We start from the raw sequence: 72089 nt of genomic DNA, 5'->3' as shown, positions 1-72089 counted from the left end.
TCAGCTGTTCTAAAACAAGTTCTCATCTGTTTACAGTCATTTTCACTGAATTATTCATGTTTTCATGTAGTTTCCTATATTCTGCCTTCTGCTTCAAGTATAAGCTTTGCCCACTTTATCAAACAACTTCCTACACACTGTTATGAACTGAGGCAGCTCTGGAACATTGTCTCTCTACTGTGTTATAGAGTGTAGTACTACATTTCAGTGAAGTGTAAGGCTTTCCAAAGCTGCCGAACATGTTTCTTTCTCTATTTCAGTGGTATTCTGCCTTGTATAACACACATTTACCACTCGAGTCTCCTTTAAGGAAAGAATATAGGATTCATACAGTGTTTCATGTGATCTTAACTGGAATTATGGATTTTCCTTATCTTAGCTACCTTTTCTACACTAAGAACTGACTTGGAGATTCTCTTTCAGCTGTTCTAAACAAGTTCTCATCTGTTTACAGTCATTTTCACTGAATTATTCATGTTTTCATGTAGTTTCCTATATTCCGCCTTCTGGCCCAAGTATAAGCTTTGCCCACTTTATCAGACAACTTCCTCCACACTGTTATGAACTGAGGGAGCTAGGTAACATTGTCTCTCAACTGTGTGATAGAGTGTAGTATTACATGTCAGTGAAGTGTAAGGCTTTCCAAAGCTGCCGAATGTGTTTCTTTCTCTATTTCAATGGTATTCTGCCTTGTATAACACACATTTACCACTCGAGTCTCCTTTAAGTAAAGAATATAGGATTCATACAGTGTTTCATGTGATCTTAACTGGAATTAAGGGTTTCCCTTATCTTACCTACCTTTTCTACACTAAGAACTGACTTGGAGATTCTCTTTCAGCTTTTCTAAACAAGTTCTCATCTGTTTACAGTCATTTTCACTGAATTATTCATGTTTTCATGTAGTTTCCTATATTCTGCCTTCTGGTCCAAGTATAAGCTTTGCCCACTTTATCAAACAACTTCCGATACACTGTTAAGTACTGAGGCAGCTATTGAACATTGTCTCTAAAATGTGTTATAGAGTGTAGTACTACATTTCAGTGAAGTGTAAGGCTTTCCAAAGCTGCCGAATGTGTTTCTTTCTCTATTTCAATGGTATTCTGCCTTGTATAACACACATTTACCACTCGAGTCTCCTTTAAGTAAAGAATATAGGATTCATACAGTGTTTCATGTGATCTTAACTGGAATTAAGGATTTCCCTTATCTTACCTACCTTTTCTACACTAAGAACTGACTTGGAGATTCTCTTTCAGCTGTTCTAAACAAGTTCTCATCTGTTTACAGTCATTTTCACTGAATTATTCATGTTTTCATGTAGTTTCCTATATTCTGCCTTCTGGTCCAAGTATAAGCTTTGCCCACTTTATCAAACAACTTCCTATACACTGTTAAGTACTGAGGCAGCTATTGAACATTGTCTCTAAAATGTGTTATAGAGTGTAGTACTACATTTCAGTGAAGTGTAAGGCTTTCCAAAGCTGCCGAACGTGTTTCTTTCTCTATTTTAATGGTATACTGCCTTGTATAACACACATTTACCACTCTAGTCGCCTTTAAGTAAAGAATATAGGATTCACACAGTGTTTCATGTAATCTTAACTCGAATTAAGTATTTCCCGGATCTTAGCTACCTTTTCTACACTAAGAACTGACCTGGAGAATCTCTTTCAGCTGTTCTAAACATGTTCTCATCTGTTTACAGTCATTTTCACTGAATTAATCATGTTTTCATGTAGTTTCCTATATTCTGCCTTCTGGTCCAAGTATAAGCTTTGCCAACTTTATCAAACAACTTCCAACACCTTGTTATGAACTGAGGCAGCTTGGGAACATTGTCTCTCAACTGTGTTATAGAGTGTAGTACTACATTTCAGTGAAGTGTAAGGCTTTCCAAAGCTGCCGAACGTGTTTCTTTCTCTATTTCAATGGTATTCTGCCTTGTATAACACACATTTACCACTCTAGTCTCCTTTACGTAAAGAATATAGGATGCACACAGTGTTTCATGTGATCTTAACTGGAATTAAGGGTTTCCCTTATCTTAGCTACCTTTTCTACACTAAGAACTGACTTGGAGATTCTCTTTCAGCTGTTCTAAACAAGTTCTCATCTGTTTACAGTCATTTTCACTGAATTATTCATGTTTTCATGTAGTTTCCTATATTCTGCCTTCTGGTCCAAGTATAAGCTTTCCCCACTTTATCAAACAACTTCCTACACACTGTTATGAACTGAGGGAGCTAGGGAACATTGTCTCATAACTGTGTTATAGAGTGTAGTACTACATTTCAGTGAAGTGTAAGGCATTCCAAAGCTGCCAAACGTGTTTCTTTCTCTATTTCAATAGTATTCTGCCTTGTATAACACACATTTACCACTCTAGTCTCCTTTAAGTAAAGAATATAGGATTCATACAGTGTTTCATGTGATCTTTACTGGAATTAAGGATTTCCCGGATCTTAGCTACCCTTTCTACACTAAGAACTGACTTGGAGATTCTCTTTCAGCTGTTCTAAAGAAGTTCTCATCTGTTTACAGTCATTTTCACTGAATTATTCATGTTTTCATGTAGTTTCCTATATTCTGCCTTCTGGCCCAAGTATAAGCTTTGCCCACTTTATCAAACAACTTCCTACACACTGTTATGAACTGAGGCAGCTCGGGAACATTGTCTCTAAAATGTGTTATAGAGTGTAGTACTACATTTCAGTGAAGTGTAAGGCTTTCCTAGTTTCCTATATTCTGCCTTCTGGCCCTAGTATAAGCTTTGCCCACTTTATCAAACAACTTCCTACACACTGTTAAGTAATGAGGCAGCTATTGAACATTGTCTCTCAACTTTGTTATAGAGTGTAGTACTACATTTCAGTGAAGTGTAAGGCTTTCCAAAGCTGCCGAACGTGTTTCTTTCTCTATTTCAATGGTATTTTGCCTTGTATAACACACATTTACCACTCTAGTCTCCTTTAAGTAAAGAATATAGGATTCATAAAGTGTTTCATGTGATCTTAACTGGAATTAAGGATTTCCATTATCTTAGCTACATTTTCTACACTAAGAACTGACTTGGAGATTCTCTTTCAGCTGTTCTAAACAAGTTCTCATCTGTTTACAGTCATTTTCACTGAATTATTCATGTTTTTATGTAGTTTCCTATATTCTGCCTTCTGGTCCAAGTATAAGCTTTGCCCACTTTATCAAACAACTTCCTACACACTGTTAAGTACTGAGGCAGCTATTGAACATTGTCTCTCAACTGTGTTATAGAGTGTAGTACTACATTTCAGTGAAGTGTAAGGCTTTGCAAAGCTGCCGAACGTGTTTCTTTCTCTATTTCAATGGTATTCTGCCTTGTATAACACACATTTACCACTGTAGTCTCCTTTAAGTAAAGAATATAGGATTCATACAGTGTTTCTTGTGATCTTAACTGGAATTAAGGATTTTCCGGATTTAGCTACCTTTTCTACACTAAGAACTGACTTGGAGGATCTCTTTCAGCTGTTCTAAAACAAGTTCTCATCTGTTTACAGTCATTTTCACTGAATTATTCATGTTTTCATGTAGTTTCCTATATTCTGCCTTCTGCTTCAAGTATAAGCTTTGCCCACTTTATCAAACAACTTCCTACACACTGTTATGAACTGAGGCAGCTCGGGAACATTGTCTCTCAACTGTGTTATAGAGTGTAGTACTACATTTCAGTGAAGTGTAAGGCTTTCCAAAGCTGCCGAACGTGTTTCTTTCTCTATTTCAATGGTATTCTGCCTTGTATAACACACATTTACCACTCTAGTCTCCTTTAAGTAAAGAATATAGGATTCATACAGTGTTTCATGTGATCTTAACTGGAATTAAGTATTTCCCTTATCTTACCTACCTTTTCTACACTAAGAACTGACTTGGAGGTTCTCTTTCAGCTGTTCTAAACAAGTTCTCATCTGTTTACAGTCATTTTCACTGAATTATTCATGTTCTCATGTAGTTTCCTATATTCGGCCTTCTGGCCCAAGTATAAGCTTTGCCCACTTTATCAAACAACTTCCTACACACTGTTATGAACTGAGGGAGCTAGGGAACATTGTCTCTCAACTGTGTGATAGAGTGTAGTACTACATTTCAGTGAAGTGTAAGGCTTTCCAAAGCTGCCGAACGTGTTTCTTTCTCTATTTCAATGGTATTCTGCCTTGTATGACACACATTTACCACTCTAGTCTTTTTTAAGTAAAGAATATAGGATTCATACTGTGTTTCATGTCATCTTTACTGGAATTAAGGATTTCCCGGATCTTAGCTACCCTTTCTACACTAAGAACTGACTTGGAGATTCTCTTTCAGCTGTTCTAAAGAAGTTCTCATCTGTTTATAGTCATTTTCACTGAATTATTCATGTTTTCATGTAGTTTCCTATATTCTGCCTTCTGGCCCAAGTATAAGCTTTGCCCACTTTATCAAACAACTTCCTACACACTGTTATGAACTGAGGCAGCTAGGGAACATTGTCTCTAAAATGTGTTATAGAGTGTAGTACTACATTTCAGTGAAGTGTAAGGCTTTCCTAGTTTCCTATATTCTGCCTTCTGGACCTAGTATAAGCTTTGCCCACTTTATCAAACAACTTCCTACACACTGTTAAGTAATGAGGCAGCTATTGAACATTGTCTCACAACTTTGTTATAGAGTGTAGTACTACATTTCAGTGAAGTGTAAGGCTTTCCAAAGCTGCTGAACGTGTTTCTTTCTCTATTTCAATGGTATTCTGCCTTGTATAACACAGATTTACCACTCTAGTCTCCTTTAAGTAAAGAATATAGGATTCATAAAGTGTTTCATGTGATCTTAACTGGAATTAAGGATTTCCATTATCTTAGCTACCTTTTCTACACTAAGAACTGACTTGGAGATTCTCTTTCAGCAGTTCTGAACAAGTTCTCATCTGTTTACAGTCATTTTCACTGAATTATTCATGTTTTCATGTAGTTTCCTATATTCTGCCTTCTGGTCCAAGTATAAGCTTTGCCCACTTTATCAAACAACTTCCTACACACTGTTAAGTACTGAGGCAGCTATTGAACATTGTCTCTCAACTGTGTTATAGAGTGTAGTACTACATTTCAGTGAAGTGTAAGGCTTTGCAAAGCTGCCGAACGTGTTTCTTTCTCTATTTTAATGGTATTCTGCCTTGTATAACACACATTTACCACTGTAGTCTCCTTTAAGTAAAGAATATAGGATTCATACAGTGTTTCATGTGATCTTAACTGGAATTAAGGATTTTCCGGATTTAGCTACCTTTTCTACACTAAGAACTGACTTGGAGGATCTCTTTCAGCTGTTCTAAAACAAGTTCTCATCTGTTTACAGTCATTTTCACTGAATTATTCATGTTTTCATGTAGTTTCCTATATTCTGCCTTCTGCATCAAGTATAAGCTTTGCCCACTTTATCAAACAACTTCCTACACACTATTATGAACTGAGGCAGCTCGGGAACATTGTCTCTCTACTGTGTTGTAGAGTGTAGTACTACATTTCAGTGAAGTGTAAGGCTTTCCAAAGCTGCCGAACGTGTTTCTTTCTCTATTTCAGTGGTATTCTGCCTTGTATAACACACATTTACCACTAGAGTCTCCTTTAAGTAAAGAATATAGGATTCATACAGTGTTTCATGTGATCTTAACTGGAATTAAGGATTTTCCTTATCTTAGCTACCTTTTCTACACTAAGAACTGACTTGGAGATTCTCTTTCAGCTGTTCTAAACAAGTTCTCATCTGTTTACAGTCATTTTCACTGAATTATTCATGTTTTCATGTAGTTTCCTATATTCGGCCTTCTGGCCCAAGTATAAGCTTTGCCCACTTTATCAGACAACTTCCTCCACACTGTTATGAACTGAGGGAGCTAGGGAACATTGTCTCTCAACTGTGTGATAGAGTGTAGTATTACATGTCAGTGAAGTGTAAGGCTTTCCAAAGCTGCCGAATGTGTTTCTTTCTCTATTTCAATGGTATTCTGCCTTGTATAACACACATTTACCACTCGAGTCTCCTTTAAGTAAAGAATATAGGATTCATACAGTGTTTCATGTGATCTTAACTGGAATTAAGGATTTCCCTTATCTTACCTACCTTTTCTACACTAAGAACTGACTTGGAGATTCTCTTTCAGCTGTTCTAAACAAGTTCTCATCTGTTTACAGTCATTTTCACTGAATTAATCATGTTTTCATGTAGTTTCCTATATTCTGCCTTCTGGTCCAAGTATAAGCTTTGCCCACTTTATCAAACAACTTCCTATACACTGTTAAGTACTGAGGCAGCTATTGAACATTGTCTCTCAACTGTGTTATAGAGTGTAGTACTACATTTCAGTGAAGTGTAAGGCTTTCCAAAGCTGCCGAACGTGTTTCTTTCTCTATTTTAATGGTATACTGCCTTGTATAACACACATTTACCACTCTAGTCGCCTTTAAGTAAAGAATATAGGATTCACACAGTGTTTCATGTAATCTTAACTCGAATTAAGTATTTCCCGGATCTTAGCTACCTTTTCTACACTAAGAACTGACCTGGAGAATCTCTTTCAGCTGTTCTAAACATGTTCTCATCTGTTTACAGTCATTTTCACTGAATTAATCATGTTTTCATGTAGTTTCCTATATTCTGCCTTCTGGTCCAAGTATAAGCTTTGCCAACTTTATCAAACAACTTCCAACACCTTGTTATGAACTGAGGCAGCTTGGGAACATTGTCTCTCAACTGTGTAATAGAGTGTAGTACTACATTTCAGTGAAGTGTAAGGCTTTCCAAAGCTGCCGAACGTGTTTCTTTCTCTATTTTAATGGTATTCTGCCTTGTATAACACACATTTACCACTCGAGTCTCCTTTAAGTAAAGAATATAGGATTCATACAGTGTTTCATGTGATCTTAACTGGAATTAAGGGTTTCCCTTATCTTAGCTACCTTTTGTACACTAAGAACTGACTTGGAGATTCTCTTTCAGCTGTTCTAAACAAGTTCTCATCTGTTTACAGTCATTTTCACTGAATTATTCATGTTTTCATGTAGTTTCCTATATTCTGCCTTCTGGTCCAAGTATAAGCTTTGCCCACTTTATCAAACAACTTCCTACACACTGTTAAGTACTGAGGCAGCTATTGAACATTGTCTCTCAACTGTGTTATAGAGTGTAGTACTACATTTCAGTGAAGTGTAAGGCTTTGCAAAGCTGCCGAACGTGTTTCTTTTTCTATTTTAATGGTATTCTGCCTTGTATAACACACATTTACCACTGTAGTCTCCTTTAAGTAAAGAATATAGGATTCATACAGTGTTTCATGTGATCTTAACTGGAATTAAGGATTTTCCGGATTTAGCTACCTTTTCTACACTAAGAACTGAGTTGGAGGATCTCTTTCAGCTGTTCTAAAACAAGTTCTGATCGGTTTACAGTCATTTTCACTGAATTATTCATGTTTTCATGTAGTTTCCTATATTCTGCCTTCTGGCCCAAGTATAAGCTTTGCCCACTTTATCAAACAACTTCCTACACAGTGTCATGAACTGAGGCAGCTCGGGAACATTGTCTCTCAACTGTGTTATAGAGTGTAGTACTACATTTCAGTGAAGTGTAAGGCTTTCCAAAGCTGCCGAACGTGTTTCTTTCTCTATTTCAATGGTATTCTGCCTTGTATAACACACATTTACCACTCTAGTCTCCTTTAAGTAAAAAATATAGGATTCATACAGTGTTTCATGTGATCTTAACTGGAATTAAGGATTTTCCTTATCTTAGCTACCTTTTCTACACTAAGAACTGACTTGGAGATTCTCTTTCAGCTGTTCTAAAGAAGTTCTCATCTGTTTACAGTCATTTTCACTGAATTATTCATGTTTTCATGTAGTTTCCTATATTCGGCCTTCTGGCCCAAGTATAAGCTTTGCCCACTTTATCAAACAACTTCCTACACACTGTTATGAATTGAGGGAGCTAGGGAACATTGTCTCTCAACTGTGTGATAGAGTGTAGTACTACATGTCACTGAAGTGTAAGGCTTTCCAAAGCTGCCGAATGTGTGTTTTTCTCTATTTCAATGGTATTCTGCCTTGTATAACACACATTTACCACTCTAGTTTCCTTTAAGTAAAGAATATAGGATTCATACAGTGTTTCATGTAATCTTAACTGGAATTAAGGATTTCCCAGATCTTAGCTACCTTTTCTACACTAAGAACTGACTTGGAGAATCTCTTTCAGCTGTTCTAAACAAGTTCACATCTGTTTACAGTCATTTTCACTGAATTATTCATGTTTTCATGTAGTTTCCTATATTCTGCCTTCTGGCCCAAGTATAAGCTTTGCCCACTTTATCAAACAACTTCCTACACACTGTTATGAACTGAGGCAGCTCGGGAACATTGTCTCTCAACTGTGTTATAGAGTGTAGTACTACATTTCAGTGAAGTGTAAGGCTTTCCAAAGCTGCCGAACATGTTTCTTTCTCTATTTTAATGGTATTCTGCCTTGTATAACACACATTTACCACTCTAGTCTCCTTTAAGTAAAGAATATAGGATTCATACAGTGTTTCATGTGATCTTAACTGGAATTAAGAATTTTCCTTATCTTAGCTAGCTTTTCTACACTAAGAACTGACTTGGAGATTCTCTTTCAGCTGTTCTAAACAAGTTCTCATCTGTTTACAGTCATTTTCACTGAATTATTCATGTTTTCATGTAGTTTCCTATATTCGGCCTTCTGGCCCAAGTATAAGCTTTGCCCACTTTATCAAACAACTTCCTACACACTGTTATGAATTGAGGGAGCTAGGGAACATTGTCTCTCAACTGTGTGATAGAGTGTAGTACTACATGTCAGTGAAGTGTAAGGCTTTCCAAAGCTGCCGAATGTGTTTTTTTCTCTATTTCAATGGTATTCTGCCTTGTATAACACACATTTACCACTCTAGTTTCCTTTAAGTAAAGAATATAGGATTCATACAGTGTTTCATGTAATCTTAACTCGAATTGAGGATTTCCCGAATCTTAGCTACCTTTTCTACATTAAGAACTGACTTGGAGAATCTCTTTCAGCTGTTCTAAACAAGTTCTAATCTGTTTACAGTCATTTTCACTGAATTAATCATGTTTTCATGTAGTTTCCTATATTCTGCCTTCTGGTCCAAGTATAAGCTTTGCCAACTTTATCAAACAACTTCCTACACACTGTTAAGTACTGAGGCAGCTATTGAACATTGTCTCTCAACTGTGTTATAGAGTGTAGTACTACATTTCAGTGAAGTGTAAGGCTTTCCAAAGCTGCCGAACGTGTTTCTTTCTCTATTTTAATGGTATTCTGCCTTGTATAACACACATTTACCACTGTAGTCTCCTTTAAGTAAAGAATATAGGATTCATACAGTGTTTCATGTGATCTTAACTGGAATTAAGGATTTTCCGGATTTAGCTACCTTTTCTACACTAAGAACTGACTTGGAGGATCTCTTTCAGCTGTTCTAAAACAAGTTCTCATCTGTTTACAGTCATTTTCACTGAATTATTCATGTTTTCATGTAGTTTCCTATATTCTGCCTTCTGGCCCAAGTATAAGTTTTGCCCACTTTATCAAACAACTTCCTACACACTGTTATGAACTGAGGCAGCTCAGGAACATTGTCTCTCAACTGTGTTATAGAGTGTAGTACTACATTTCAGTGAAGTGTAAGGCTTTCCAAAGCTGCCGAACGTGTTTCTTTCTCTATTTCAATGGTATTCTGCCTTGTATAACACACATTTACCACTGTAGTCTCCTTTAAGTAAAGAATATAGGATTCATACAGTGTTTCATGTGATCTTAACTGGAATTAAGGATTTTCCGGATTTAGCTACCTTTTCTACACTAAGAACTGACTTGGAGGATCTCTTTCAGCTGTTCTAAAACAAGTTCTCATCTGTTTACAGTCATTTTCACTGAATTATTCATGTTTTCATGTAGTTTCCTATATTCTGCCTTCTGCATCAAGTATAAGCTTTGCCCACTTTATCAAACAACTTCCTACACACTATTATGAACTGAGGCAGCTCGGGAACATTGTCTCTCTACTGTGTTGTAGAGTGTAGTACTACATTTCAGTGAAGTGTAAGGCTTTCCAAAGCTGCCGAACGTGTTTCTTTCTCTATTTCAGTGGTATTCTGCCTTGTATAACACACATTTACCACTAGAGTCTCCTTTAAGTAAAGAATATAGGATTCATACAGTGTTTCATGTGATCTTAACTGGAATTAAGGATTTTCCTTATCTTAGCTACCTTTTCTACACTAAGAACTGACTTGGAGATTCTCTTTCAGCTGTTCTAAACAAGTTCTCATCTGTTTACAGTCATTTTCACTGAATTATTCATGTTTTCATGTAGTTTCCTATATTCGGCCTTCTGGCCCAAGTATAAGCTTTGCCCACTTTATCAGACAACTTCCTCCACACTGTTATGAACTGAGGGAGCTAGGGAACATTGTCTCTCAACTGTGTGATAGAGTGTAGTATTACATGTCAGTGAAGTGTAAGGCTTTCCAAAGCTGCCGAATGTGTTTCTTTCTCTATTTCAATGGTATTCTGCCTTGTATAACACACATTTACCACTCGAGTCTCCTTTAAGTAAAGAATATAGGATTCATACAGTGTTTCATGTGATCTTAACTGGAATTAAGGATTTCCCTTATCTTACCTACCTTTTCTACACTAAGAACTGACTTGGAGATTCTCTTTCAGCTGTTCTAAACAAGTTCTCATCTGTTTACAGTCATTTTCACTGAATTAATCATGTTTTCATGTAGTTTCCTATATTCTGCCTTCTGGTCCAAGTATAAGCTTTGCCCACTTTATCAAACAACTTCCTATACACTGTTAAGTACTGAGGCAGCTATTGAACATTGTCTCTCAACTGTGTTATAGAGTGTAGTACTACATTTCAGTGAAGTGTAAGGCTTTCCAAAGCTGCCGAACGTGTTTCTTTCTCTATTTTAATGGTATACTGCCTTGTATAACACACATTTACCACTCTAGTCGCCTTTAAGTAAAGAATATAGGATTCACACAGTGTTTCATGTAATCTTAACTCGAATTAAGTATTTCCCGGATCTTAGCTACCTTTTCTACACTAAGAACTGACCTGGAGAATCTCTTTCAGCTGTTCTAAACATGTTCTCATCTGTTTACAGTCATTTTCACTGAATTAATCATGTTTTCATGTAGTTTCCTATATTCTGCATTCTGGTCCAAGTATAAGCTTTGCCAACTTTATCAAACAACTTCCAACACCTTGTTATGAACTGAGGCAGCTTGGGAACATTGTCTCTCAACTGTGTAATAGAGTGTAGTACTACATTTCAGTGAAGTGTAAGGCTTTCCAAAGCTGCCGAACGTGTTTCTTTCTCTATTTTAATGGTATTCTGCCTTGTATAACACACATTTACCACTCGAGTCTCCTTTAAGTAAAGAATATAGGATTCATACAGTGTTTCATGTGATCTTAACTGGAATTAAGGGTTTCCCTTATCTTAGCTACCTTTTCTACACTAAGAACTGACTTGGAGATTCTCTTTCAGCTGTTCTAAACAAGTTCTCATCTGTTTACAGTCATTTTCACTGAATTATTCATGTTTTCATGTAGTTTCCTATATTCTGCCTTCTGGTCCAAGTATAAGCTTTGCCCACTTTATCAAACAACTTCCTACACACTGTTAAGTACTGAGGCAGCTATTGAACATTGTCTCTCAACTGTGTTATAGAGTGTAGTACTACATTTCAGTGAAGTGTAAGGCTTTGCAAAGCTGCCGAACGTGTTTCTTTTTCTATTTTAATGGTATTCTGCCTTGTATAACACACATTTACCACTGTAGTCTCCTTTAAGTAAAGAATATAGGATTCATACAGTGTTTCATGTGATCTTAACTGGAATTAAGGATTTTCCGGATTTAGCTACCTTTTCTACACTAAGAACTGAGTTGGAGGATCTCTTTCAGCTGTTCTAAAACAAGTTCTGATCGGTTTACAGTCATTTTCACTGAATTATTCATGTTTTCATGTAGTTTCCTATATTCTGCCTTCTGGCCCAAGTATAAGCTTTGCCCACTTTATCAAACAACTTCCTACACAGTGTCATGAACTGAGGCAGCTCGGGAACATTGTCTCTCAACTGTGTTATAGAGTGTAGTACTACATTTCAGTGAAGTGTAAGGCTTTCCAAAGCTGCCGAACGTGTTTCTTTCTCTATTTCAATGGTATTCTGCCTTGTATAACACACATTTACCACTCTAGTCTCCTTTAAGTAAAAAATATAGGATTCATACAGTGTTTCATGTGATCTTAACTGGAATTAAGGATTTTCCTTATCTTAGCTACCTTTTCTACACTAAGAACTGACTTGGAGATTCTCTTTCAGCTGTTCTAAAGAAGTTCTCATCTGTTTACAGTCATTTTCACTGAATTATTCATGTTTTCATGTAGTTTCCTATATTCGGCCTTCTGGCCCAAGTATAAGCTTTGCCCACTTTATCAAACAACTTCCTACACACTGTTATGAATTGAGGGAGCTAGGGAACATTGTCTCTCAACTGTGTGATAGAGTGTAGTACTACATGTCACTGAAGTGTAAGGCTTTCCAAAGCTGCCGAATGTGTGTTTTTCTCTATTTCAATGGTATTCTGCCTTGTATAACACACATTTACCACTCTAGTTTCCTTTAAGTAAAGAATATAGGATTCATACAGTGTTTCATGTAATCTTAACTGGAATTAAGGATTTCCCAGATCTTAGCTACCTTTTCTACACTAAGAACTGACTTGGAGAATCTCTTTCAGCTGTTCTAAACAAGTTCACATCTGTTTACAGTCATTTTCACTGAATTATTCATGTTTTCATGTAGTTTCCTATATTCTGCCTTCTGGCCCAAGTATAAGCTTTGCCCACTTTATCAAACAACTTCCTACACACTGTTATGAACTGAGGCAGCTCGGGAACATTGTCTCTCAACTGTGTTATAGAGTGTAGTACTACATTTCAGTGAAGTGTAAGGCTTTCCAAAGCTGCCGAACATGTTTCTTTCTCTATTTTAATGGTATTCTGCCTTGTATAACACACATTTACCACTCTAGTCTCCTTTAAGTAAAGAATATAGGATTCATACAGTGTTTCATGTGATCTTAACTGGAATTAAGAATTTTCCTTATCTTAGCTAGCTTTTCTACACTAAGAACTGACTTGGAGATTCTCTTTCAGCTGTTCTAAACAAGTTCTCATCTGTTTACAGTCATTTTCACTGAATTATTCATGTTTTCATGTAGTTTCCTATATTCGGCCTTCTGGCCCAAGTATAAGCTTTGCCCACTTTATCAAACAACTTCCTACACACTGTTATGAATTGAGGGAGCTAGGGAACATTGTCTCTCAACTGTGTGATAGAGTGTAGTACTACATGTCAGTGAAGTGTAAGGCTTTCCAAAGCTGCCGAATGTGTTTTTTTCTCTATTTCAATGGTATTCTGCCTTGTATAACACACATTTACCACTCTAGTTTCCTTTAAGTAAAGAATATAGGATTCATACAGTGTTTCATGTAATCTTAACTCGAATTGAGGATTTCCCGAATCTTAGCTACCTTTTCTACATTAAGAACTGACTTGGAGAATCTCTTTCAGCTGTTCTAAACAAGTTCTAATCTGTTTACAGTCATTTTCACTGAATTAATCATGTTTTCATGTAGTTTCCTATATTCTGCCTTCTGGTCCAAGTATAAGCTTTGCCAACTTTATCAAACAACTTCCTACACACTGTTAAGTACTGAGGCAGCTATTGAACATTGTCTCTCAACTGTGTTATAGAGTGTAGTACTACATTTCAGTGAAGTGTAAGGCTTTCCAAAGCTGCCGAACGTGTTTCTTTCTCTATTTTAATGGTATTCTGCCTTGTATAACACACATTTACCACTGTAGTCTCCTTTAAGTAAAGAATATAGGATTCATACAGTGTTTCATGTGATCTTAACTGGAATTAAGGATTTTCCGGATTTAGCTACCTTTTCTACACTAAGAACTGACTTGGAGGATCTCTTTCAGCTGTTCTAAAACAAGTTCTCATCTGTTTACAGTCATTTTCACTGAATTATTCATGTTTTCATGTAGTTTCCTATATTCTGCCTTCTGGCCCAAGTATAAGTTTTGCCCACTTTATCAAACAACTTCCTACACACTGTTATGAACTGAGGCAGCTCAGGAACATTGTCTCTCAACTGTGTTATAGAGTGTAGTACTACATTTCAGTGAAGTGTAAGGCTTTCCAAAGCTGCCGAACGTGTTTCTTTCTCTATTTCAATGGTATTCTGCCTTGTATAACACACATTTACCACTCTAGTCTCCTTTAAGTAAAGAATATAGGATTCATACAGTGTTTCATGTGATCTTAACTGGAATTAAGGATTTTCCGGATTTAGCTACCTTTTCTACACTAAGAACTGACTTGGAGGATCTCTTTCAGCTGTTCTAAAACAAGTTCTCATCTGTTTACAGTCATTTTCACTGAATTATTCATGTTTTCATGTAGTTTCCTATATTCTGCCTTCTGCTTCAAGTATAAGCTTTGCCCACTTTATCAAACAACTTCCTACACACTGTTATGAACTGAGGCAGCTCGGGAACATTGTCTCTCTACTGTGTTATAGAGTGTAGTACTACATTTCAGTGAAGTGTAAGGCTTTCCAAAGCTGCCGAACGTGTTTCTTTCTCTATTTCAGTGGTATTCTGCCTTGTATAACACACATTTACCACTCGAGTCTCCTTTAAGTAAAGAATATAGGATTCATACAGTGTTTCATGTGATCTTAACTGGAATTAAGGATTTTCCTTATCTTAGCTACCTTTTCTACACTAAGAACTGACTTGGAGATTCTCTTTCAGTTGTTCTAAACAAGTTCTCATCTGTTTACAGTCATTTTCACTGAATTATTCATGTTTTCATGTAGTTTCCTATATTCGGCCTTCTGGCCCAAGTATAAGCTTTGCCCACTTTGTCAGACAACTTCCTCCACACTGTTATGAACTGAGGGAGCTAGGGAACATTGTCTCTCAACTGTGTGATAGAGTGTAGTATTACATGTCAGTGAAGTGTAAGGCTTTCCAAAGCTGCCGAATGTGTTTCTTTCTCTATTTCAATGGTATTCTGCCTTGTATAACACACATTTACCACTCGAGTCTCCTTTAAGTAAAGAATATAGGATTCATACAGTGTTTCATGTGATCTTAACTGGAATTAAGGATTTCCCTTATCTTACCTACCTTTTCTACACTAAGAACTGACTTGGAGATTCTCTTTCAGCTGTTCTAAACCAGTTCTCATCTGTTTACAGTCATTTTCACTGAATTAATCATGTTTTCATGTAGTTTCCTATATTCTGCCTTCTGGTCCAAGTATAAGCTTTGCCCACTTTATCAAACAACTTCCTACACACTGTTATGAAGTGAGGGAGCTAGGGAACATTGTCTCTCAACTGTGTTATAGAGTGTGGTACTACATTTCAGTGAAGTGTAAGGCTTTCCAAAGCTGCCGAACGTGTTTCTTTCTCCATTTGAATGGTATTCTGCCTTATATAACACACATTTAACCCTCTAGTCTCCTTTAAGTAAAGAATATAGGATTCATACAGTGTTTCATGTGATCTTAACTGGAATTACGGATTTTCCGGATTTAGCTACCTTTTCTACACTAAGAACTGACTTGGAGATTCTCTTTCAGCTGTTCTAAAGAAGTTCTCATCTGTTTACAGTCATTTTCACTGAATTATTCATGTTTTCATGTAGTTTCCTATATTCTGCCTTCTGGTCCAAGTATAAGCTTTCCCCACTTTATCAAACAACTTCCTACACACTGTTATGAACTGAGGGAGCTAGGGAACATTGTCTCTTAACTGTGTTATAGAGTGTAGTACTACATTTCAGTGAAGTGTAAGGCCTTCCAAAGCTGCCAAACGTGTTTCTTTCTCTATTTCAATAGTATTCTGCCTTGTATAACACACATTTACCACTCTAGTCTTTTTTAAGTAAAGAATATAGGATTCATACTGTGTTTCATGTCATCTTTACTGGAATTAAGGATTTCCCGGATCTTAGCTACCCTTTCTACACTAAGAACTGACTTGGAGATTCTCTTTCAGCTGTTCTAAAGAAGTTCTCATCTGTTTATAGTCATTTTCACTGAATTATTCATGTTTTCATGTAGTTTCCTATATTCTGCCTTCTGGCCCAAGTATAAGCTTTGCCCACTTTATCAAACAACTTCCTACACACTGTTATGAACTGAGGCAGCTAGGGAACATTGTCTCTAAAATGTGTAATAGAGTGTAGTACTACATTTCAGTGAAGTGTAAGGCTTTCCTAGTTTCCTATATTCTGCCTTCTGGACCTAGTATAAGCTTTGCCCACTTTATCAAACAACTTCCTACACACTGTTAAGTAATGAGGCAGCTATTGAACATTGTCTCACAACTTTGTTATAGAGTGTAGTACTACATTTCAGTGAAGTGTAAGGCTTTCCAAAGCTGCTGAACGTGTTTCTTTCTCTATTTCAATGGTATTCTGCCTTGTATAACACACATTTACCACTCTAGTCTCCTTTAAGTAAAGAATATAGGATTCATACAGTGTTTCATGTGATCTTAACTAGAATTAAGTATTTCCCTTATCTTACCTACCTTTTCTACACTAAGAACTGACTTGGAGATTCTCTTTCAGCTGTTCTAAACAAGTTCTCATCTGTTTACAGTCATTTTCACTGAATTATTCATGTTTTCATGTAGTTTCCTATATTCTGCCTTCTGGCCCAAGTATAAGCTTTTCCCACTTTATCAAACAACTTCCTACACAGTGTTATGAACTGAGGCAGCTCGGGAACATTGTCTCTCAACTGTGTTATAGAGTGTAGTACTACATTTCCGTGAAGTGTAAGGCTTTCCAAAGCTGCCGAACGTGTTTCTTTCTCTATTTCAATGGTATTCTGCCTTGTATAACACACATTTACCACTCTAGTCTCCTTTAAGTAAAGAATATAGGATTCATACAGTGTTTCATGTGATCTTAACTGGAATTAAGGATTTTCCTTATCTTAGCTACCTTTTCTACACTAAGAACTGACTTGGAGATTCTCTTTCAGCTGTTCTAAACAAGTTCTCATCTGTTTACAGTCATTTTCACTGAATTATTCATGTTTTCATGTAGTTTCCTATATTCTGCCTTCTGGCCCAAGTATAAGCTTTGCCCACTTTATCAAACAACTTCCTACACACTGTTATGAACTGAGGGAGCTAGGGAACATTGTCTATCAACTGTGTTATATAAAGTGTAGTACTACATTTCAGTGAAGTGTAAGGCTTTCCAAAGCTGCCGAACGTGTTTCTTTCTCTATTTCAATGGTATTCTGCCTTGTATAACACACATTTACCACTCTAGTCTCCTTTAAGTAAAGAATATAGGATTCATACAGTGTTTCATGTAATCTTAACTCGAATTAAAGATTTCCCGGATCTTAGCTACCTTTTCTACACTAAGAACTGACTTGGAGAATCTCTTTCAGCTGTTCTAAACAAGTTCACATCTGTTTACAGTCATTTTCACTGAATTAATCATGTTTTCATGTAGTTTCCTATATTCTGCCTTCTGGTCCAAGTATAAGCTTTGCCCACTTTATCAAACAACTTCCTACACACTGTTAAGTACTGAGGCAGCTATTGAACATTGTCTCTCAACTGTGTTATAGAGTGTAGTACTACATTTCAGTGAAGTGTAAGGCATTCCAAAGCTGCCGAACGTGTTTCTTTCTCTATTTTAATGGTATTCTGCCTTGTATAACACACATTTACCACTGTAGTCTCCTTTAAGTAAAGAATATAGGATTCATACAGTGTTTCTTGTGATCTTAACTGGAATTAAGGATTTTCCGGATTTAGCTACCTTTTCTACACTAAGAACTGAGTTGGAGGATCTCTTTCAGCTGTTCTAAAACAAGTTCTGATCGGTTTACAGTCATTTTCACTGAATTATTCATGTTTTCATGTAGTTTCCTATATTCTGCCTTCTGGCCCAAGTATAAGCTTTGCCCACTTTATCAAACAACTTCCTACACACTGTTATGAACTGAGGCAGCTCGGGAACATTGTCTCTCAACTGTGTTATAGAGTGTAGTACTACATTTCAGTGAAGTGTAAGGCTTTCCAAAGCTGCCGAACGTGTTTCTTTCTCTATTTCAATGGTATTCTGCCTTGTATAACACACATTTACCACTCTAGTCTCCTTTAAGTAAAGAATATAGGATTCATACAGTGTTTCATGTGATCTTAACTGGAATTAAGTATTTCCCTTATCTTACCTACCTTTTCTACACTAAGAACTGACTTGGAGGTTCTCTTTCAGCTGTTCTAAACAAGTTCTCATCTGTTTACAGTCATTTTCACTGAATTATTCATGTTCTCATGTAGTTTCCTATATTCGGCCTTCTGGCCCAAGTATAAGCTTTGCCCACTTTATCAAACAACTTCCTACACACTGTTATGAACTGAGCGAGCTAGGGAACATTGTCTCTCAACTGTGTGATAGAGTGTAGTACTACATTTCAGTGAAGTGTAAGGCTTTCCAAAGCTGCCGAACGTGTTTCTTTCTCTATTTCAATGGTATTCTGCCTTGTATGACACACATTTACCACTCTAGTCTTTTTTAAGTAAAGAATATAGGATTCATACTGTGTTTCATGTCATCTTTACTGGAATTAAGGATTTCCCGGATCTTAGCTACCCTTTCTACACTAAGAACTGACTTGGAGATTCTCTTTCAGCTGTTCTAAAGAAGTTCTCATCTGTTTATAGTCATTTTCACTGAATTATTCATGTTTTCATGTAGTTTCCTATATTCTGCCTTCTGGCCCAAGTATAAGCTTTGCCCACTTTATCAAACAACTTCCTACACACTGTTATGAACTGAGGCAGCTAGGGAACATTGTCTCTAAAATGTGTTATAGAGTGTAGTACTACATTTCAGTGAAGTGTAAGGCTTTCCTAGTTTCCTATATTCTGCCTTCTGGACCTAGTATAAGCTTTGCCCACTTTATCAAACAACTTCCTACACACTGTTAAGTAATGAGGCAGCTATTGAACATTGTCTCACAACTTTGTTATAGAGTGTAGTACTACATTTCAGTGAAGTGTAAGGTTTTCCAAAGCTGCTGAACGTGTTTCTTTCTCTATTTCAATGGTATTCTGCCTTGTATAACACAGATTTACCACTCTAGTCTCCTTTAAGTAAAGAAGATAGGATTCATAAAGTGTTTCATGTGATCTTAACTGGAATTAAGGATTTCCATTATCTTAGCTACCTTTTCTACACTAAGAACTGACTTGGAGATTCTCTTTCAGCAGTTCTGAACAAGTTCTCATCTGCTTACAGTCATTTTCACTGAATTATTCATGTTTTCATGTAGTTTCCTATATTCTGCCTTCTGGTCCAAGTATAAGCTTTGCCCAGTTTATCAAACAACTTCCTACACACTGTTAAGTACTGAGGCAGCTATTGAACATTGTCTCTCAACTGTGTTATAGAGTGTAGTACTACATTTCAGTGAAGTGTAAGGCTTTGCAAAGCTGCCGAACGTGTTTCTTTCTCTATTTTAATGGTATTCTGCCTTGTATAACACACATTTACCACTGTAGTCTCCTTTAAGTAAAGAATATAGGATTCATACAGTGTTTCATGTGATCTTAACTGGAATTAAGGATTTTCCGGATTTAGCTACCATTTCTACACTAAGAACTGACTTGGAGGATCTCTTTCAGCTGTTCTAAAACAAGTTCTCATCTGTTTACAGTCATTTTCACTGAATTATTCATGTTTTCATGTAGTTTCCTATATTCTGCCTTCTGCATCAAGTATAAGCTTTGCCCACTTTATCAAACAACTTCCTACACACTATTATGAACTGAGGCAGCTCGGGAACATTGTCTCTCTACTGTGTTGTAGAGTGTAGTACTACATTTCAGTGAAGTGTAAGGCTTTCCAAAGCTGCCAAACGTGTTTCTTTCTCTATTTCAGTGGTATTCTGCCTTGTATAACACACATTTACCACTAGAGTCTCCTTTAAGTAAAGAATATAGGATTCATACAGTGTTTCATGTGATCTTAACTGGAATTAAGGATTTTCCTTATCTTAGCTACCTTTTCTACACTAAGAACTGACTTGGAGATTCTCTTTCAGCTGTTCTAAACAAGTTCTCATCTGTTTACAGTCATTTTCACTGAATTATTCATGTTTTCATGTAGTTTCCTATATTCGGCCTTCTGGCCCAAGTATAAGCTTTGCCCACTTTATCAGACAACTTCCTCCACACTGTTATGAACTGAGGGAGCTAGGGAACATTGTCTCTCAACTGTGTGATAGAGTGTAGTATTACATGTCAGTGAAGTGTAAGGCTTTCCAAAGCTGCCGAATGTGTTTCTTTCTCTATTTCAATGGTATTCTGCCTTGTATAACACACATTTACCACTCGAGTCTCCTTTAAGTAAAGAATATAGGATTCATACAGTGTTTCATGTGATCTTAACTGGAATTAAGGATTTCCCTTATCTTACCTACCTTTTCTACACTAAGAACTGACTTGGAGATTCTCTTTCAGCTGTTCTAAACAAGTTCTCATCTGTTTACAGTCATTTTCACTGAATTATTCATGTTTTCATGTAGTTTCCTATATTCTGCCTTCTGGTCCAAGTATAAGCTTTGCCCACTTTATCAAACAACTTCCTATACACTGTTAAGTACTGAGGCAGCTATTGAACATTGTCTCTCAACTGTGTTATAGAGTGTAGTACTACATTTCAGTGAAGTGTAAGGCTTTCCAAAGCTGCCGAACGTGTTTCTTTCTCTATTTTAATGGTATACTGCCTTGTATAACACACATTTACCACTCTAGTCGCCTTTAAGTAAAGAATATAGGATTCACACAGTGTTTCATGTAATCTTAACTCGAATTAAGTATTTCCCGGATCTTAGCTACCTTTTCTACACTAAGAACTGACCTGGAGAATCTCTTTCAGCTGTTCTAAACATGTTCTCATCTGTTTACAGTCTTTTTCACTGAATTAATCATGTTTTCATGTAGTTTCCTATATTCTGCCTTCTGGTCCAAGTATAAGCTTTGCCAACTTTATCAAACAACTTCCAACACCTTGTTATGAACTGAGGCAGCTTGGGAACATTGTCTCTCAACTGTGTAATAGAGTGTAGTACTACATTTCAGTGAAGTGTAAGGCTTTCCAAAGCTGCCGAACGTGTTTCTTTCTCTATTTTAATGGTATTCTGCCTTGTATAACACACATTTACCACTCGAGTCTCCTTTAAGTAAAGAATATAGGATTCATACAGTGTTTCATGTGATCTTAACTGGAATTAAGGGTTTCCCTTATCTTAGCTACCTTTTCTACACTAAGAACTGACTTGGAGATTCTCTTTCAGCTGTTCTAAACAAGTTCTCATCTGTTTACAGTCATTTTCACTGAATTATTCATGTTTTCATGTAGTTTCCTATATTCTGCTTTCTGGCCCAAGTATAAGCTTTGCCCACTTTATCAAACAACTTCCTACACACTGTTATGAACTGAGGCAGCTCGGGAACATTGTCTCTTAAATGTGTTATAGAGTGTAGTACTACATTTCAGTGAAGTGTTAGGCTTTCCTAGTTTCCTATATTCTGCCTTCTGGCCCTAGTATAAGCTTTGCCCACTTTATCAAACAACTTCCTACACACTGTTAAGTAATGAGGCAGCTATTGAACATTGTCTCTCAACTTTGTTATAGAGTGTAGTACTACATTTCAGTGAAGTGTAAGGCTTTCCAAAGCTGCCGAACGTGTTTCTTTCTCTATTTCAATGGTATTCTGCCTTGTATAACACACATTTACCACTGTAGTCTCCTTTAAGTAAAGAATATAGGATTCATACAGTGTTTCATGTGATCTTAACTGGAATTAAGGAGTTTCCGGATTTAGCTACCTTTTCTACACTAAGAACTGACTTGGAGGATCTCTTTCAGCTGTTCTAACACAAGTTCTCATCTGTTTACAGTCATTTTCATTGAATTATTCATGTTTTCATGTAGTTTCCTATATTCTGCTTTCTGGCCCAAGTATAAGCTTTGCCCACTTTATCAAACAACTTCCTACACACTGTTATGAACTGAGGCAGCTCGGGAACATTGTCTCTCAACTGTGTTATAGAGTGTAGTACTACATTTTAGTGAAGTGTAAGGCTTTCCAAAGCTGCCGAACGTGTTTCTTTCTCTATTTCAATGGTATTCTGCCTTGTATAACACACATTTACCACTCGAGTCTCCTTTAAGTAAAGAATATAGGATTCATACAGTGTTTCATGTGATCTTAACTGGAATTAAGGATTTCCCTTATCTTACCTACCTTTTCTACACTAAGAACTGACTTGGAGATTCTGTTTCAGCTGTTCTAAAGAAGTTCTCATCTGTTTACAGTCATTTTCACTGAATTAATCATCTTTTCATGTAGTTTCCTATATTCTGCCTTCTGGTCCAAGTATAAGCTTTCCCACTTTATCAAACAACTTCCTATACACTGTTAAGTACTGAGGCAGCTATTGAACATTGTCTCTCAACTGTGTTATAGAGTGTAGTACTACATTTCAGTGAAGTGTAAGGCTTTCCAAAGCTGCCGAACGTGTTCCTTTCTCTATTTTAATGGTATACTGCCTTGTATAACACACATTTACCACTCTAGTCGCCTTTAAGTAAAGAATATAGGATTGACACAGTGTTTCATGTAATCTTAAGCTTTGCCAACTTTATCAAACAACTTCCAACACCCTGTTCTGAACTGAGGCAGCTTGGGAACATTGTCTCTCAACTGTGTTATAGAGTGTAGTACTACATTTCAGTGAAGTGTAAGGCTTTCCAAAGCTGCCGAACGTATTTCTTTCTCTATTTCAATGGTATTCTGCCTTGTATAACACACATTTACCACTCTAGTCTCCTTTACGTAAAGAATATAGGATGCACACAGTGTTTCATGTGATCTTAACTGGAAGTAAGGGTTTCCCTTATCTTAGCTACCTTTTCTACACTAAGAACTTTCTTGGAGATTCTCTTTCAGCTGTTCTAAACAAGTTCTCATCTGTTTACAGTCATTTTCACTGAATTATTCATGTTTTCATGTAGTTTCCTATATTCTGCCTTCTGGCCCAAGTATAAGCTTTGCCCACTTTATCAAACAACTTCCTACACACTGTTATGAACTGAGGCAGCTCGGGAACATTGTCTCTAAAATGTGTTATAGAGTGTAGTACTACATTTCAGTGAAGTGTAAGGCTTTCCTAGTTTCCTATATTCTGCCTTCTGGCCCTAGTATAAGCTTTGCCCACTTTATCAAACAACTTCCTACACACTGTTATGAACTGAGGGAGCTAGGGAACATTGTCTCTCAACTGTGTTATAGAGTGTGGTACTACATTTCAGTGAAGTGTAAGGCTTTCGAAAGCTGCCGAACGTGTTTCTTTCTCCATTTGAATGGTATTCTGCCTTATATAACACACATTTAACACTCTAGTCTCCTTTAAGTAAAGAATATAGGATTCATACAGTGTTTCATGTGATCTTAACTGGAATTACGGATTTTCCGGATTTAGCTACCTTTTCTACACTAAGAACTGACTTGGAGATTCTCTTTCAGCTGTTCTAAACAAGTTCTCATCTGTTTACAGTCATTTTCACTGAATTATTCATGTTTTCAGGGGGTTTCCTATATTCTGCCTTCTGGTCCAAGTATAAGCTTTCCCCACTTTATCAAACAACTTCCTACACACTGTTATGAACTGAGGGAGCTAGGGAACATTGTCTCTTAACTGTGTTATAGAGTGTAGTACTACATTTCAGTGAAGTGTAAGGCATTCCAAAGCTGCCAAACGTGTTTCTTTCTCTATTTCAATGGTATTCTGCCTTGTATAACACACATTTACCACTCGAGTCTCCTTTAAGTAAAGAATATAGGATTCGTACTGTGTTTCATGTGATCTTAACTGGAATTAAGGATTTCCCTTATCTTACCTACCTTTTCTACACTAAGAACTGACTTGGAGATTCTCTTTCAGCTGTTCTACACAAGTTCTCATCTGTTTACAGTCATTTTCACTGAATTATTCATGTTTTCATGTAGTTTCCTATATTCTGCCTTCTTGTCCAAGTATAAGCTTTCCCACTTTATCAAACAACTTCCTATACACTGTTAAGTACTGAGGCAGCTATTGAACATTGTCTCTCAACTGTGTTATAGATTGTAGTACTACATTTCAGTGAAGTGTAAGGATTTCCAAACCTGCCGAACGTGTTTCTTTCTCTATTTTAATGGTATACTGCCTTGTATAACACACATTTACCACTCTAGTCGCCTTTAAGTAAAGAATATAGGATTCACACAGTGTTTTATGTAATCTTAACTCGAATTAAGTATTTCCCGGTTCTTAGCTACCTTTTCTACACTAAGAACTGACCTGGAAAATCTCTTTCAGCTGTTCTAAACATGTTCTCATCTGTTTACAGTCATTTTCACTTAATTATTCATGTTTTCATGTAGTTTCCTATATTCTGCATTCTGGTCCAAGTATAAGCTTTGCCAACTTTATCAAACAACTTCCAACACCCTGTTATGAACTGAGGCAGCTTGGGAACATTGTCTCTCAACTGTGTTATAGAGTGTAGTACTACATTTCAGTGAAGTGTAAGGCTTTCCAAAGCTGCCGAACGTGTTTCTTTCTCCATTTCAATGGTATTCTGCCTTGTATAACACACATTTACCACTCTAGTCTCCTTTACGTAAAGAATATAGGATGCACACAGTGTTTCATGTGATCTTAACTGGAATTAAGGGTTTCCCTTATCTTAGCTACCTTTTATACACTAAGAACTGACTTGGAGATTCTCTTTCAGCTGTTCTAAACAAGTTCTCATCCGTTTACAGTCATTTTCACTGAATTATTCATGTTTTCATGTAGTTTCCTATATTCTGCCTTCTGGTCCAAGTATAAGCTTTCCCCACTTTATCAAACAACTTCCTACACACTGTTATGAACTGAGGGAGCTAGGGAACATTGTCTCTTAACTGTGTTATAGAGTGTAGTACTACATTTCAGTGAAGTGTAAGGCCTTCCAAAGCTGCCAAACGTGTTTCTTTCTCTATTTCAATAGTATTCTGCCTTGTATAACACACATTTACCACTCTAGTCTTTTTTAAGTAAAGAATATAGGATTCATACTGTGTTCCATGTGATCTTTACTGGAATTAAGGATTTCCCGGATCTTAGCTACCCTTTCTACACTAAGAACTGACTTGGAGTTTCTCTTTCAGCTGTTCTAAAGAAGTTCTCATCTGTTTATAGTCATTTTCACTGAATTATTCATGTTTTCATGTAGTTTCCTATATTCTGCCTTCTGGCCCAAGTATAAGCTTTGCCCACTTTATCAAACAACTTCCTACACACTGTTATGAACTGAGGCAGCTAGGGAACATTGTCTCTAAAATGTGTTATAGAGTGTAGTACTACATTTCAGTGAAGTGTAAGGCTTTCCTAGTTTCCTATATTCTGCCTTCTGGACCTAGTATAAGCTTTGCCCACTTTATCAAACAACTTCCTACACACTGTTAAGTAATGAGGCAGCTATTGAACATTGTCTCACAACTTTGTTATAGAGTGTAGTACTACATTTCAGTGAAGTGTAAGGCTTTCCAAAGCTGCCGAACGTGTTTCTTTCTCTATTTCAATGGTATTCTGCCTTGTATAACACAGATTTACCACTCTAGTCTCCTTTAAGTAAAGAATATAGGATTCATAAAGTGTTTCATGTGATCTTAACTGGAATTAAGGATTTCCATTATCTTAGCTACCTTTTCTACACTAAGAACTGACTTGGAGATTCTCTTTCAGCAGTTCTGAGCAAGTTCTCATCTGTTTACAGTCATTTTCACTGAATTATTCATGTTTTCATGTAGTTTCCTATATTCTGCCTTCTGGTCCAAGTATAAGCTTTGCCCACTTTATCAAACAACTTCCTACACACTGTTAAGTACTGAGGCAGCTATTGAACATTGTCTCTCAACTGTGTTATAGAGTGTAGTACTACATTTCAGTGAAGTGTAAGGCTTTGCAAAGCTGCCGAACGTGTTTCTTTCTCTATTTTAATGGTATTCTGCCTTGTATAACACACATTTACCACTGTAGTATCCTTTAAGTAAAGAATATAGGATTCATACAGTGTTTCATGTGATCTTAACTGGAATTAAGGATTTTCCGGATCTTAGCTACCTTTTCTACACTAAGAACTGACCTGGAGAATCTCTTTCAGCTGTTCTAAACATGTTCTCATCTGTTTACAGTCATTTTCACTGAATTAATCATGTTTTCATGTAGTTTCCTATATTCTGCATTCTGGTCCAAGTATAAGCTTTGCCAACTTTATCAAACAACTTCCAACACCTTGTTATGAACTGAGGCAGCTTGGGAACATTGTCTCTCAACTGTGTTATAGAGTGTAGTACTACATTTCAGTGAAGTGTAAGGCTTTCCAAAGCTGCCGAACGTGTTTCTTTCTCTATTTCAATGGTATTCTGCCTTGTATAACACACATTTACCACTCTAGTCTCCTTTACGTAAAGAATATAGGATGCACACAGTGTTTCATGTGATCTTAACTGGAATTAAGGGTTTCCCTTATCTTAGCTACCTTTTCTACACTAAGAACTGACTTGGAGATTCTCTTTCAGCTGTTCTAAACAAGTTCTCATCTGTTTACAGTCATTTTCACTGAATTATTCATGTTTTCATGTAGTTTCCTATATTCTGCCTTCTGGTCCAAGTATAAGCTTTCCCCACTTTATCAAACAACTTCCTACACACTGTTATGAACTGAGGGAGCTAGGGAACATTGTCTCATAACTGTGTTATAGAGTGTAGTACTACATTTCAGTGAAGTGTAAGGCATTCCAAAGCTGCCAAACGTGTTTCTTTCTCTATTTCAATAGTATTCTGCCTTGTATAACACACATTTACCACTCTAGTCTCCTTTAAGTAAAGAATATAGGATTCATACAGTGTTTCATGTGATCTTTACTGGAATTAAGGATTTCCCGGATCTTAGCTACCCTTTCTACACTAAGAACTGACTTGGAGATTCTCTTTCAGCTGTTCTAAAGAAGTTCTCATCTGTTTACAGTCATTTTCACTGAATTATTCATGTTTTCATGTAGTTTCCTATATTCTGCCTTCTGGCCCAAGTATAAGCTTTGCCCATTTTATCAAACAACTTCCTACACATTGTTATGAACTGAGGCAGCTCGGGAACATTGTCTCTAAAATGTGTTATAGAGTGTAGTACTACATTTCAGTGAAGTGTAAGGCTTTCCTAGTTTCCTATATTCTGCCTCCTGGCCCTAGTATAAGCTTTGCCCACTTTATCAAACAACTTCCTACACACTGTTAAGTAATGAGGCAGCTATTGAACATTGTCTCTCAACTTTGTTATAGAGTGTAGTACTACATTTCAGTGAAGTGTAAGGCTTTCCAAAGCTGCCGAAAGTGTTTCTTTCTCTATTTCAATGGTATTCTGCCTTGTATAACACACATTTACCACTCTAGTCTCCTTTAAGTAAAGAATATAGGATTCATAAAGTGTTTCATGTGATCTTAACTGGAATTAAGGATTTCCATTATCTTAGCTACATTTTCTACACTAAGAACTGACTTGGAGATTCTCTTTCAGCTGTTCTAAACAAGTTCTCATCTGTTTACAGTCATTTTCACTGAATTATTCATGTTTTCATGTAGTTTCCTATATTCTGCCTTCTGGCCCAAGTATAAGCTTTCCCACTTTATCAAACAACTTCCTATACACTGTTAAGTACTGAGGCAGCTATTGAACATTGTCTCTCAACTGTGTTATAGAGTGTAGTACTACATTTCAGTGAAGTGTAAGGCTTTGCAAAGCTGCCGAACGTGTTTCTTTCTCTATTTTAATGGTATTCTGCCTTGTATAACACAATTTCCACTGTAGTCTCCTTTAAGTAAAGAATATAGGATTCATACAGTGTTTCATGTGATCTTAACTGGAATTAAGGATTTTCCGGATTTAGCTACCTTTTCTACACTAAGAACTGACTTGGAGGATCTCTTTCAGCTGTTCTAAAACAAGTTCTCATCTGTTTACAGTCATTTTCACTGAATTATTCATGTTTTCATGTAGTTTCCTATATTCTGCCTTCTGCTTCAAGTATAAGCTTTGCCCACTTTATCAAACAACTTCCTACACACTGTTATGAACTGAGGCAGCTCGGGAACATTGTCTCTCTACTGTGTTATAGAGTGTAGTACTACATTTCAGTGAAGTGTAAGGCTTTCCAAAGCTGCCGAACGTGTTTCTTTCTCTATTTCAGTGGTATTCTGCCTTGTATAACACACATTTACCACTCGAGTCTCCTTTAAGTAAAGAATATAGGATTCATACAGTGTTTCATGTGATCTTAACTGGAATTAAGGATTTTCCTTATCTTAGCTACCTTTTCTACACTAAGAACTGACTTGGAGATTCTCTTTCAGCTGTTCTAAACAAGTTCTCATCTGTTTACAGTCATTTTCACTGAATTATTCATGTTTTCATGTAGTTTCCTATATTCGGCCTTCTGGCCCAAGTATAAGCTTTGCCCACTTTATCAGACAACTTCCTCCACACTGTTATGAACTGAGGGAGCTAGGTAACATTGTCTCTCAACTGTGTGATAGAGTGTAGTATTACATGTCAGTGAAGTGTAAGGCTTTCCAAAGCTGCCGAATGTGTTTCTTTCTCTATTTCAATGGTATTCTGCCTTGTATAACACACATTTACCACTCGAGTCTCCTTTAAGTAAAGAATATAGGATTCATACAGTGTTTCATGTGATCTTAACTGGAATTAAGGATTTCCCTTATCTTACCTACCTTTTCTACACTAAGAACTGACTTGGAGATTCTCTTTCAGCTGTTCTAAACAAGTTCTCATCTGTTTACAGTCATTTTCACTGAATTAATCATGTTTTCATGTAGTTTCCTATATTCTGCCTTCCGGCCCAAGTATAAGCTTTGCCCTCTTTATCAAACAACTTCCTATACACTGTTAAGTACTGAGGCAGCTATTGAACATTGTCTCTCAACTGTGTTATAGAGTGTAGTACTACATTTCAGTGAAGTGTAAGGCTTTCCAAAGCTGCCGAACGTGTTTCTTTCTCTATTTTAATGGTATACTGCCTTGTATAACACACATTTACCACTCTAGTCGCCTTTAAGTAAAGAATATAGGATTCACACAGTGTTTCATGTAATCTTAACTCGAATTAAGTATTTCCCGGATCTTAGCTACGTTTTCTACACTAAGAACTGACCTGGAGAATCTCTTTCAGCTGTTCTAAACATGTTCTCATCTGTTTACAGTCATTTTCACTGAATTAATCATGTTTTCATGTAGTTTCCTATATTCTGCATTCTGGTCCAAGTATAAGCTTTGCCAACTTTATCAAACAACTTCCAACACCTTGTTATGAACTGAGGCAGCTTGGGAACATTGTCTCTCAACTGTGTTATAGAGTGTAGTACTACATTTCAGTGAAGTGTAAGGCTTTCCAAAGCTGCCGAACGTGTTTCTTTCTCTATTTCAATGGTATTCTGCCTTGTATAACACACATTTACCACTCTAGTCTCCTTTACGTAAAGAATATAGGATGCACACAGTGTTTCATGTGATCTTAACTGGAATTAAGGGTTTCCCTTATCTTAGCTACCTTTTCTACACTAAGAACTGACTTGGAGATTCTCTTTCAGCTGTTCTAAACAAGTTCTCATCTGTTTACAGTCATTTTCACTGAATTATTCATGTTTTCATGTAGTTTCCTATATTCTGCCTTCTGGTCCAAGTATAAGCTTTCCCCACTTTATCAAACAACTTCCTACACACTGTTATGAACTGAGGAGCTAGGGAACATTGTCTCATAACTGTGTTATAGAGTGTAGTACTACATTTCAGTGAAGTGTAAAGCATTCCAAAGCTGCCAAACGTGTTTCTTTCTCTATTTCAATAGTATTCTGCCTTGTATAACACACATTTACCACTCTAGTCTCCTTTAAGTAAAGAATATAGGATTCATACAGTGTTTCATGTGATCTTTACTGGAATTAAGGATTTCCCGGATCTTAGCTACCCTTTCTACACTAAGAACTGACTTGGAGATTCTCTTTCAGCTGTTCTAAAGAAGTTCTCATCTGTTTACAGTCATTTTCACTGAATTATTCATGTTTTCATGTAGTTTCCTATATTCTGCCTTCTGGCCCAAGTATAAGCTTTGCCCACTTTATCAAACAACATCCTACACACTGTTATGAACTGAGGCAGCTCGGGAACATTGTCTCTAAAATGTGTTATAGAGTGTAGTACTACATTTCAGTGAAGTGTAAGGCTTTCCTAGTTTCCTACATTCTGCCTTCTGGCCCTAGTATAAGCTTTGCCCACTTTATCAAACATCTTCCTACACACTGTTAAGTAATGAGGCAGCTATTGAACATTGTCTCTCAACTTTGTTATAGAGTGTAGTACTACATTTCAGTGAAGTGTAAGGCTTTCCAAAGCTGCCGAACGTGTTTCTTTCTCTATTTCAATGGTATTCTGCCTTGTATAACACACATTTACCACTCTAGTCTCCTTTAAGTAAAGAATATAGGATTCATAAAGTGTTTCATGTGATCTTAACTGGAATTAAGGATTTCCATTATCTTAGCTACATTTTCTACACTAAGAACTGACTTGGAGATTCTCTTTCAGCTGTTCTAAACAAGTTCTCATCTGTTTACAGTCATTTTCACTGAATTATTCATGTTTTCATGTAGTTTCCTATATTCTGCCTTCTGGTCCAAGTATAAGCTTTGCCCACTTTATCAAACAACTTCCTACACACTGTTAAGTACTGAGGCAGCTATTGAACATTGTCTCTCAACTGTGTTATAGAGTGTAGTACTACATTTCAGTGAAGTGTAAGGCTTTGCAAAGCTGCCGAACGTGTTTCTTTCTCTATTTTAATTGTATTCTGCCTTGTATAACACACATTTACCATTGTAGTCTCCTTTAAGTAAAGAATATAGGATTCATACAGTGTTTCATGTGATCTTAACTGGAGTTAAGGATTTTCCGGATTTAGCTACCTTTTCTACACTAAGAACTGACTTGGAGGATCTCTTTCAGCTGTTCTAAAACAAGGTCTCATCTGTTTACAGTCATTTTCACTGAATTATTCATGTTTTCATGTAGTTTCCTATATTCTGCCTTCTGCTTCAAGTATAAGCTTTGCCCACTTTATCAAACAACTTCCTACACACTGTTATGAACTGAGGCAGCTCGGGAACATTGTCTCTCTACTGTGTTATAGAGTGTAGTACTACATTTCAGTGAAGTGTAAGGCTTTCCAAAGCTGCCGAACGTGTTTCTTTCTCTATTTCAGTGGTATTCTGCCTTGTATAACACACATTTACCACTTGAGTCTCCTTTAAGTAAAGAATATAGGATTCATACAGTGTTTCATGTGATCTTAACTGGAATTAAGGATTTTCCTTATCTTAGCTACCTTTTCTACACTAAGAACTGACTTGGAGATTCTCTTTCAGCTGTTCTAAACAAGTTCTCATCTGTTTACAGTCATTTTCACTGAATTATTCATGTTTTCATGTAGTTTCCTATATTCGGCCTTCTGGCCCAAGTATAAGCTTTGCCCACTTTATCAGACAACTTCCTCCACACTGTTATGAACTGAGGGAGCTAGGTAACATTGTCTCTCATCTGTGTGATAGAGTGTAGTATTACATGTCAGTGAAGTGTAAGGCTTTCCAAAGCTGCCGAATGTGTTTCTTTCTCTATTTCAATGGTATTCTGCCTTGTATAACACACATTTACCACTCGAGTCTCCTTTAAGTAAAGAATATAGGATTCACACAGTGTTTCATGTAATCTTAACTCGAATTAAGTATTTTCCGGATCTTAGCTACCTTTTCTACACTAAGAACTGACCTGGAGAATCTCTTTCAGCTGTTCTAAACATGTTCTCATCTGTTTACAGTCATTTTCACTGAATTAATCATGTTTTCATGTAGTTTCCTATATTCTGCATTCTGGTCCAAGTATAAGCTTTGCCAACTTTATCAAACAACTTCCAACACCTTGTTATGAACTGAGGCAGCTTGGGAACATTGTCTCTCAACTGTGTTATAGAGTGTAGTACTACATTTCAGTGAAGTGTAAGGCTTTCCAAAGCTGCCGAACGTGTTTCTTTCTCTATTTCAATGGTATTCTGCCTTGTATAACACACATTTACCACTCTAGTCTCCTTTACGTAAAGAATATAGGATGCACACAGTGTTTCATGTGATCTTAACTGGAATTAAGGGTTTCCCTTATCTTAGCTACCTTTTCTACACTAAGAACTGACTTGGAGATTCTCTTTCAGCTGTTCTAAACAAGTTCTCATCTGTTTACAGTCATTTTCACTGAATTATTCATGTTTTCATGTAGTTTCCTATATTCTGCCTTCTGGTCCAAGTATAAGCTTTCCCCACTTTATCAAACAACTTCCTACACACTGTTATGAACTGAGGGAGCTAGGGAACATTGTCTCATAACTGTGTTATAGAGTGTAGTACTACATTTCAGTGAAGTGTAAGGCATTCCAAAGCTGCCAAACGTGTTTCTTTCTCTATTTCAATAGTATTCTGCCTTGTATAACACACATTTACCACTCTAGTCTCCTTTAAGTAAAGAATATAGGATTCATACAGTGTTTCATGTGATCTTTACTGGAATTAAGGATTTCCCGGATCTTAGCTACCCTTTCTACACTAAGAACTGACTTGGAGATTCTCTTTCAGCTGTTCTAAAGAAGTTCTCATCTGTTTACAGTCATTTTCACTGAATTATTCATGTTTTCATGTAGTTTCCTATATTCTGCCTTCTGGCCCAAGTATAAGCTTTGCCCACTTTATCAAACAACTTCCTACACACTGTTATGAACTGAGGCAGCTCGGGAACATTGTCTCTAAAATGTGTTATAGAGTGTAGTACTACATTTCAGTGAAGTGTAAGGCTTTCCTAGTTTCCTATATTCTGCCTTCTGGCCCTAGTATAAGCTTTGCCCACTTTTTCAAACAACTTCCTACACACTGTTAAGTAATGAGGCAGCTATTGAACATTGTCTCTCAACTTTGTTATAGAGTGTAGTACTACATTTCAGTGAAGTGTAAGGCTTTCCAAAGCTGCCGAACGTGTTTCTTTCTCTATTTCAATGGTATTCTGCCTTGTATAACACACATTTACCACTCTAGTCTCCTTTAAGTAAAGAATATAGGATTCATAAAGTGTTTCATGTGATCTTAACTGGAATTAAGGATTTCCATTATCTTAGCTACATTTTCTACACTAAGAACTGACTTGGAGATTCTCTTTCAGCTGTTCTAAACAAGTTCTCATCTGTTTACAGTCATTTTCACTGAATTATTCATGTTTTCATGTAGTTTCCTATATTCTGCCTTCTGGTCCAAGTATAAGCTTTGCCCACTTTATCAAACAACTTCCTACACACTGTTAAGTACTGAGGCAGCTATTGAACATTGTCTCTCAACTGTGTTATAGAGTGTAGTACTACATTTCAGTGAAGTGTAAGGCTTTGCAAAGCTGCCGAACGTGTTTCTTTCTCTATTTTAATGGTATTCTGCCTTGTATAACACACATTTACCACTGTAGTCTCCTTTAAGTAAAGAATATAGGATTCATACAGTGTTTCATGTGATCTTAACTGGAGTTAAGGATTTTCCGGATTTAGCTACCTTTTCTACACTAAGAACTGACTTGGAGGATCTCTTTCAGCTGTTCTAAAACAAGGTCTCATCTGTTTACAGTCATTTTCACGGAATTATTCATGTTTTCATGTAGTTTCCTATATTCTGCCTTCTGCTTCAAGTATAAGCTTTGCCCACTTTATCAAACAACTTCCTACACACTGTTATGAACTGAGGCAGCTCGGGAACATTGTCTCTCTACTGTGTTATAGAGTGTAGTACTACATTTCAGTGAAGTGTAAGGCTTTCCAAAGCTGCCGAACGTGTTTCTTTCTCTATTTCAGTGGTATTCTGCCTTGTATAACACACATTTACCACTCGAGTCTCCTTTAAGTAAAGAATATAGGATTCATACAGTGTTTCATGTGATCTTAACTGGAATTAAGGATTTTCCTTATCTTAGCTACCTTTTCTACACTAAGAACTGACTTGGAGATTCTCTTTCAGCTGTTCTAAACAAGTTCTCATCTGTTTACAGTCATTTTCACTGAATTATTCATGTTTTCATGTAGTTTCCTATATTCGGCCTTCTGGCCCAAGTATAAGCTTTGCCCACTTTATCAGACAACTTCCTCCACACTGTTATGAACTGAGGGAGCTAGGTAACATTGTCTCTCAACTGTGTGATAGAGTGTAGTATTACATGTCAGTGAAGTGTAAGGCTTTCCAAAGCTGCCGAATGTGTTTCTTTCTCTATTTCAATGGTATTCTGCCTTGTATAACACACATTTACCACTCGAGTCTCCTTTAAGTAAAGAATATAGGATTCATACAGTGTTTCATGTGATCTTAACTGGAATTAAGGATTTCCCTTATCTTACCTACCTTTTCTACACTAAGAACTGACTTGGAGATTCTCTTTCAGCTGTTCTAAACAAGTTCTCATCTGTTTACAGTCATTTTCACTGAATTAATCATGTTTTCATGTAGTTTCCTATATTCTGCCTTCTGGTCCAAGTATAAGCTTTCCCCACTTTATCAAACAACTTCCTACACACTGTTATGAACTGAGGGAGCTAGGGAACATTGTCTCATAACTGTGTTATAGAGTGTAGTACTACATTTCAGTGAAGTGTAAGGCATTCCAAAGCTGCCAAACGTGTTTCTTTCTCTATTTCAATAGTATTCTGCCTTGTATAACACACATTTACCACTCTAGTCTCCTTTAAGTAAAGAATATAGGATTCATACAGTGTTTCATGTGATCTTTACTGGAATTAAGGATTTCCCGGATCTTAGCTACCCTTTCTACACTAAGAACTGACTTGGAGATTCTCTTTCAGCTGTTCTAAAGAAGTTCTCATCTGTTTACAGTCATTTTCACTGAATTATTCATGTTTTCATGTAGTTTCCTATATTCTGCCTTCTGGCCCAAGTATAAGCTTTGCCCATTTTATCAAACAACTTCCTACACATTGTTATGAACTGAGGCAGCTCGGGAACATTGTCTCTAAAATGTGTTATAGAGTGTAGTACTACATTTCAGTGAAGTGTAAGGCTTTCCTAGTTTCCTATATTCTGCCTCCTGGCCCTAGTATAAGCTTTGCCCACTTTATCAAACAACTTCCTACACACTGTTAAGTAATGAGGCAGCTATTGAACATTGTCTCTCAACTTTGTTATAGAGTGTAGTACTACATTTCAGTGAAGTGTAAGGCTTTCCAAAGCTGCCGAAAGTGTTTCTTTCTCTATTTCAATGGTATTCTGCCTTGTATAACACACATTTACCACTCTAGTCTCCTTTAAGTAAAGAATATAGGATTCATAAAGTGTTTCATGTGATCTTAACTGGAATTAAGGATTTCCATTATCTTAGCTACATTTTCTACACTAAGAACTGACTTGGAGATTCTCTTTCAGCTGTTCTAAACAAGTTCTCATCTGTTTACAGTCATTTTCACTGAATTATTCATGTTTTCATGTAGTTTCCTATATTCTGCCTTCTGGCCCAAGTATAAGCTTTCCCACTTTATCAAACAACTTCCTATACACTGTTAAGTACTGAGGCAGCTATTGAACATTGTCTCTCAACTGTGTTATAGAGTGTAGTACTACATTTCAGTGAAGTGTAAGGCTTTGCAAAGCTGCCGAACGTGTTTCTTTCTCTATTTTAATGGTATTCTGCCTTGTATAACACAATTTCCACTGTAGTCTCCTTTAAGTAAAGAATATAGGATTCATACAGTGTTTCATGTGATCTTAACTGGAATTAAGGATTTTCCGGATTTAGCTACCTTTTCTCCACTAAGAACTGACTTGGAGGATCTCTTTCAGCTGTTCTAAAACAAGTTCTCATCTGTTTACAGTCATTTTCACTGAATTATTCATGTTTTCATGTAGTTTCCTATATTCTGCCTTCTGCTTCAAGTATAAGCTTTGCCCACTTTATCAAACAACTTCCTACACACTGTTATGAACTGAGGCAGCTCGGGAACATTGTCTCTCTACTGTGTTATAGAGTGTAGTACTACATTTCAGTGAAGTGTAAGGCTTTCCAAAGCTGCCGAACGTGTTTCTTTCTCTATTTCAGTGGTATTCTGCCTTGTATAACACACATTTACCACTCGAGTCTCCTTTAAGTAAAGAATATAGGATTCATACAGTGTTTCATGTGATCTTAACTGGAATTAAGGATTTTCCTTATCTTAGCTACCTTTTCTACACTAAGAACTGACTTGGAGATTCTCTTTCAGCTGTTCTAAACAAGTTCTCATCTGTTTACAGTCATTTTCACTGAATTATTCATGTTTTCATGTAGTTTCTTATATTCGGCCTTCTGGCCCAAGTATAAGCTTTGCCCACTTTATCAGACAACTTCCTACACACTGTTATGAACTGAGGGAGCTAGGGAACATTGTCTCTCAACTGTGTGATAGAGTGTAGTACTACATGTCAGTGAAGTGTAAGGCTTTCCAAAGCTGCCGAATGTGTTTTTTTCTCTATTTCAATGGTATTCTGCCTTGTATAACACACATTTACCACTCTAGTTTCCTTTAAGTAAAGAATATAGGATTCATACAGTGTTTCATGTAATCTTAACTCCAATTAAGGATTTCCCGAATCTTAGCTACCTTTTCTACACTAAGAACTGACTTGGAGAATCTCTTTCAGCTGTTCTAAACAAGTTCTCATCTGTTTAAAGTCATTTTCACTGAATTAATCATGTTTTCATGTAGTTTCCTATATTCTGCCTTCTGGTCCAAGTATAAGCTTTGCCAACTTTATCAAACAACTTCCTACACACTGTTATGAACTGAGGGAGCTAGGGAACATTGTCTCTCAACTGTGTTATAGAGTGTAGTACTACATTTCAGTGAAGTGTAAGGCTTTTCAAAGCTGCCAAACGTGTTTCTTTCTCTATTTCAATGGTATTCTGCCTTGTATAACACACATTTACCACTCTAGTCTCCTTTAAGTAAAGAATATAGGATTCATACAGTGTTTCATGTGATCTTAAATGGAATTAAGGATTTCCCTTATATTAGCTACCTTTTCTACACTAAGAACTGACTTGGAGATTCTCTTTCAGCTGTTCTAAAGAAGTTCTCATCTGTTTACAGTCATTTTCACTGAATTATTCATGTTTTCATGTAGTTTCCTATATTCGGCCTTCTGGCCCAAGTATAAGCTTTGCCCACTTTATCAAACAACTTCCTACACACTGTTATGAACTGAGGCAGCTCGGGAACATTGTCTCTAAAATGTGTTATAGAGTGTAGTACTACATTTCAGTGAAGTGTAAGGCTTTCCTAGTTTCCTATATTCTGCCTTCTGGCCCTAGTATAAGCTTTCCCCACTTTATCAAACAACTTCCTACACACTGTTAAGTACTGAGGCAGCTATTGAACATTGTCTCTCAACTGTGTTATAGAGTGTAGTACTACATTTCAGTGAAGTGTAAGGCTTTGCAAAGCTGCCGAACGTGTTTCTTTCTCTATTTTAATGGTATTCTGCCTTGTATAACACACAGTTACCACTGTAGTCTCCTTTAAGTAAAGAATATAGGATTCATACAGTGTTTCATGTGATCTTAACTGGAATTAAGGATTTTCCGGATTTAGCTACCTTTTCTACACTAAGAACTGACTTGGAGGATCTCTTTCAGCTGTTCTAAAACAAGTTCTCATCTGTTTACAGTCATTTTCACTGAATTGTTCATGTTTTCATGTAGTTTCCTATATTCTGCCTTCTGGCCCAAGTATAAGTTTTGCCCACTTTATCAAACAACTTCCTACACACTGTTATGAACTGAGGCAGCTCGGGAACATTGTCTCTCAACTGTGTTATAGAGTGTAGTACTACATTTCAGTGAAGTGTAAGGCTTTCCAAAGCTGCCGAACATGTTTCTTTCTCTATTTCAATGGTATTCTGCCTTGTATAACACACATTTACCACTCGAGTCTCCTTTAAGTAAGGAATATAGGATTCATACAGTGTTTCATGTGATCTTAACTGGAATTAAGGATTTTCCTTATCTTAGCTACCTTTTCTACACTAAGAACTGACTTGGAGATTCTCTTTCAGCTGTTCTAAACAAGTTCTCATCTGTTTACAGTCATTTTCACTGAATTATTCATGTTTTCATGTAGTTTCCTATATTCGGCCTTCTGGCCCAAGTATAAGCTTTGCCCACTTTATCAGACAACTTCCTACACACTGTTATGAACTGAGGGAGCTAGGGAACATTGTCTCTCAACTGTGTGATAGAGTGTAGTACTACATTTCAGTGAAGTGTAAGGCTTTTCAAAGCTGCCAAACGTGTTTCTTTCTCTATTTCAATGGTATTCTGCCTTGTATAACACACATTTACCACTCTAGTCTCCTTTAAGTAAAGAATATAGGATTCATACAGTGTTTCATGTGATCTTAAATGGAATTAAGGATTTCCCTTATATTAGCTACCTTTTCTACACTAAGAACTGACTTGGAGATTCTCTTTCAGCTGTTCTAAAGAAGTTCTCATCTGTTTACAGTCATTTTCACTGAATTATTCATGTTTTCATGTAGTTTCCTATATTTGGCCTTCTGGCCCAAGTATAAGCTTTGCCCACTTTATCAAACAACTTCCTACACACTGTTATGAACTGAGGCAGCTCGGGAACATTGTCTCTAAAATGTGTTATAGAGTGTAGTACTACATTTCAGTGAAGTGTAAGGCTTTCCTAGTTTCCTATATTCTGCCTTCTGGCCCTAGTATAAGCTTTCCCCACTTTATCAAACAACTTCCTACACACTGTTAAGTAATGAGGCAGTTATTGAACATTGTCTCTCAACTTTGTTATAGAGTGTAGTACTACATTTCAGTGAAGTGTAAGGCTTTCCAAAGCTGCCGAACGTGTTTCTTTCTCTATTTCAATGGTATTCTGCCTTGTATAACACACATTTACCACTCTAGTCTCCTTTAAGTAAAGAATATAGGATTCATAAAGTGTTTCATGTGATCTTAACTGGAATTAAGGATTTCCATTATCTTAGCTACATTTTCTACACTAAGAACTGACTTGGAGATTCTCTTTCAGCTGTTCTAAACAAGTTCTCATCTGTTTACAGTCATTTTCACTGAATTATTCATGTTTTCATGTAGTTTCCTATATTCTGCCTTCTGGTCCAAGTATAAGCTTTGCCCACTTTATCAAACAACTTACTACACACTGTTAAGTACTGAGGCATCTATTGAACATTGTCTCTCAACTGTGTTATAGAGTGTAGTACTACATTTCAGTGAAGTGTAAGGCTTTGCAAAGCTGCCGAACGTGTTTCTTTCTCTATTTTAATGGTATTCTGCCTTGTATAACACACATTTACCACTGTAGTCTCCTTTAAGTAAAGAATATAGGATTCATACAGTGTTTCATGTGATCTTAACTGGATTTAAGGATTTTCCAGATTTAGCTACCTTTTCTACACTAAGAACTGACTTGGAGGATCTCTTTCAGCTGTTCTAAAACAAGTTCTCATCTTTTTACAGTCATTTTCACTGAATTGTTCATGTTTTCATGTAGTTTCCTATATTCTGCCTTCTGGCCCAAGTATAAGCTTTGCCCACTTTATCAAACAACTTCCTACACACTGTTATGAACTGAGGCAGCTCGGGAACATTGTCTCTCAACTGTGTTATAGAGTGTAGTACTACATTTCAGTGAAGTGTAAGGCTTTCCAAAGCTGCCGAACGTGTTTCTTTCTCTATTTCAATGGTATTCTGCCTTGTATAACACACATTTACCACTCGAGTCTCCTTTAAGTAAGGAATATAGGATTCATACAGTGTTTCATGTGATCTTAACTGGAATTAAGGATTTTCCTTATCTTAGCTACCTTTTCTACACTAAGAACTGACTTGGAGATTCTCTTTCAGCTGTTCTAAACAAGTTCTCATCTGTTTACAGTCATTTTCACTGAATTATTCATGTTTTCATGTAGTTTCCTATATTCGGCCTTCTGGCCCAAGTATAAGCTTTGCCCACTTTATCAGACAACTTCCTACACACTGTTATGAACTGAGGGAGCTAGGGAACATTGTCTCTCAACTGTGTGATAGAGTGTAGTACTACATGTCAGTGAAGTGTAAGGCTTTCCAAAGCTGCCGAATGTGTTTTTTTCTCTATTTCAATGGTATTCTGCCTTGTATAACACACATTTACCACTCTAGTTTCCTTTAAGTAAAGAATATAGGATTCATACAGTGTTTCATGTAATCTTAACTCGAATTAAGGATTTCCCGAATCTTAGCTACCTTTTCTACACTAAGAACTGACTTGGAGAATCTCTTTCAGCTGTTCTAAACAAGTTCTCATCTGTTTACAGTCATTTTCACTGAATTAATCATGTTTTCATGTAGTTTCCTATATTCTGCCTTCTGGTCCAAGTATAAGCTTTACCAACTTTATCGAACAACTTCCTACACACTGTTATGAACTGAGGGAGCTAGGGAACATTGTCTCTCAACAGTGTTATAGAGTGTAGTACTACATTTCAGTGAAGTGTAAGGCTTTTCAAAGCTGCCAACCGTGTTTCTTTCTCTATTTCAATGGTATTCTGCCTTGTATAACACACATTTACCACTCTAGTCTCCTTTAAGTAAAGAATATAGGATTCATACAGTGTTTCATGTGATCTTAAATGGAATTAAGGATTTCCCTTATATTAGCTACCTTTTCTACACTAAGAACTGACTTGGAGATTCTCTTTCAGCTGTTCTAAAGAAGTTCTCATCTGTTTACAGTCATTTTCACTGAATTATTCATGTTTTCATGTAGTTTCCTATATTCGGCCTTCTGGCCCAAGTATAAGCTTTGCCCACTTTATCAAACAACTTCCTACACACTGTTATGAACTGAGACAGCTCGGGAACATTGTCTCTAAAATGTGTTATAGAGTGTAGTACTACATTTCAGTGAAGTGTAAGGCTTTCCTAGTTTCCTATATTCTGCCTTCTGGCCCTAGTATAAGCTTTCCCCACTTTATCAAACAACTTCCTACACACTGTTAAGTAATGAGGCAGCTATTGAACATTGTCTCTCAACTTTGTTGTAGAGTGTAGTACTACATTTCAGTGAAGTGTAAGGCTTTCCAAAGCTGCCGAACGTGTTTCATTCTCTATTTCAATGGTATTCTGCCTTGTATAACACACATTTACCACTGTAGTCTCCTTTAAGTAAAGAATATAGGATTCATACAGTGTTTCATGTGATCTTAACTGGAATTAAGGATTTTCCGGATTTAGCTACCTTTTCTACACTAAGAACTGACTTGGAGGATCTCTTTCAGCTGTTCTAAAACAAGTTCTCATCTGTTTACAGTCATTTTCACTGAATTGTTCATATTTTCATGTAGTTTCCTATATTCTGCCTTCTGGCCCAAGTATAAGCTTTGCCCACTTTATCAAACAACTTCCTACACACTGTTATGAACTGAGGCAGCTCGGGAACATTGTCTCTCAACTGTGTTATAGAGTGTAGTACTACATTTCAGTGAAGTTTAAGGCTTTCCAAAGCTGCCGAACGTGTTTCTTTCTCTATTTCAATGGTATTCTGCCTTGTATAACACACATTTACCACTCGAGTCTCCTTTAAGTAAAGAATATAGGATTCATACAGTGTTTCATGTGATCTTAACTGGAATTAAGGATTTTCCTTATCTTAGCTACCTTTTCTACACTAAGAACTGACTTGGAGATTCTCTTTCAGCTGTTCTAAACAAGTTCTCATCTGTTTACAGTCATTTTCACTGAATTATTCATGTTTTCATGTAGTTTCCTATATTCGGCATTCTGCCCCAAGTATAAGCTTTGCCCACTTTATCAGACAACTTCCTACACACTGTTATGAACTGAGGGAGCTAGGGAACATTGTCTCTCAACTGTGTGATAGAGTGTAGTACTACATGTCAGTGAAGTGTAAGGCTTTCCAAAGCTGCCGAATGTGTTTTTTTCTCTATTTCAATGGTATTCTGCCTTGTATAACACACATTTACCACTCTAGTTTCCTTTAAGTAAAGAATATAGGATTCATACAGTGTTTCATGTAATCTTAACTCGAATTAAGGATTTCCCGAATCTTAGCTACCTTTTCTACACTAAGAACTGACTTGGAGAATCTCTTTCAGCTGTTCTAAACAAGTTCTCATCTGTTTACAGTCATTTTCACTGAATTATTCATGTTTTCATGTAGTTTCCTATATTCTGCCTTCTGGCCCAAGTATAAGCTTTGCCAACTTTATCAAACAACTTCCTACACACTGTTATGAACTGAGGCAGCTCGGGAACATTGTCTCTCAACTGTGTTATAGAGTGTAGTACTACATGTCAGTGAAGTGTAAGGCTTTCCTAGCTTCCTATATTCTGCCTTCTGGCCCCAGTATAAGCTTTGCCCACTTTATCAAACAACTTCCTACACACTGTTAAGTAATGAGGCAGCTATTGAACATTGTCTCTCAACTTTGTTATAGAGTGTAGTACTACATTTCAGTGAAGTGTAAGGCTTTGCAAAGCTGCCAAACGTGTTTCTTTCTCCATTTTAATGGTATTCTGCCTTGTATAACACACATTTACCACTGTAGTCTCCTTTAAGTAAAGAATATAGGATTCATACAGTGTTTCATGTGATCTTAACTGGAATTACGGATTTTCCGGATTTAGCTACCTTTTCTACACTAAGAACTGACTTGGAGATTCTCTTTCAGCTGTTCTAAACAAGTTCTCATCTGTTTACAGTCATTTTCACTGAATTATTCATGTTTTCATGTAGTTTCCTATATTCTGCCTTCTGGTCCAAGTATAAGCTTTCCCCACTTTATCAAACAACTTCCTACACACTGTTATGAACTGAGGGAGCTAGGGAACATTGTCTCTTAACTGTGTTATAGAGTGTAGTACTACATTTCAGTGAAGTGTAAGGCCTTCCAAAGCTGCCAAACGTGTTTTTTTCTCTATTTCAATAGTATTCTGCCTTGTATAACACACATTTACCACTCTAGTCTCCTTTAAGTAAAGAATATAGGATTCATACAGTGTTTCATGTGATCTTTACTGGAATTAAGGATTTCCCGGATCTTAGCTACCCTTTCTACACTAAGAACTGACTTGGAGATTCTCTTTCAGCTGTTCTAAAGAAGTTCTCATCTGTTTAAAGTCATTTTCACTGAATTATTCATGTTTTCATGTAGTTTCCTATATTCTGCCTTCTGGCCCAAGTATAAGCTTTGCCCACTTTATCAAACAACTTCCTACACACTGTTATGAACTGAGGCAGCTCGGGAACATTGTCTCTAAAATGTGTTATAGAGTGTAGTACTACATTTCAGTGAAGTGTAAGGCTTTCCTAGTTTCCTATATTCTGCCTTCTGGCCCTAGTATAAGCTTTGCCCACTTTATCAAACAACTTCCTACACACTGTTAAGTAATGAGGCAGCTATTGAACATTTTCTCTCAACTTTGTTATAGAGTGTAGTACTACATTTCTGTGAAGTGTAAGGCTTTCCAAAGCTGCCGAACGTGTTTCTTTCTCTATTTTAATGGTATTCTGCCTTGTATAACACACATTTACCACTGTAGTCTCCTTTAAGTAAAGAATATAGGATTCATACAGTGTTTCATGTGATCTTAACTGGAATTAAGGATTTTCCGGATTTAGCTACCTTTTCTACACTAAGAACTGACTTGGAGGATCTCTTTCAGCTGTTCTAAAACAAGTTCTCATCTGTTTACAGTCATTTTCACTGAATTATTCATGTTTTCATGTAGTTTCCTATATTCTGCCTTCTGGCCCAAGTATAAGCTTTGCCCACTTTATCAAACAACTTCCTACACACTGTTATGAACTGAGGCAGCTCGGGAACATTGTCTCTTAACTGTGTTATAGAGTGTAGTACTACATTTCAGTGAAGTGTAAGGCTTTCCAAAGCTGCCGAACGTGTTTCTTTCTCTATTTCAATGGTATTCTGCCTTGTATAACACACATTTACCACTCGAGTCTCCTTTAAGTAAGGAATATAGGATTCATACAGTGTTTCATGTGATCTTCACTGGAATTAAGGATTTTCCTTATCTTAGCTACCTTTTCTACACTAAGAACTGACTTGGAGATTCTCTTTCAGCTGTTCTAAACAAGTTCTCATCTGTTTACAGTCATTTTCACTGAATTATTCATGTTTTCATGTAGTTTCCTATATTCGGCCTTCTGGCCCAAGTATAAGCTTTGCCCACTTTATCAGACAACTTCCTACACACTGTTATGAACTGAGGGAGCTAGGGAACATTGTCTCTCAACTGTGTGATAGAGTGTATTACTACATGTCAGTGAAGTGTAAGGCTTTCCAAAGCTGCCGAATGTGTTTTTTTCTCTATTTCAATGGTATTCTGCCTTGTATAACACACATTTACCACTCTAGTTTCCTTTAAGTAAAGAATATAGGATTCATACAGTGTTTCATGTAATCTTAACTCGAATTAAGGATTTCCCGAATCTTAGCTACCTTTTCTACACTAAGAACTGACTTGGAGAATCTCTTTCAGCTGTTCTAAACAAGTTCTCAACTGTTTACAGTCATTTTCACTGAATTAATCATGTTTTCATGTAGTTTCCTATATTCTGCCTTCTGGTCCAAGTATAAGCTTTCCCCACTTTATCAAACAACTTCCTACACACTGTTATGAACTGAGGGAGCTAGGGAACATTGTCTCTTAACTGTGTTATAGAGTGTAGTACTACATTTCAGTGAAGTGTAAGGCCTTCCAAAGCTGCCAAACGTGTTTCTTTCTCTATTTCAATAGTATTCTGCCTTGTATAACACACATTTACCACTCTAGTCTCCTTTAAGTAAAGAATATAGGATTCACACAGTGTTTCATGTGATCTTAACTGGAATTAAGGATTTCCCTTATCTTAGCTACCTTTTCTACACTAAGAACTGACTTGGAGAATCTCTTTCAGCAGTTCTAAACAAGTTGTCATCTGTTTACAGTCATTTTCACTGAATTATTCATGTTTTCATGTAGTTTCCTATATTCTGCCTTCTGGCCCAAGTATAAGCTTTGCCCACTTTATCAAACAACTTCCTACACACTGTTATGAACTGAGGCAGCTCGGGAACATTGTCTCTCAACTGTGTTATAGAGTGTAGTACTACATGTCAGTGAAGTGTAAGGCTTTCCTAGTTTCCTATATTCTGCCTTCTGGCCCTAGTATAAGCTTTGCCCACTTTATCAAACAACTTCCTACACACTGTTAAGTAATGAGGCAGCTATTGAACATTGTCTCTCAACTGTTTATAGAGTGTAGTACTACATTTCAGTGAAGTGTAAGGCTTTGCAAAGCTGCCGAACGTGTTTCTTTCTCTATTTCAATGGTATTCTGCCTTGTATAACACACATTTACCACTCGAGTCTCCTTTAAGTAAGGAATATAGGATTCATACAGCGTTTCATGTGATCTTAACTGGAATTAAGGATTTTCCGGATTTGGCTACATTTTCTACACTAAGAGATGACTTGGAGGATCTCATTCAGCTGTTCTAAAAGAAGTTCTCATCTTTTTACAGTCATTTTCACTGAATTATTCATGATTTCATGTAGTTTCCTATATTCTGCCTTCCGGTCCAAGTATAAGCTTTGCCCACTTTATCAAACAACTTCCTACACACTGTTAAGTACTGAGGCAGCTATTGAACATTGTCTCTCAACTTTGTTATAGAGTGTAGTACTACATTTCAGTGAAGTGTAAGGCTTTCCAAAGCTGCCAAACGTGTTTCTTTCTCTATTTCAATGGTATTCTGCCTTGTATAACACACATTTACCACTCGAGTCTCCTTTAAGTAAAGAATATAGGATTCATACAGTGTTTCATGTGATCATAACTGGAATTAAGGATTTCCCTTATATTAGCTACCTTTTCTACACTAAGAACTGACTTGGAGAATCTCTTTCAGCTGTTCTAAAGAAGTTCTCATCTGTTTACAGTCATTTTCACTGAATTATTCATGTTTTCATGTAGTTTCCTATATTCTGCCTTCTGGCCCAAGTATAAGCTTTGCCCACTTTATCAAACAACTTTCTACACACTGTTATCAACTGAGGCAGCTCGGGAACATTGTCTCTAAAATGTGTTATAGAGTGTAGTACTACATTTCAGTGAAGTGTAAGGCTTTCCTAGTTTCCTATATTCTGCCTTCTGGCCCTAGTATAAGCTTTGCCCACTTTATCAAACAACTTCCTACACACTGTTATGAACTGAGGGAGCTAGGGAACATTATTTTTCAACTGTGTTATAGAGTGTAGTACTACATTTCAGTGAAGTGTAAGGCTTTCCAAAGCTGCCGAACGTGTTTCTTTCTCTATTTCAATGGTATTCTGCCTTGTATAACACACATTTACCACTCTAGTCTTTTTTAAGGAAAGAATATAGGATTCATACAGAGTTTCATGTGATCTTAACTGGAATTAAGGATTTTCCGGATTTAGCTACCTTTTCTACACTAAGAACTGACTTGGAGGATCTCTTTCAGCTGTTCTAAAAGAAGTTCTCATCTGTTTACAGTCATTTTCACTGAATTATACATGATTTCATGTAGTTTCCTATATTCTGCCTTCCGGTCCAAGTATAAGCTTTGCCCACTTTATCAAACAACTTCCTACACACTGTTAAGTACTGAGGCAGCTATTGAACATTGTCTCTCAACTTTGTTATAGAGTGTAGTACTACATTTCAGTGAAGTGTAAGGCTTTCCAAAGCTGCCCAACGTGTTTCTTTCTCTATTTCAATGGTATTCTGCCTTGTATAACACACATTTACCACTCGAGTCTCCTTTAAGTAAAGAATATAGGATTCATACAGTGTTTCATGTGATCATAACTGGAATTAAGGATTTCCCTTATATTAGCTACCTTTTCTACACTAAGAACTGACTTGGAGAATCTCTTTCAGCTGTTCTAAAGAAGTTCTCATCTGTTTACAGTCATTTTCACTGAATTATTCATGTTTTCATGTAGTTTCCTATATTCTGCCTTCTGGCCCAAGTATAAGCTTTGCCCACTTTATCAAACAACTTTCTACACACTGTTATGAACTGAGGCAGCTCGGGAACATTGTCTCTAAAATGTGTTATAGAGTGTAGTACTACATTTCAGTGAAGTGTAAGGCTTTCCTAGTTTCCTATATTCTGCCTTCTGGCCCTAGTATAAGCTTTGCCCACTTTATCAAACAACTTCCTACACAATGTTATGAACTGAGGCAGCTTGAGACCATTGTCTCTCAACTGTGTTATAGAGTGTAGTACTACATTTCAGTGAAGTGTAAGGCTTTCCAAAGCTGCCGAACGTGTTTCTTTCTCTATTTCAATGGTATTCTGCCTTGTATAACACACATTTACCACTCTAGTCTCCTTTACGTAAAGAATATAGGATTCACACAGTGTTTCATGTGATCTTAACTGGAATTAAGGGTTTCCCTTATCTTAGCTACCTTGTCTACACTAAGAACTGACTTGGAGATTCTCTTTCAGCTGTTCTGAACAAGTTCTCATCTGTTTACAGTCATTTTCACTGAATTAATCATCTTTTCCTGTAGTTTCCTATATTCTGCCTTCTGGTCCAAGTATAAGCTTTGCCAACTTTATCAAACAACTTCCAACACACTGTTATAAACTGAGGCAGCTCGGGAATATTGTCTCTCAACTGCGTTATAGAGTGTGGTACTACATTTCAGTGAAGTGTAAGGCTTTCCAAAGCTGCCGAACGTGTTTCTTTCTCCATTTCAATGGTATTCTGCCTTATATAACACACATTTACCACTCTAGTCTCCTTTAAGTAAAGAATATAGGATTCATACTGTGTTTCATGTGATCTTAACTGGAATTAAGGATTTTCCGGATTTAGCTACCTTTTCTACACTAAGAACTGACTTGGAGAATCTCTTTCAGCTGTTCTAAACAAGTTCTCACCTGTTTACAGTTATTTTCACTGAATTATTCATGTTTTCATGTAGTTTCCTATATTCTGCCTTCTGGTCCAAGTATAAGCTTTGCCCACTTTATCAAACAACTTCCTACACAATGTTATGAACTGAGGCAGCTTGAGAACATTGTCTCTCAACTGTGTTATAGAGTGTAGTACTACATGTCAGTGAAGTGTAAGGCTTTCCAAAGCTGCCGAACGTGTTTCTTTCTCTATTTCAATGGTATTCTGCCTTGTATAACACACATTTACCACTCTAGTCTCCGTTACGTAAAGAATATAGGATTCACACAGTGTTTCATGTGATCTTAACTGGAATTAAGGGTTTCCCTTATCTTAGCTACCTTGTCTACACTAAGAAATGACTTGGAGATTCTCTTTCAGCTGTTCTGAACAAGTTCTCATCTGTTTACAGTCATTTTCACTGAATTAATCATCTTTTCATGTAGTTTCCTATATTCTGCCTTCTGGTCCAAGTATAAGCTTTGCCAACGTTATCAAACAACTTCCAACACACTGTTATGAACTGAGGCAGCTCGGGAATATTGTCTCTCAACTGCGTTATAGAGTGTAGTACTACATTTCAGTGAAGTGTAAGGCTTTCCAAAGCTGCCGAACGTGTTTCTTTATCTATTTCAATGGTATTCTGCCTTGTATAACACACATTTACCACTCTAGACTCCTTTAAGTAAAGAATATAGGATTCATACAGTGTTTCATGTGATCTTAACTGGAATTAAGGATTTCCCTTATCTTAGCTACCTTTTCTAAACTAAGAACTGACTTTGAGATTCTCTTTCCGCTGTTCTAAAGAAGTTCTCATCTGTTTACAGTCATTTTCACTGAATTATTCATGTTTTCATGTAGTTTCCTATATTCTGCCTTCTGGCCCAAGTATAAGCTTTGCCCACTTTATAAAACAACTTCCTACACACTGTTATGAACTGAGGCAGCTCGGGAACATTGTCTCTAAAATGGGTTATAGAGTGTAGTACTACATTTCAGTGAAGTGTAAGGCTTTCCTAGTTTCCTATATTCTGCCTTCTGGCCCAAGTATAAGTTTTTCCCACTTTATCAAACAACTTCCTACACACTGTTATGAACTGAGGGAGCTAGGGAACATTGTCTCTCAACTGTGTTATAGAGTGTAGTACTACATTTCACTGAATTGTAAGGCTTTCCAAAGCTGCCGATCGTATTTCTTTCTCTATTTCAATGGTATTCTGCCTTGTATAGCCCACATTTACCACTCTAGTCTCCTTTAAGTAAAGAATATAGGATTTATACAGTGTTTCCTGTGATCTTAACTAGAATTAAGGATTTTCCGGATTTAGCCACCTTTTCTACACTAAGAACTGACTTGGAGGATCTCTTTCAGCTGTTCTAAAACAAGTTCCCATCTGTTTACAGTCATTTTCACTGAATTATTCATGTTTTCATGTAGTTTCCTATATTCTGCCTTCTGTTCCAAGTATAAGCTTTTCCCACTTTATCAAACAACTTCCTACACACTGTTTTGAACTGAGGGAGCTAGGGAACATTGTCTCTCAACTATGTTATAGAGTGTAGTACTACATTTCAGTGAAGTGTAAGGCTTTCCAAAGCTGCCAAACGTGTTTCTTTCTCTATTTCAATGGTATTCTGCCTTGTATAACACACATTTACCACTCTAGTCTCCTTTAAATAAAGAATAAAGATTCATACAGTGTTTCCTGTAATCTTAACTGGAATTAAGGATTTCCCGGATCTTAGATACCTTTTCTACACTAAGAACTGACTTGGAGGATCTCTTTCAGCTGTTCTAAACAAGTTCTCATCTGTTTACAGTCATTTTCACTGAATTATTCATGTTTTCATGTAGTTTCCTATATTCTGCCTTCTGGTCCAAGTATAAGCTTTGCCCACTTTATCAAACAACTTCCTACACACTGTTATGAACTGAGGGAGCTAGGGAACATTGTCTCTTAACTGTGTTATAGAGTGTAGTACTACATTTCAGTGAACTGTAAGGCTTTCCAAAGCTGCCAAACGTGTTTCTTTCTCTATTTCAATGGTATTCTGCCTTGTATAACACACATTTACCACTCTAGTCTCCTTTAAGTAAAGAATATAGGATTCATACAGTGTTTCATGTGATCTTAACTGGAATTAAGGATTTTCCGGATTTAGCTACCTTTTCTACACTAAGAACTGACTTGGAGAATCTCTTTCAGCTGTTCTAAACAAGTTCTCATCTGTTTACAGTTATTTTCACTGAATTATTCATGTTTTCATGTAGTTTCCTATATTCTGCCTTCTGGTCCAAGTATAAGCTTTGCCCACTTTATCAAACAACTTCCTACACAATGTTATGAACTGAGGCAGCTTGAGACCATTGTCTCTCAACTGTGTTATAGAGTGTAGTACTACATTTCAGTGAAGTGTAAGGCCTTCCAAAGCTGCCAAACGTGTTTCTTTCTCTATTTCAATAGTATTCTGCCTTGTATAACACACATTTACCACTCTAGTCTCCTTTAAGTAAAGAATATAGGATTCACACAGTGTTTCATGTGATCTTAACTGGAATTAAGGATTTCCCTTACCTTAGCTACCTTTTCTACACTAAGAACTGACTTGGAGAATCTCTTTCAGCTGTTCTAAACAAGTTGTCATCTGTTTACAGTCATTTTCACTGAATTATTCATGTTTTCATGTAGTTTCCTATATTCTGCCTTCTGGCCCAAGTATAAGCTTTGCCCACTTTATCAAACAACTTCCTACACACTGTTATGAACTGAGGCAGCTCGGGAACATTGTCTCTCAACTGTGTTATAGAGTGTAGTACTACATGTCAGTGAAGTGTAAGGCTTTCCTAGTTTCCTATATTCTGCCTTCTGGCCCTAGTATAAGCTTTGCCCACTTTATCAAACAACTTCCTACACACTGTTAAGTAATGAGGCAGCTATTGAACATTGTCTCTCAACTGTTTATAGAGTGTAGTACTACATTTCAGTGAAGTGTAAGGCTTTGCAAAGCTGCCGAACGTGTTTCTTTCTCTATTTCAATGGTATTCTGCCTTGTATAACACACATTTACCACTCGAGTCTCCTTTAAGTAAGGAATATAGGATTCATACAGCGTTTCATGTGATCTTAACTGGAATTAAGGATTTTCCGGATTTGGCTACATTTTCTACACTAAGAGATGACTTGGAGGATCTCATTCAGCTGTTCTAAAAGAAGTTCTCATCTTTTTACAGTCATTTTCACTGAATTATTCATGATTTCATGTAGTTTCCTATATTCTGCCTTCCGGTCCAAGTATAAGCTTTGCCCACTTTATCAAACAACTTCCTACACACTGTTAAGTACTGAGGCAGCTATTGAACATTGTCTCTCAACTTTGTTATAGAGTGTAGTACTACATTTCAGTGAAGTGTAAGGCTTTCCAAAGCTGCCAAACGTGTTTCTTTCTCTATTTCAATGGTATTCTGCCTTGTATAACACACATTTACCACTCGAGTCTCCTTTAAGTAAAGAATATAGGATTCATACAGTGTTTCATGTGATCATAACTGGAATTAAGGATTTCCCTTATATTAGCTACCTTTTCTACACTAAGAACTGACTTGGAGAATCTCTTTCAGCTGTTCTAAAGAAGTTCTCATCTGTTTACAGTCATTTTCACTGAATTATTCATGTTTTCATGTAGTTTCCTATATTCTGCCTTCTGGCCCAAGTATAAGCTTTGCCCACTTTATCAAACAACATTCTACACACTGTTATGAACTGAGGCAGCTCGGGAACATTGTCTCTAAAATGTGTTATAGAGTGTAGTACTACATTTCAGTGAAGTGTAAGGCTTTCCTAGTTTCCTATATTCTGCCTTTTGGCCCTAGTATAAGCTTTGCCAACTTTATCAAACAACTTCCTACACACTGTTATGAACTGAGGGAGCTAGGGAACATTATTTTTCAACTGTGTTATAGAGTGTAGTACTACATTTCAGTGAAGTGTAAGGCTTTCCAAAGCTGCCGAACGTGTTTCTTTCTCTATTTCAATGGTATTCTGCCTTGTATAACACACATTTACCACTCTAGTCTTTTTTAAGGAAAGAATATAGGATTCATACAGCGTTTCATGTGATCTTAACTGGAATTAAGGATTTTCCGGATTTAGCTACCTTTTCTACACTAAGAACTGACTTGGAGGATCTCTTTCAGCTGTTCTAAAAGAAGTTCTCATCTGTTTACAGTCATTTTCACTGAATTATACATGATTTCATGTAGTTTCCTATATTCTGCCTTCCGGTCCAAGTATAAGCTTTGCCCACTTTATCAAACAACTTCCTACACACTGTTAAGTACTGAGGCAGCTATTGAACATTGTCTCTCAACTTTGTTATAGAGTGTAGTACTACATTTCAGTGAAGTGTAAGGCTTTCCAAAGCTGCCCAACGTGTTTCTTTCTCTATTTCAATGGTATTCTGCCTTGTATAACACACATTTACCACTCGAGTCTCCTTTAAGTAAAGAATATAGGATTCATACAGTGTTTCATGTGATCTTAACTGGAATTAAGGATTTCCCTTATCTTACCTACCTTTTCTACACTAAGAACTGACTTGGATATTCTCTTTCAGCTGTTCTAAACAAGTTCTCATCTGTTTACAGTTATTTTCACTGAATTATTCATGTTTTCATGTAGTTTCCTATATTCTGCCTTCTGGCCCAAGTAGAAGCTTTCCCCACTTTATCAAACAACTTCCTACACACTGTTATGAACTGAGGGAGCTAGGGAACATTGTCTCTTAACTGTGTTATAGAGTGTAGTACTACATTTCAGTGAAATGTAAGGCTTTCCAAAGCTGCCGAACGTGTTTCTTTCTCCATTTCAATGGTATTCTGCCTTATATAACACACATTTACCACTCTAGTCTCCTTTACGTAAAGAATATAGGATTCACACAGTGTTTCATGTGATCTTAACTGGAATTAAGGGTTTCCCTTATCTTAGCTACCTTTTCTACACTAAGAACTGACTTGGAGATTCTCTTTCAGCTGTTCTAAACAAGTTCTCATCAGTTTATAGTCATTTTCACTGAATTATTCATGTTTTCATGTAGTTTCCTATATTCTGCCTTCTGGCCCAAGTATAAGCTTTGCCCACTTTATCAAACAACTTCCTACACACTGTTATGAACTGAGGGAGCTAGGGAACATTGTCTCTCAACTGCGTTATAGAGTGTGGTACTACATTTCAGTGAAGTGTAAGGCTTTCCAAAGCTGCCGAACGTGTTTCTTTCTCCATTTCAATGGTATTCTGCCTTATATAACACACATTTACCACTCTAGTCTCCTTTAAGTAAAGAATATAGGATTCATACAGTGTTTCATGTGATCTTAACTGGAATTAAGGATTTTCCGGATTTAGCTACCTTTTCTACACTAAGAACTGACTTGGAGAATCTCTTTCAGCTGTTCTAAACAAGTTCTCATCTGTTTACAGTTATTTTCACTGAATTATTCATGTTTTCATGTAGTTTCCTATATTCTGCCTTCTGGTCCAAGTATAAGATTTGCCCACTTTATCAAACAACTTCCTACACAATGTTATGAACTGAGGCAGCTTGAGAACATTGTCTCTCAACTGTGTTATAGAGTGTAGTACTACATTTCAGTGAAGTGTAAGGCATTCCAAAGCTGCCAAACGTGTTTCTTTCTCTATTTCAATAGTATTCTGCCTTGTATAACACACATTTACCACTCTAGTCTCCTTTAAGTAAAGAATATAGGATTCAAACAGTGTTTCATGTGATCTTTACTGGAATTAAGGATTTCCCAGATCTTAGCTACCCTTTCTACACTAAGAACTGACTTGGAGATTCTCTTTCAGCTGTTCTAAAGAAGTTCTCATCTGTTTACAGTCATTTTCACTGAATTATTCATGTTTTCATGTAGTTTCCTATATTCTGCCTTCTGGCCCAAGTATAAGCTTTGCCCACATTATCAAACAACTTCCTACACACTGTTATGAACTGAGGCAGCTCGGGAACATTGTCTCTAAAATGTGTTATAGAGTGTAGTACTACATTTCAGTGAAGTGTAAGGCTTTCCTAGTTTCCTATATTCTGCCTCCTGGCCCTAGTATAAGCTTTGCCCACTTTATCAAACAACTTCCTACACACTGTTAAGTAATGAGGCAGCTATTGAACATTGTCTCTCAACTTTGTTATAGAGTGTAGTACTACATTTCAGTTAAGTGTAAGGCTTTCCAAAGCTGCTCAACGTGTTTCTTTCTCTATTTCAATGGTATTCTGCCTTGTATAACACACATTTACCACTCTAGTCTCCTTTAAGTAAAGAATATAGGATTCATACAGTGTTTCATGTGATCTTAACTGGAATTAAGGATTTTCCGGATTTAGCTACCTTTTCTACACTAAGAACTGACTTGGAGGATCTCTTTCAGCTGTTCTAAAACAAGTTCTCATCTGTTTACAGTCATTTTCACTGAATTATTCATGTTTTCATGTAGTTTCCTATATTCTGCATTCTGGTCCAAGTATAAGCTTTGCCAACTTTATCAAAAAACTTCCAACACACTGTTATGAACTGAGGCAGCTTGGGAACATTGTCTCCCAACTGTGTTATAGAGTGTAGTACTACATTTCAGTGAAGTGTCAGGCTTTCCAAAGCTGCCGAACGTGTTTCTTTCTCTATTTCAATGGTATTCTGCCTTGTATAACACACATTTACCACTCTAGTCTCCTTTACGTAAAGAATATAGGATTCACACAGTGTTTCATGTGATCTTAACTGGAATTAAGGGTTTCCCTTATCTTAGCTACCTTTTCTACACTAAGAACTGACTTGGAGATTCTCTTTCAGCTGTTCTAAACAAGTTCTCATCTGTTTACAGTCATTTTCACTGAATTATTCATGTTTTCATGTAGTTTCCTATATTCTGCCTTCTGGCCCAAGTATAAGCTTTGCCCACTTTATCAAACAACTTCCTACACACTGTTATGAACTGAGGCAGCTCGGGAATATTGTCTCTCAACTGCGTTATAGAGTGTGGTACTACATTTCAGTGAAGTGTAAGGCTTTCCAAAGCTGCCGAACGTGTTTCTTTCTCCATTTCAATGGTATTCTGCCTTATATAACACACATTTACCACTCTAGTCTCCTTTAAGTAAAGAATATAGGATTCATACTGTGTTTCATGTGATCTTAACTGGAATTAAGGATTTTCCGGATTTAGCTACCTTTTCTACACTAAGAACTGACTTGGAGAATCTCTTTCAGCTGTTCTAAACAAGTTCTCACCTGTTTACAGTTATTTTCACTGAATTATTCATGTTTTCATGTAGTTTCCTATATTCTGCCTTCTGGTCCAAGTATAAGCTTTGCCCACTTTATCAAACAACTTCCTACACAATGTTATGAACTGAGGCAGCTTGAGAACATTGTCTCTCAACTGTGTTATAGAGTGTAGTACTACATGTCAGTGAAGTGTAAGGCTTTCCAAAGCTGCCGAACGTGTTTCTTTCTCTATTTCAATGGTATTCTGCCTTGTATAACACACATTTACCACTCTAGTCTCCGTTACGTAAAGAATATAGGATTCACACAGTGTTTCATGTGATCTTAACTGGAATTAAGGGTTTCCCTTATCTTAGCTACCTTGTCTACACTAAGAAATGACTTGGAGATTCTCTTTCAGCTGTTCTGAACAAGTTCTCATCTGTTTACAGTCATTTTCACTGAATTAATCATCTTTTCATGTAGTTTCCTATATTCTGCCTTCTGGTCCAAGTATAAGCTTTGCCAACGTTATCAAACAACTTCCAACACACTGTTATGAACTGAGGCAGCTCGGGAATATTGTCTCTCAACTGCGTTATAGAGTGTAGTACTACATTTCAGTGAAGTGTAAGGCTTTCCAAAGCTGCCGAACGTGTTTCTTTATCTATTTCAATGGTATTCTGCCTTGTATAACACACATTTACCACTCTAGACTCCTTTAAGTAAAGAATATAGGATTCATACAGTGTTTCATGTGATCTTAACTGGAATTAAGGATTTCCCTTATCTTAGCTACCTTTTCTAAACTAAGAACTGACTTTGAGATTCTCTTTCCGCTGTTCTAAAGAAGTTCTCATCTGTTTACAGTCATTTTCACTGAATTATTCATGTTTTCATGTAGTTTCCTATATTCTGCCTTCTGGCCCAAGTATAAGCTTTGCCCACTTTATAAAACAACTTCCTACACACTGTTATGAACTGAGGCAGCTCGGGAACATTGTCTCTAAAATGGGTTATAGAGTGTAGTACTACATTTCAGTGAAGTGTAAGGCTTTCCTAGTTTCCTATATTCTGCCTTCTGGCCCAAGTATAAGTTTTTCCCACTTTATCAAACAACTTCCTACACACTGTTATGAACTGAGGGAGCTAGGGAACATTGTCTCTCAACTGTGTTATAGAGTGTAGTACTACATTTCACTGAATTGTAAGGCTTTCCAAAGCTGCCAATCGTATTTCTTTCTCTATTTCAATGGTATTCTGCCTTGTATAGCCCACATTTACCACTCTAGTCTCCTTTAAGTAAAGAATATAGGATTTATACAGTGTTTCCTGTGATCTTAACTAGAATTAAGGATTTTCCGGATTTAGCTACCTTTTCTACACTAAGAACTGACTTGGAGGATCTCTTTCAGCTGTTCTAAAACAAGTTCCCATCTGTTTACAGTCATTTTCACTGAATTATTCATGTTTTCATGTAGTTTCCTATATTCTGCCTTCTGTTCCAAGTATAAGCTTTTCCCACTTTATCAAACAACTTCCTACACACTGTTTTGAACTGAGGGAGCTAGGGAACATTGTCTCTCAACTATGTTATAGAGTGTAGTACTACATTTCAGTGAAGTGTAAGGGTTTCCAAAGCTGCAAAACGTGTTTCTTTCTCTATTTCAATGGTATTCTGCCTTGTATAACACACATTTACCACTCTAGTCTCCTTTAAATAAAGAATAAAGATTCATACAGTGTTTCCTGTAATCTTAACTGGAATTAAGGATTTCCCGGATCTTAGATACCTTTTCTACACTAAGAACTGACTTGGAGGATCTCTTTCAGCTGTTCTAAACAAGTTCTCATCTGTTTACAGTCATTTTCACTGAATTATTCATGTTTTCATGTAGTTTCCTATATTCTGCCTTCTGGTCCAAGTATAAGCTTTGCCCACTTTATCAAACAACTTCCTACACACTGTTATGAACTGAGGGAGCTAGGGAACATTGTCTCTTAACTGTGTTATAGAGTGTAGTACTACATTTCAGTGAACTGTAAGGCTTTCCAAAGCTGCCAAACGTGTTTCTTTCTCTATTTCAATGGTATTCTGCCTTGTATAACACACATTTACCACTCTAGTCTCCTTTAAGTAAAGAATATAGGATTCATACAGTGTTTCATGTGATCTTAACTGGAATTAAGGATTTTCCGGATTTAGCTACCTTTTCTACACTAAGAACTGACTTGGAGAATCTCTTTCAGCTGTTCTAAACAAGTTCTCATCTGTTTACAGTTATTTTCACTGAATTATTCATGTTTTCATGTAGTTTCCTATATTCTGCCTTCTGGTCCAAGTATAAGCTTTGCCCACTTTATCAAACAACTTCCTACACAATGTTATGAACTGAGGCAGCTTGAGACCATTGTCTCTCAACTGTGTTATAGAGTGTAGTACTACATTTCAGTGAAGTGTAAGGCTTTCCAAAGCTGCCGAACGTGTTTCTTTCTCTATTTCAATGGTATTCTGCCTTGTATAACACACATTTACCACTCTAGTCTCCTTTAAGTAAAGAATATAGGATTCACACAGTGTTTCATGTGATCTTAACTGGAATTAAGGGTTTCCCTTATCTTAGCTACGTTTTCTACACTAAGAACTGACTTGGAGATTCTCTTTCAGCTGTTCTAAACAAGTTCTCATCAGTTTATAGTCATTTTCACTGAATTATTCATGTTTTCATGTAGTTTCCTATATTCTGCCTTCTGGCCCAAGTATAAGCTTTGCCCACTTTATCAAACAACTTCCTACACACTGTTATGAACTGAGGGAGCTAGGGAACATTGTCTCTCAACTGCGTTATAGAGTGTGGTACTACATTTCAGTGAAGTGTAAGGCTTTCCAAAGCTGCCGAACGTGTTTCTTTCTCCATTTCAATGGTATTCTGCCTTATATAACACACATTTACCACTCTAGTCTCCTTTAAGTAAAGAATATAGGATTCATACAGTGTTTCATGTGATCTTAACTGGAATTAAGGATTTTCCGGATTTAGCTACCTTTTCTACACTAAGAACTGACTTGGAGAATCTCTTTCAGCTGTTCTAAACAAGTTCTCATCTGTTTACAGTTATTTTCACTGAATTATTCATGTTTTCATGTAGTTTCCTATATTCTGCCTTCTGGTCCAAGTATAAGATTTGCCCACTTTATCAAACAACTTCCTACACAATGTTATGAACTGAGGCAGCTTGAGAACATTGTCTCTCAACTGTGTTATAGAGTGTAGTACTACATTTCAGTGAAGTGTAAGGCATTCCAAAGCTGCCAAACGTGTTTCTTTCTCTATTTCAATAGTATTCTGCCTTGTATAACACACATTTACCACTCTAGTCTCCTTTAAGTAAAGAATATAGGATTCAAACAGTGTTTCATGTGATCTTTACTGGAATTAAGGATTTCCCAGATCTTAGCTACCCTTTCTACACTAAGAACTGACTTGGAGATTCTCTTTCAGCTGTTCTAAAGAAGTTCTCATCTGTTTACAGTCATTTTCACTGAATTATTCATGTTTTCATGTAGTTTCCTATATTCTGCCTTCTGGCCCAAGTATAAGCTTTGCCCACATTATCAAACAACTTCCTACACACTGTTATGAACTGAGGCAGCTCGGGAACATTGTCTCTAAAATGTGTTATAGAGTGTAGTACTACATTTCAGTGAAGTGTAAGGCTTTCCTAGTTTCCTATATTCTGCCTCCTGGCCCTAGTATAAGCTTTGCCCACTTTATCAAACAACTTCCTACACACTGTTAAGTAATGAGGCAGCTATTGAACATTGTCTCTCAACTTTGTTATAGAGTGTAGTACTACATTTCAGTTAAGTGTAAGGCTTTCCAAAGCTGCTCAACGTGTTTCTTTCTCTATTTCAATGGTATTCTGCCTTGTATAACACACATTTACCACTCTAGTCTCCTTTAAGTAAAGAATATAGGATTCATACAGTGTTTCATGTGATCTTAACTGGAATTAAGGATTTTCCGGATTTAGCTACCTTTTCTACACTAAGAACTGACTTGGAGGATCTCTTTCAGCTGTTCTAAAACAAGTTCTCATCTGTTTACAGTCATTTTCACTGAATTATTCATGTTTTCATGTAGTTTCCTATATTCTGCATTCTGGTCCAAGTATAAGCTTTGCCAACTTTATCAAAAAACTTCCAACACACTGTTATGAACTGAGGCAGCTTGGGAACATTGTCTCCCAACTGTGTTATAGAGTGTAGTACTACATTTCAGTGAAGTGTCAGGCTTTCCAAAGCTGCCGAACGTGTTTCTTTCTCTATTTCAATGGTATTCTGCCTTGTATAACACACATTTACCACTCTAGTCTCCTTTACGTAAAGAATATAGGATTCACACAGTGTTTCATGTGATCTTAACTGGAATTAAGGGTTTCCCTTATCTTAGCTACCTTTTCTACACTAAGAACTGACTTGGAGATTCTCTTTCAGCTGTTCTAAACAAGTTCTCATCTGTTTACAGTCATTTTCACTGAATTATTCATGTTTTCATGTAGTTTCCTATATTCTGCCTTCTGGCCCAAGTATAAGCTTTGCCCACTTTATCAAACAACTTCCTACACACTGTTATGAACTGAGGGAGCTAGGGAACATTGTCTCTCAACTGCGTTATAGAGTGTGGTACTACATTTCAGTGAAGTGTAAGGCTTTCCAAAGCTGCTGAACGTGTTTCTTTCTCCATTTCAATGGTATTCTGCCTTGTATAACACACATTTACCACTCTAGTCTCCTTTAAGTAAAGAATATAGGATTCATACAGTGTTTCATGTGATCTTAACTGGAATTAAGGATTTTCCGGATTTAGCTACCTTTTCTACACTAAGAACTGACTTGGAGAATCTCTTTCAGCTGTTCTAAACAAGTTCTCATCTGTTTACAGTTATTTTCACTGAATTATTCATGTTTTCATGTAGTTTCCTATATTCTGCCTTCTGGCCCAAGTATAAGCTTTGCCCACTTTATCAAACAACTTCCTACACAATGTTATGAACTGAGGCAGCTTGAGACCATTGTCTCTCAACTGTGTTATAGAGTGTAGTACTACATTTCAGTGAAGTGTAAGGCTTTCCAAAGCTGCCCAACGTGTTTCTTTCTCTATTTCAATGGTATTCTGCCTTGTATAACACACATTTACCACTCTAGTCTCCTTTACGTAAAGAATATAGGATTCACACAGTGTTTCATGTGATCTTAACTGGAATTAAGGGTTTCCCTTATCTTAGCTACCTTGTCTACACTAAGAACTGACTTGGAGATTCTCTTTCAGCTGTTCTGAACAAGTTCTCATCTGTTTACAGTCATTTTCACTGAATTAATCATCTTTTCATGTAGTTTCCTATATTCTGCCTTCTGGTCCAAGTATAAGCTTTGCCAACTTTATCAAACAACTTCCAACACACTGTTATGAACTGAGGCAGCTCGGGAATATTGTCTCTCAACTGCGTTATAGAGTGTGGTACTACATTTCAGTGAAGTGTAAGGCTTTCCAAAGCTGCCGAACGTGTTTCTTTCTCCATTTCAATGGTATTCTGCCTTATATAACACACATTTACCACTCTAGTCTCCTTTAAGTAAAGAATATAGGATTCATACTGTGTTTCATGTGATCTTAACTGGAATTAAGGATTTTCCGGATTTAGCTACCTTTTCTACACTAAGAACTGACTTGGAGAATCTCTTTCAGCTGTTCTAAACAAGTTCTCACCTGTTTACAGTTATTTTCACTGAATTATTCATGTTTTCATGTAGTTTCCTATATTCTGCCTTCTGGTCCAAGTATAAGCTTTGCCCACTTTATCAAACAACTTCCTACACAATGTTATGAACTGAGGCAGCTTGAGAACATTGTCTCTCAACTGTGTTATAGAGTGTAGTACTACATGTCAGTGAAGTGTAAGGCTTTCCAAAGCTGCCGAACGTGTTTCTTTCTCTATTTCAATGGTATTCTGCCTTGTATAACACACATTTACCACTCTAGTCTCCGTTACGTAAAGAATATAGGATTCACACAGTGTTTCATGTGATCTTAACTGGAATTAAGGGTTTCCCTTATCTTAGCTACCTTGTCTACACTAAGAAATGACTTGGAGATTCTCTTTCAGCTGTTCTGAACAAGTTCTCATCTGTTTACAGTCATTTTCACTGAATTAATCATCTTTTCATGTAGTTTCCTATATTCTGCCTTCTGGTCCAAGTATAAGCTTTGCCAAAGTTATCAAACAACTTCCAACACACTGTTATGAACTGAGGCAGCTCGGGAATATTGTCTCTCAACTGCGTTATAGAGTGTAGTACTACATTTCAGTGAAGTGTAAGGCTTTCCAAAGCTGCCGAACGTGTTTCTTTATCTATTTCAATGGTATTCTGCCTTGTATAACACACATTTACCACTCTAGACTCCTTTAAGTAAAGAATATAGGATTCATACAGTGTTTCATGTGATCTTAACTGGAATTAAGGATTTCCCTTATCTTAGCTACCTTTTCTAAACTAAGAACTGACTTTGAGATTCTCTTTCCGCTGTTCTAAAGAAGTTCTCATCTGTTTACAGTCATTTTCACTGAATTATTCATGTTTTCATGTAGTTTCCTATATTCTGCCTTCTGGCCCAAGTATAAGCTTTGCCCACTTTATAAAACAACTTCCTACACACTGTTATGAACTGAGGCAGCTCGGGAACATTGTCTCTAAAATGGGTTATAGAGTGTAGTACTACATTTCAGTGAAGTGTAAGGCTTTCCTAGTTTCCTATATTCTGCCTTCTGGCCCAAGTATAAGTTTTTCCCACTTTATCAAACAACTTCCTACACACTGTTATGAACTGAGGGAGCTAGGGAACATTGTCTCTCAACTGTGTTATAGAGTGTAGTACTACATTTCACTGAATTGTAAGGCTTTCCAAAGCTGCCGATCGTATTTCTTTCTCTATTTCAATGGTATTCTGCCTTGTATAGCCCACATTTACCACTCTAGTCTCCTTTAAGTAAAGAATATAGGATTTATACAGTGTTTCCTGTGATCTTAACTAGAATTAAGGATTTTCCGGATTTAGCTACCTTTTCTACACTAAGAACTGACTTGGAGGATCTCTTTCAGCTGTTCTAAAACAAGTTCCCATCTGTTTACAGTCATTTTCACTGAATTATTCATGTTTTCATGTAGTTTCCTATATTCTGCCTTCTGTTCCAAGTATAAGCTTTTCCCACTTTATCAAACAACTTCCTACACACTGTTTTGAACTGAGGGAGCTAGGGAACATTGTCTCTCAACTATGTTATAGAGTGTAGTACTACATTTCAGTGAAGTGTAAGGGTTTCCAAAGCTGCAAAACGTGTTTCTTTCTCTATTTCAATGGTATTCTGCCTTGTATAACACACATTTACCACTCTAGTCTCCTTTAAATAAAGAATAAAGATTCATACAGTGTTTCCTGTAATCTTAACTGGAATTAAGGATTTCCCGGATCTTAGATACCTTTTCTACACTAAGAACTGACTTGGAGGATCTCTTTCAGCTGTTCTAAACAAGTTCTCATCTGTTTACAGTCATTTTCACTGAATTATTCATGTTTTCATGTAGTTTCCTATATTCTGCCTTCTGGTCCAAGTATAAGCTTTGCCCACTTTATCAAACAACTTCCTACACACTGTTATGAACTGAGGGAGCTAGGGAACATTGTCTCTTAACTGTGTTATAGAGTGTAGTACTACATTTCAGTGAACTGTAAGGCTTTCCAAAGCTGCCAAACGTGTTTCTTTCTCTATTTCAATGGTATTCTGCCTTGTATAACACACATTTACCACTCTAGTCTCCTTTAAGTAAAGAATATAGGATTCATACAGTGTTTCATGTGATCTTAACTGGAATTAAGGATTTTCCGGATTTAGCTACCTTTTCTACACTAAGAACTGACTTGGAGAATCTCTTTCAGCTGTTCTAAACAAGTTCTCATCTGTTTACAGTTATTTTCACTGAATTATTCATGTTTTCATGTAGTTTCCTATATTCTGCCTTCTGGTCCAAGTATAAGCTTTGCCCACTTTATCAAACAACTTCCTACACAATGTTATGAACTGAGGCAGCTTGAGACCATTGTCTCTCAACTGTGTTATAGAGTGTAGTACTACATTTCAGTGAAGTGTAAGGCTTTCCAAAGCTGCCGAACGTGTTTCTTTCTCTATTTCAATGGTATTCTGCCTTGTATAACACACATTTACCACTCTAGTCTCCTTTAAGTAAAGAATATAGGATTCACACAGTGTTTCATGTGATCTTAACTGGAATTAAGGGTTTCCCTTATCTTAGCTACCTTTTCTACACTAAGAACTGACTTGGAGATTCTCTTTCAGCTTTTCTAAACAAGTTCTCATCTGTTTACAGTCATTTTCACTGAATTATTCATGTTTTCATGTAGTTTCCTATATTCTGCCTTCTGGCCCAAGTATAAGCTTTGCCCACTTTATCAAACAAGTTCCTACACACTGTTATGAACTGAGGGAGCTAGGGAACATTGTCTCTCAACTGCGTTATAGAGTGTGGTACTACATTTCAGTGAAGTGTAAGGCTTTCCAAAGCTGCCGAACGTGTTTCTTTCTCCATTTCAATGGTATTCTGCCTTATATAACACACATTTACCACTCTAGTCTCCTTTAAGTAAAGAATATAGGATTCATACAGTGTTTCATGTGATCTTAACTGGAATTAAGGATTTTCCGGATTTAGCTACCTTTTCTACACTAAGAACTGACTTGGAGAATCTGTTTCAGCTGTTCTAAACAAGTTCTCATATGTTTACAGTTATTTTCACTGAATTATTCATGTTTTCATGTAGTTTCCTATATTCTGCCTTCTGGTCCAAGTATAAGCTTTGCCTACTTTATCAAACAACTTCCTACACAATGTTATGAACTGAGGCAGCTTGAGACCATTGTCTCTCAACTGTGTTATAGAGTGTAGTACTACATTTCAGTGAAGTGTAAGGCTTTCCAAAGCTGCCGAACGTGTTTCTTTCTCTATTTCAATGGTATTCTGCCTTGTATAACACACATTTACCACTCTAGTCTCCTTTAAGTAAAGAATATAGGATTCACACAGTGTTTCATGTGATCTTAACTGGAATTAAGGGTTTCCCTTATCTTAGCTACCTTTTCTACACTAAGAACTGACTTGGAGATTCTCTTTCAGCTTTTCTAAACAAGTTCTCATCTGTTTACAGTCATTTTCACTGAATTATTCATGTTTTCATGTAGTTTCCTATATTCTGCCTTCTGGCCCAAGTATAAGCTTTGCCCACTTTATCAAACAACTTCCTACACACTGTTATGAACTGAGGGAGCTAGGGAACATTGTCTCTCAACTGCGTTATAGAGTGTGGTACTACATTTCAGTGAAGTGTAAGGCTTTCCAAAGCTGCCGAACGTGTTTCTTTCTCCATTTCAATGGTATTCTGCCTTATATAACACACATTTACCACTCTAGTCTCCTTTAAGTAAAGAATATAGGATTCATACAGTGTTTCATGTGATCTTAACTGGAATTAAGGATTTTCCGGATTTAGCTACCTTTTCTACACTAAGAACTGACTTGGAGAATCTGTTTCAGCTGTTCTAAACAAGTTCTCATATGTTTACAGTTATTTTCACTGAATTATTCATGTTTTCATGTAGTTTCCTATATTCTGCCTTCTGGTCCAAGTATAAGCTTTGCCCACTTTATCAAACAACTTCCTACACAATGTTATGAACTGAGGCAGCTTGAGACCATTGTCTCTCAACTGTGTTATAGAGTGTAGTACTACATTTCAGTGAAGTGTAAGGCTTTCCAAAGCTGCCGAACGTGTTTCTTTCTCTATTTCAATGGTATTCTGCCTTATATAACACACATTTACCACTCTAGTCTCCTTTAAGTAAAGAATATAGGATGCATACTGTGTTTCATGTGATCTTAACTGGAATTAAGGATTTTCCGGATTTAGCTACCTTTTCTACACTAAGAACTGACTTGGAGAATCTCTTTCAGCTGTTCTAAACAAGTTCTCATCTGTTTACAGTTATTTTCACTGAATTATTCATGTTTTCATGTAGTTTCCTATATTCTGCCTTCTGGTCCAAGTATAAGCTTTGCCCACTTTATCAAACAACTTCCTACACAATGTTATGAACTGAGGCAGCTTGAGAACATTGTCTCTCAACTGTGTTATAGAGTGTAGTACTACATGTCAGTGAAGTGTAAGGCTTTCCAAAGCTGCCGAACGTGTTTCTTTCTCTATTTCATTGGTATTCTGCCTTGTATAACACACATTTACCACTCTAGTCTCCTTTACGTAAAGAATATAGGATTCACACAGTGTTTCATGTGATCTTAACTGGAATTAAGGGTTTCCCTTATCTTAGCTACCTTGTCTACACTAAGAACTGACTTGGAGATTCTCTTTCAGCTGTTCTGAACAAGTTCTCATCTGTTTACAGTCATTTTCACTGAATTAATCATCTTTTCATGTAGTTTCCTATATTCTGCCTTCTGGTCCAAGTATAAGCTTTGCTAACGTTATCAAACAACTTCCAACACACTGTTATGAACTGAGGCAGCTCGGGAATATTGTCTCTCAACTGCGTTATAGAGTGTAGTACTACATTTCAGTGACGTGTAAGGCTTTCCAAAGCTGCCGAACGTGTTTCTTTATCTATTTCAATGGTATTCTGCCTTGTATAACACACATTTACCACTCTAGACTCCTTTAAGTAAAGAATATAGGATTCATACAGTGTTTCATGTGATCTTAACTGGAATTAAGGATTTCCCTTATCTTAGCTACCTTTTCTAAACTAAGAACTGACTTGGAGATTCTCTTTCCGCTGTTCTAAAGAAGTTCTCATCTGTTTACGGTCATTTTCACTGAATTATTCATGTTTTCATGTAGTTTCCTATATTCTGCCTTCTGGCCCAAGTATAAGCTTTGCCCACTTTATCAAACAACTTCCTACACACTGTTATGAACTGAGGCAGCTCGGGAACATTGTCTCTAAAATGGGTTATAGAGTGTAGTACTACATTTCAGTGAAGTGTAAGGCTTTCCTAGTTTCCTATATTCTGCCTTCTCGCCCAAGTATAAGTTTTGCCCACTTTATCAAACAACTTCCTACACACTGTTATGAACTGAGGGAGCTAGGGAACATTGTCTCTCAACTGTGTTATAGAGTGTGGTACTACATTTCAGTGAAGTGTAAGACTTTCCAAAGCTGCCGAACGTGTTTCTTTCTCCATTTCAATGGTATTCTGCCTTATATAACACACATTTACCACTCTAGTCTCCTTTAAGTAAAGAATATAGGATTCATACAGTGTTTCATGTGATCTTAACTGGAATTAAGGATTTTCTTTATTTAGCTACCTTTTCTACACTAAGAACTGACTTGGAGGATCTCTTTCAGCTGTTCTAAACAAGTTCTCATCTGTTTACAGTTATTTTCACTGAATTATTCATGTTTTCATGTAGTTTCCTATATTCTGCCTTCTGGTCCAAGTATAAGCTTTGCCCACTTTATGAAACAACTTCCTACACAATGTTATGAACTGAGGCAGCTTGAGACCATTGTCTCTCAACTGTGTTATAGAATGTAGTACTACATTTCAGTGAAGTGTAAGGCTTTCCAAAGCTGCCGAACGTGTTTCTTTCTCTATTTCAATGGTATTCTGCCTTGTATAACACACATTTACCACTCTAGTCTCCTTTAAGTAAAGAATATAGGATTCACACAGTGTTTCATGTGATCTTAACTGGAATTAAGGGTTTCCCTTATCTTAGCTACCTTTTCTACACTAAGAACTGACTTGGAGATTCTCTTTCAGCTTTTCTAAACAAGTTCTCATCTGTTTACAGTCATTTTCACTGAATTATTCATGTTTTCATGTAGTTTCCCATATTCTGCCTTCTGGCCCAAGTATAAGCTTTGCCCACTTTATCAAACAACTTCCTACACACTGTTATGAACTGAGGGAGCTAGGGAACATTGTCTCTCAACTGCGTTATAGAGTGTGGTACTACATTTCAGTGAAGTGTAAGGCTTTCCAAAGCTGCCGAACGTGTTTCTTTCTCCATTTCAATGGTATTCTGCCTTATATAACACACATTTACCACTCTAGTCTCCTTTAAGTAAAGAATATAGGATTCATACTGTGTTTCATGTGATCTTAACTGGAATTAAGGATTTTCCGGATTTAGCTACCTTTTCTACACTAAGAACTGACTTGGAGAATCTCTTTCAGCTGTTCTAAACAAGTTCTCATCTGTTTACAGTTATTTTCACTGAATTATTCATGTTTTCATGTAGTTTCCTATATTCTGCCTTCTGGTCCAAGTATAAGCTTTGCCCACTTTATCAAACAACTTCCTACACAATGTTATGAACTGAGGCAGCTTGAGAACATTGTCTCTCAACTGTGTTATAGAGTGTAGTACTATATGTCAGTGAAGTGTAAGGCTTTCCAAAGCTGCCGAACGTGTTTCTTTCTCTATTTCAATGGTATTCTGCCTTGTATAACACACATTTACCACTCTAGTCTCCTTTACGTAAAGAATATAGGATTCACACAGTGTTTCATGTGATCTTAACTGGAATTAAGGGTTTCCCTTATCTTAGCTACCTTGTCTACACTAAGAACTGACTTGGAGAATATCTTTGAGCTGTTCAAACAAGTTCTCATCTGTTTACAGTCATTTTCTCTGAATTATCCATGTTTTCATGTAGTTTCCTATATTCTGCCTTATGGTAAATGTATAAGCTTTGCCCGCTTTATCAAACAACTTCCTACACACTGTTATGAACTGAGGCAGCTCGGGAACATTGTCTTTAAAATGGGTTATAGAGTGTAGTACTACATTTCAGTGAAGTGTAAGGCTTTCCTAGTTTCCTATATTCTGCCTTCTGGCCCAAGTATAAGTTTTGCCCACTTTATCAAACAACTTCCTACACACTGTTATGAACTGAGGGAGCTAGGGAATATTGTCTCTCAACTGTGTTATAGAGTGTGGTACTACATTTCAGTGAATTGTAAGGCTTTCCAAAGCTGCCGATCCTATTTCTTTCTCTATTTCAATGGTATTCTGCCTTGTATAGCCCACATTTACCACTCTAGTCTCCTTTAAGTAAAGAATATAGGATTCATACAGTGTTTCATGTGATCTTAACTCGAATTAAAGATTACCCGGATCTTAGCTACCTTTTCTACACTAAGAACTGACTTGGAGAATCTCTTTGAGCTGTTCTAAACAAGTTCTCATCTGTTTACATTCATTTTCTCTGAATTATCCATGTTTTCATGTAGTTTCCTATATTCTGCCTTCTGGTCCAAGTATAAGCTTTGCCCACTTTATCAAACAACTTCCTACACACTGTTATGAACTGAGGCAGCTCGGGAACATTGTCCCTCAACTGTGCTTTAGAGTGTAGTACTACATTTCAGTGAAGTGTAAGGCTTTCCAAAGATGCCGATCATGATTCTTTCTTTATTTCAATGGTATTCTGCCTTGTATAACACACATTTACCACTCTAGTCTCTTTTAAGTAAAAAATATAGGATTTATACACTGTTTCATGTGATCTTAAGTCGAATTAAGGATTTCCCGGATCTTAACCACCTTTTCTACACTAAGAACTGACTTGGAGAATTTCTTTCAGCTGTTCTAAACAAGTTGTCATCTCTTTACAGTCATTTTTTCTGAATTATTCATGTTTTCATGTAGTTTCCTATATTCTGCCTTCTGGTCCAAGGATAAGCTTTGCCCACTTTATCAAACAACTTCCTACACACTGTTATGAACTGAGGCAGCTCAGGAACATTGTCTCTCAACTGTGTTATAGAGTGTAGTACTACATTTCAGTGAAGTGTAAGGTTTTCCAATGCCGCCGAACGTGTTTCTTTCTCTATTTCAATGGTATAATGCCTTGTATGACACACATTTACCACTCTAGTCTCATTTAAGTGAAGAATATAGGATTCATACAGTGTTTCATGTGATCTTAACTAGAATTAAGGATTTCCCGGATCTTAGCTGTAGGAAACTATATGAAAACATGAATAATTCAGAGAAAATGACTGGAAACAGATGAGACCTCGTTTAAAAGAGCTGAAAGAGATTTGCCAAGTCAGTTCTTAGTGTAGAAAAGGTAGCTAAGATCCGGGAAATCCTCAGTTCTAGTTCAGATCACATGAAACACTGTATGAATCCTATATTGTTAACTTAAAGGAGCTTAGAGTGGTAAATGTGTGTCATACAAGGCAGAATTCCATTGAAATAGAGAAAGAAACACGTTCGGCAGCTTTGGAAAGCCTTTCACTTCAATGTAATGTAGTACAACACTCTATAACATAGTTGAGTGACAATGTTCCCAAGCTGCTTCTGTTCATAACAGTGTGTAGGAAGTTGTTTGTACATGTGGGCAAAGCTTATACTTGGACAAGAAGGCAGAATATAGGAAACTACATGGAAATGTGAATAATTCAGAGAAAATGATTGGAAACAGATGAGAACTTGTTTAAAAGAGCTGAAAGAGATTCTCCAAGTCAGTTCTTAGTGTAGAAAAGGTAGCTAAGATCCGGGAAACCCTTAGTTCGAGTTCAGATCACATGAGATACTGTATGAATCCTATATTGTTTACTTGAAGTTGCCTAGAGTGGTAAATGTGTGTCATAGAAGGCAGAATAACATTGAAATAGAGAAAGAAACACGTTCGGCAGCTTTGGAAAGCCTTACACTTCATGGCAATGTAGTACTACACCCTAGTTCAGAGACAATGTTCCTGAGCTGCTTCTGTTCATAACAGCTTGGAGGAAGTTCTTTGTACATGTGGGCAAAGCTTATACTTGGACAAGAAGGCAGAATATAGGAAACTACATGGAAACATGAATAATTCAGGAAAATGACTTTAAACATATGAGAACTCGTTTCGAACAGCTGAAGGAGATTCTCCAAGTCAGTTCGTACTGTAGAAAGGTATCTAAGCTCCAAGAAATCCATAATTAGAGTTTAGAGAACATGAAACATTATATGAATCCTATATTTTTTACTTATTGGAGCCTAGAACTTTACATGTATGTCACACAAAGCTTGAAAGAGAGAAATAAGCAAATTAAGCAGCGTTGGAAAGCCCTAAAGTTCACTTAATGTAGCATTACACTCTATAACATAATGGAGAGAAAATGTTCCCGAGATTTTCAGGTTTATAACTATGTTTAAGTAATTGTTTGTCCATGTTCCCTATGCTTGTACCTGGACCAGAAGGCCTAATGTTAGAACCTATGAGAAAACATCAGTAATTCTGGGAAAATAACAGTAAATAGATGAGAACTCGCATAGAACATGTATAAAACACTTCTCCAAGTCTGTTAGTTTAAAAAAAGGTATCTATGTTCCAAGAAATTCTTAATTAGAGTTCCGATCACATGAAACAGTTTACAAATCATATATTGTTTACTTAAAGTTGCCTGGAATGGTAAATATGTGTTATACAAGGCAGAATACCATTGAAATAGAGAAAGGAACACGTTCGGCAGCATTGGAAAGCCTTACACTTCACTGCAATGTAGTACTACACTCTATAACATAGTTGAGAGACACTGTTCCCGAGCTGCTTCTGTTCATAACAGTGTGGAGGAAGTTGTTTTTTCATGTAGGCATAGCTTATACTTGGACAAGAAGGCAGAATATAGGAAACTACATGAAAACATGAAATATTCAGAGAAAATGACTGCAAACTGATGAGAACTCATTTAGAACAGCAGAAAGAGATTCTCCAAGTCAGTTCTTAGTGTAGAAAAGGTAGCTAAGATCCGGGAAATCCTTAGTTCGAGTTAAGATCACATGAAACAATGTATAAGTCCTATATTGTTTACTTAAAGGAAATTGGAATGGTAAATGTGTGTCCTACAAGGCAGAATACCATAGAAATAGAGAAAGAAACAAGTTAGGCAGCTTTGGAAAGCCTACACTTCACTGCAATGTAGTATTACACTCTATAACATACTTGAGAGACAATGTTCCCGAGGTTTTCAGGTTCATAACAATGTTTAGGTAGTTGTTTGTCCTTCTTCCCAATGCTTATACCTGGACAAGAAGGCCTAATGTTAGATACTATGCGAAAACATCAATAATTCTGGGAAAATAACAGTAAATAGATGAGAACTCGCAGAGAACATGTATAAAACACTTCTCCAAGTCTGTTGTTAGTTTCAAAAAGGTATCTAGGATCCAGGAAATCCTTAATTAGAGTTCAGATCACATGAAACAGTATATAAATCCTGT

The sequence above is a fragment of the Pipistrellus hanaki genome (assembly GCF_964339955.1).
Source record: "Pipistrellus hanaki genome assembly, chromosome: 6".
NCBI lineage: Eukaryota > Metazoa > Chordata > Mammalia > Chiroptera > Vespertilionidae > Pipistrellus > Pipistrellus hanaki.
Note: the sequence above shows the minus strand (reverse complement) of the source record.